Source organism: Brassica napus, chromosome C6, assembly GCF_020379485.1.
Source record: "Brassica napus cultivar Da-Ae chromosome C6, Da-Ae, whole genome shotgun sequence".
NCBI classification, from domain to species: Eukaryota; Viridiplantae; Streptophyta; class Magnoliopsida; order Brassicales; family Brassicaceae; genus Brassica; species Brassica napus.
Genome location: NC_063449.1, coordinates 14633755 through 14705843, shown reverse-complemented (window position 1 = coordinate 14705843; position 72089 = coordinate 14633755). Strand labels below are relative to the sequence as shown.

The 72089-nt window shown below is 42.6% G+C and overlaps 3 protein-coding genes and 1 non-coding gene across 4 annotated transcripts; 3 read left to right on the top strand and 1 right to left on the bottom strand.

Moving 5' to 3' along the window:
* Positions 1–31076: 31076 nt before the first annotated feature.
* LOC111207257 lies at positions 31077–33477 on the top strand. The gene is made up of 2 exons (XM_048760994.1): positions 31077–33030; positions 33113–33477. The coding sequence occupies exon 1, from the start codon at positions 31276–31278 to the stop codon at positions 31897–31899; it is 624 nt and encodes a 207-aa protein (XP_048616951.1). The 5' UTR covers positions 31077–31275; the 3' UTR covers positions 31900–33030; positions 33113–33477.
* Positions 33478–50931: 17454 nt separating this feature from the next.
* Positions 50932–52560, bottom strand: LOC106424790. The gene is made up of 2 exons (XM_013865542.1): positions 52360–52560; positions 50932–52209 (listed from the first exon to the last, which is right to left on the bottom strand). The coding sequence occupies exons 1-2, from the start codon at positions 52558–52560 to the stop codon at positions 50932–50934; spliced, it is 1479 nt and encodes a 492-aa protein (XP_013720996.1).
* Positions 52561–52690: 130 nt separating this feature from the next.
* LOC125589425 lies at positions 52691–52796 on the top strand. The gene has a single exon (XR_007325617.1). It is a non-coding gene; the product is annotated as a small nucleolar RNA R71 (small nucleolar RNA).
* Positions 52797–65127: 12331 nt separating this feature from the next.
* BNAC06G08620D lies at positions 65128–66812 on the top strand. Its single transcript, XM_013865533.3, has 7 exons — positions 65128–65428; positions 65499–65567; positions 65640–65759; positions 65822–65896; positions 66013–66150; positions 66245–66386; positions 66511–66812. The coding sequence occupies exons 1-7, from the start codon at positions 65240–65242 to the stop codon at positions 66669–66671; spliced, it is 894 nt and encodes a 297-aa protein (XP_013720987.1). The 5' UTR covers positions 65128–65239; the 3' UTR covers positions 66672–66812.
* Positions 66813–72089: the final 5277 nt, after the last annotated feature.

Genomic DNA, 72089 nt, shown 5'->3' with positions numbered 1-72089 from the left:
GTCTCGATGTTAAGAAGGCATATACGAGATCCTACCAAAGTAGAGCCGCAACAAGTAGAAAACCTTCGCTACGCAGCGACCGAGCTCATAGCGACCAAGCACGAGCCGAAGCTCGGTCGCTACGTAGCGACCGAGCGATCGTCCCGCTCGGTCGCTACGTAGAGACCGAGCTCAAGCCAAAGCACGGTCGCTACGTAGTGACTGAACGCTCGTCCCGCTCGGTCGCTACGCAGCGACCGAGCACTCGTCCCGCTCGGTCGCTACGCAGCGGCCGAGCTTGAGCCGAAGCTCGGTCGCTACGTAGCGACCGAGCGATCGTCCCGCTCGGTCGCTACGTAGCGACCGAGCTCAAGCCAAAGTTTGGTCGCTACGTAGCGACCAAGCGCTCGTCCCGCTCGGTCGCTACGTAGCGACCGGGCTCGAGCCAAAGTTCGGTCGCTACGGAGCGATCGAGCTCTTCCGAACATCGATACGACACCAATCCATGCATTCTCGCCAAACCATCAGATGCTATCTCCCGAAGACCGTAGCAGGCTCAGTCCATGTTTTCCGCTATTCTAACTCATCGATCAAACTTTTCGGATTAGAAACCGCGGAAAATTCGTTCATTGTCAGAAGAAATTGTAGTAAACGTGTCGAGTCGGAAGACGGCCCAAAGGGACCTAAAACACGACTCGAGGCCCATCCTACGATTTCTCAACCAAAAGCCCGTTAACCACAGCATGGTTTACGCTTGGTCCACAAGGAAGGATAAATGTCAAGTTTCCGCGGATAAATGTGGAAGTTTTGAAGATAATTATGAAGATCGGGAAAAATGGAATATCTCCATTTTATGCTATGACGGCTTAAGGGCAGAAGAGTAAAAGCGTAAACCGACCTTGGAGCTAGTATATAAGAAGTCCTAGGCGATAAGCATGGGGGGGAACTCTTTTAGACTCAGAACTCTCTGCACTTAGAAACTTAGGCTTATTTCTCGACAAGTTGGGTTTCTATGACTTGCACTCAATCACTAGACGATCTCGCCTAGGCAGTTCGATCTTTTGTCCAGCTCTACCAATTGAACTACGTTCGACTTGATCCTCGAAAGGGGTACGTAGGCAGCCTTTCATAAGGTTCAGTCCGAAATCAATCAAAGCCTTTTAAATATCTTTTTCGTCTTTTGTTATCGAGCTGCGACTCAACTAGGATTAGGGTTTTATGTTGCTAGAACTAGATAACTCGATGACGGCCCCTGCGGCCAAAGCCTTTGTATTCTCTTGCAATGATCGCAACGCTCTTACGCTAATTCGAAATAAGACCTACTTTCTTTGTAAATTCGTTTTATCATGTTTTCTCATATTTTCCGCATTTATTTGGTTACTTGTCGTTGGCTCTCGCAGAGATCCGGGTCCTCTGGAAAATTAGGGTTTTCCTAAGTTTCCTTATTTTACGGAAATCGACAGTGTGAATTTCGGTTCCCACAGTTGGCACTAGAAGGAGGGGGGGGGGTCGGATTACTCTTACTCATAGCCGCAAAACGCTTGATCAAAACGATGTCTGGATATATGAAAGACAAAGTCGCAGCTCGCAAAAACCTTGGTAAAACAACTCCAGCAGCGACTACTCCTATAGCCAACGCTCATGCAAACGCTGTAGTACTTAACTAAATCGAAAACCTAATCGAGACTCTTCACCACGGAAAGAGCACGGAACGAGCTCGCGATTTCTCCGTCTAAACAAAAGGGCAACGATAAAACCTATCAAACCCCGTAACCAAATCAAAGAAATCTCAACGTGTGAGGGTTTGACCAAAAGATGTTTTCCAAAAACTTTTCGGAAAAATAAAACGTGCTCTCCTAGAAACTGCGTAAAAAACCCTAGGTTACACGCAGAAAAACCCTAGGTCACTCGCAGAAAAAAAAGGAGCGCAGCAAATTAGAAACGCAACGTCCAGCTCGTCCAACGGCGAGTCGGACAAGACTCTCAGGATCCCAAGCCTGATCCTACTCCAAACAACGGTCATACAGCCTTTCATTTGGTCTCAATTGGATTTTCCATTGAGATTTTACGACGAAAACAAGTCGGCTCGACGAGTCAAGACATTCCGCATCAGCTTGCCGTGTGGCGAGCTGAGAGGGCTCATTCAGCTCGCCCTATGGCGACCTGAATCACCCCTCGAGCTTCTCTCTCCAGTCTCGATCGTACAGCTTTTCGTTTCGTCTCAATCGGACTTTCCGTTGAGATTTTACGACGAAAACAAGTCAGCTCGACGAATCGAGACTGTCCGCATCAGCTCGCCGTGTGGCGAGCTGAGAGGGCTCATTCAGCTCGCCCTACGGCGACCTGGATCACCCCTCGATCTTCTCTCTCCAGTCTCGATCGTACAGCTTTTCGTTTCGTCTCAATCGGACTTTCCGTTGAGATTTTACGACGAAAACAAGTCAGCTCGACGAATCGAGACTGTCCGCATCAGCTGGCCGTGTGGCGAGCTGAGAGGGCTCATTCAGCTCGCCCTACGGCGACCTGGATCACCCCTCGATCTTCTCTCTCCAGCTTCGATCATACAGCTTTTCGTTTCGTCTCAATCGGACTTTCCGTTGAGATTTTACGACAAAAACAAGTCAGCTCGACGAATCGAGACTGTCCGCATCAGCTCGCCGTGTGAGAGGGCTCATTCAGCTCGTTCTACGGCGACCTGGATCACCCCTCGATCTTCTCTCTCCAGTCTCGATCGTACAGCTTTTCGTTTCGTCTTAATCGGACTTTCCGTTGAAATTTTACGACGAAAACAAGTCAGCTCGACGAATCGAGACTGTCCGCATCAGCTCGCCGTGTGGCGAGCTTAGAGGGCTCATTCAGCTCGCCCTACGGCGACCTGGATCACCCCTCGAGCTTCTCTCTCCAGTCTCGATCGTACAGCTTTTCGTTTCGTCTCGATCGGACTTTCCGTTGAGATTTTACGACAAAAACAAGTCAGCTCGACTAATCGAAACTGTCCGCATCAGCTCGCCGTGTGGTGAGCTGAGAGAGCTCACACTGCTCGCCCAATGGCGAGCTGGACCACTCCTCGAGCTTCCCTCTCGAGTCTCCATCGCGCAGATTTTTGTTTCGTCTTGATTTTACGATAAAAACCGCAAAGACTTGTTTTTTCGTATAAGATCGAATCGATCGTCTAAAACGGCAACGGTCGACTTAAACGCCAAAGTTGCCTAAACTATACGAGAAATTTGAACTCTCTAAACGCAATCCGGTTTTATAAACTTCTGCCACGTTGAGTAAAAAACATCTAATCATAAACATCAGATGGATTTTTCAACGATATACAAAGCACACCTAGTAAGTTAAGTAAAACCAGCAGTACGAAGAAACAAGAACATAAACTCGGATGTTGAAATCCCTTTTTCACTCCGAGACTCTCGTTGGTATTTCGTCAAAATCGATTCGTACGAGAATAAGTCAGAAGACACGAGAATAACGAAGAAGAGGCAGCCCCAAATCATCGATGAGACTAAGGTATGTCTGATTTGAAAATTTTATTAGACGTCTAATTTCTCGTAGGAAAGGAATGAAAACGCCTTGGAAACTGCCGAAAACCCTAGGGAACTTAGAATTTAGGTGGATAGTCTAGCAAGCTAAGTCGTAGGCAATTTTTCTATCTCGATCTATTGTTCTCTAACTGTTCAGGAAAAACTCGCAAACCGATCCAATCTCTCGTACAACCGAGAAACGATCGCCACGCATTCAAGCACACTCATCTCACTTCCTAAAGAAAGAAGAAACTAGAGACACGAACGTCGTCTTAAAATCGACTCGCTCCTAGAAATTTTCGTAAAACCAACATATTCCAAGTCATCATCAATTAGTCGCGGTCTTTAATCGACCCGGATTGACGATCATCCCTTCGAAGGGATGAAACCACCCCGCGACTGAATCCGCACGGGCTTTGCATCGAGCTTCTTAGGCTTTGTCTCCCTCGGATAAAAAAAGAAACAACTTCCATACGAACAAAGGAAAGATTATACGAAACTTTCATCGTATAAATCAAACCTAAAAACGGAAAAACGTTTCCTACCACCATGGACGTACTTGGCATATCAATCTCGACAAACGCTACTTGGCCCTTGTCCTATCACGCTTCACTTCGATGACGAGCTAGGTTACGGCATCCCCTTTATGGGCAATCCGAACCAACTCGACCTTATTGATAGCACGAAAGTGTCATGGCCTAATTATTGATCAACTACGTCCTTCGATATGCGGCTGAATAAAACTTTCACGCCAAGCCAAAACATTCGACGGACAATGTAAACATGTCGAAAATCGACTAAGTTTTACATTCTCACAATTCGCTCTATTTCCGAACTGCTCTAGCATGAATCAAACTACTTGACATCCAAACAAGAACATAAGTTTTGGCTGCGACTGTCCGCAAACAAATCGAAGTGTTCCAGCAAAGCAGGGTTAAGACAAAACCTTTGCAACACCACGCAACATCTTCGAGCCCACAAACAATTATCGTACCACCCAAAAATAGGAATCATACGGTAAATTCGTCATAACGAAACTCAGTCCTAACAACCAAACAGTTAACGGAAATGTTCCACTTGTCAAAAATCGACCAAGTTCCATATACTACGAATCACTTTAAGCCAGCTGTGCATTACTCGTAAAATGCGGCATGTAAGGAAAACTCGTAACAGAGCTTCTATAGCTATACGGAACATCCTCAAATAGACACGAAAGAAATCTCGGAAGGCCAACACTTCACAAAGCACTATGAAGGAAAACGCTTGTTCCCATGGACAAATTTACACGACACCTCAGTCATAATTCCTCGATCGCAAATAAAACTATTAGCATCCAAACATGAACAACAATTTTGGCTGCGAACATTCGTAGTCAAACTAGAATGTTTTTCAAACGCATGGCTAAGACTAAACCCTTGCAACATCGCGAAATATCTTCAAGCCCGCGAACATTTCAAGCACGAAACGTGGCATACGAAAGAATAACAAATCTTCAGCATCGCGAGACGTCGCAGACGCCTGATGATTAGTTCTTCGACGAAATTTCCTTCCTCGATAAAAACACCTTCATGGAAGACCAAAGAGTCATACGCACTAACATCTTCTCAAATATTCTTCGCGAAGACTCGAAACGGTATTTTTTACCATTAAGTTTGTTGCTGATCACAACAAACTCTCAACGTCCTAAACAGACAGCCATCTCACGAAGATGACTCTCTTACATCCGACACAAGGATAATAGCCCTATAAAAGAAATCCAAAATTTTGGTCCAGCACTTCCGGTCTCCGGAGAGATGCTCGATTCGTATCAAACAAGTCGTATAAAGATCTATTTTTACGAAGAATATATCTTGGAAAAAGATCTATTTTTACGAAGAATCTTGCGGAGAAAACACATTCATGAAAAATCGGAGAAAGACGAGAACAAGGTTGCCGCGTAGCAACCAGCGCAAAAGCTGGTCACTACGTAGCGACCGATCTCTCACCAAAGCTCGGTCGCTACGTAGCGTGCACGGTCGCTACGTAGCGTGCTCGGTCGCTACGAAGCGTGCTCGGTCGCTACGTAGCGTGCTCGGTCGCTACGTAGCGTGCTCGGTCGCTACGTAGCGTGCTCGGTCGCTACGTAGCGTGATCGGTCGCTACGTAGCGTGCTCGGTCGCTACGTAGTGTGCTCGGTCGCTACGTAGCTTGCTCGGTCGCCACGTAGCGTGCTCGGTCGCCACGTAGCGTGCTAGGTCGCCACGTAGCGTGCTCGGTCGCTACGTAGCGTGCTCGGTCGCCACGTAGCGACCGAGCGATCGTCCCGCTCGGTCGCTACGTAGCGATCGATCACGAGATGAAGCTCGGTCGCTACGTAGCGACCGAGCGATCGTCCCGCTCGGTCGCTACGCAGCGACCAAGCTCGAGCCGAAGCTCGGTCGCTATGTAGTGACCAAGCGATCGTCCCGCTCGGTCGCTACGCAGCGACTGAGCTCGAGCGATCGTCCCGCTCGGTCGCTACGCAGCGACTGAGCTCGAGCGATCGTCCCGCTCGGTCGCTATGGAGCGACCGAGCTCGAGCCAAAGATCGGTTGCTACGTAGCGACCGAGCGCTCATCCCGCTCGGTCGCTACGCAGCGGCAGAGCTCGAGCCGAAGCTCCTGCTCGGTCGCTACGCAGCGGCCGAGCTCAAGCCAAAGCTCGGTCGCTACGTAGCGACCGAGCGCTCGTCCCGCTCGGTCGCTAGGCAGCGGCCAAGCTCGAGCCGAAGCTCGGTCACTACGTAGCGACCGAGCGATCGTCCCGCTCGGTCGCTACGTAGCGACCGAGCTCAAGCCAAAGCTCGGTCGCTATGTAGCGACCGAGCGCTCGTCCCGCTTGGTCGCTACATAGCAACCGGGCTCGAGCCAAAGTTCGGTCGCTAGCAACCGGGCTCGAGCCAAAGTTCGGTCGCTACGCAGCGATCGAGCTCTTCCGAACATCGATACGACACCAATCCATGAATTCTCGCCAAACCTTCAAATGCTATCTCCCAAAGACCGTAGCAGGCTCAGTCCATGTTTTCCGCTATTCTAACTCATCGATCAAACTTTGCGGATAAGAAACCGCGGAAAATTCGTTCCTCGATAAAAACACCTTCATGGAAGACCAAAGAGTCATACGCACTAACATCTTCTCAAATATTCTTCGCGAAGACTCGAAACGGTATTTTTTACCATTAAGTTTGTTGCTGATCACAACAAACTCTCAACGTCCTAAACAGACAGCCATCTCACGAAGATGACTCTCTTACATCCGACACAAGGATAATAGCGCTATAAAAGAAATCCAAAATTTTGGTCCAGCACTTCCGGTCTCCGGAGAGATGCTCGATTCGTATCAAACAATTCGTATAAGCCGAGAACCTATCGCGGACTTTAAATTGATACGAATCAGGAAGAAATCGCAACAAGAAAAACGATAGCCGGCTAGTCACCGCACAATCCTTAAACAGAAAGTAAACCTAGGTCTTGCCCTAAACCCAGCGCACTGGTCTCAAACATCTCTAGGCATAGTATCAAACACCCTGATACGAGATCCCAAAATTTGCCTCTTTGCCAATATTCGAACGTCTTCAGAAAATCCCGCAAGTTTACACACTGCGGAAAACTCTCGAAACAGATTATGGATATGGCAATTCGCTACGCAGCGACTGAGCTCGAGCGATCGTCCCGCTCGATCGCTATGGAGCGACCGAGCTCGAGCCAAAGCTCGGTTGCTACGTAGCGACCGAGCGCTTGTCCCGCTCGGTCGCTACGCAGCGGCCCAGCTCGAGCCGAAGCTCCGTCGCTACGTAGCGACCGAGCGATCGTCCCGCTCGGTCGCTATGCAACGGCCGAGCTCGAGCCGAAGCTCGGTCGCTTCGTAGCGACCGAGCGATCGTCCGGCCCGGTCGCTATGCAGCGACCGAGCTCAAGCCAAAGCTCGGTCGCTACGTAGCGACCGAGCGCTCGTCCCACTCGGTCGCTACGCAGCGGCCAAGCTCGAGCCGAAGCTCGGTCACTACGTAGCGACCGAGCGATCGTCCCGCTCGGTCGCTACGTAGCGACCGAGCTCAAGCCAAAGCTCGGTCGCTACGTAGCGACCGAGCGCTCGTCCCGCTCGGTCGCTACATAGCAACCGGGCTCGAGCCAAAGTTCGGTCGCTAGCAACCGGGCTCGAGCCAAAGTTCGGTCGCTAGCAACCGGGCTCGAGCCAAAGTTCGGTCGCTACGTAGCGATCGAGCTCTTCCGAACATCGATACGACACCAATCCATGCATTCTCGCCAAACCTTCAAATGCTATCTCCCAAAGACCGTAGCAGGCTCAGTCCATGTTTTCCGCTATTCTAACTCATCGATCAAACTTTGCGGATAAGAAACCGCGGAAAATTCGTTCATTGTCATAAGAAATCGTAGTAAACTTGTCGAGTCGGAAGACGGCCCAAAGGGACCTAAAACACGACTCGAGGCCCATCCTACGATTTCTTAACCAAAACCCCGTAAACCACAGCACGGTTTACGCTTGGTCCACAAGGAAGGATAAATGTCAAGTTTCCGCGGATAAATATGGAAGTTTTGAAGATAATTGTGAAGATCGGGAAAAATGGAATATCTCCATTTTATGCTATGACGGCTTAAGGGCAGAAGAGTAAAATCGTAAACTGACCTTGGAGCTAGTATATAAGAAGTCCTCGACAAGTTTGGTTTCTATGACTGGCACTCAATCACTAGACGAACTCGCCTAGGCAGTTCGATCTCTTGTCCAGCTCTACCAATTGAACTACGTTCGGCTTGATCCTCGAAAGGGGTATGTAGGCAGCCTTTCATAAGGTTCAGTCCGAAATCAATCAAAGCCTTTTAGATATCTTTTTCATCTTTTGTTATCGAGCTGCGACTCAACTAGGATTAGGGTTTTATGATCGCAACGCTCTTACGCGAATTCGAAATAAGACCTACTTTCTTTGTAAATTCGTTTTATCATGTTTTCTCATATTTTCCGCATTTATTTGGTTACTTGTCGTTGGCTCTCGCAGAGATCCGGGACCTCTAGAAAATTAGGATTTTCCTAAGTTTCCTTATTTTACGGAAATCGACAGTGTGAATTTTGGTTCCCACAATGTCAGTGGTTAAGAAGTTCATTTCGAACTTCAACTCGTGGAAGAAGTTCTTTTTCTTTGTACGTATAGACGCTGCATCCGTCGAAGGGAGTTGCCTTCCACTGTTCCGGAGGTTGCCGAATGATCATCCCTTCATCAACCCTCTTGCTCCGTTCCCTGAGGACATCATTGCGGTGAGGGATCTTCTCAGGAACGGTCCCTTCTTCTGGACTTCTTTTACTCCGAAGAGGGTTCGGAAGGCACTGAGATTCGTGCAACCCGGTCCTGCTTTGGCTGCGGACACGGGAAGGGACTCCGAATCTGACGACCAGAATCCCGTCGAAGCTCCAACAGCTGTGCCGGAGTCGAGCTCTCGGAAGGGAAAAGATTTCATCTTGGCGACATAGAATTTTTGATGGATGACTCTATGCTTCCAGGATGGGATCCGAACCTTGCTTACGGAGATGGGAGTGGTTCGAGCGAGGTCCCTATTCTGGATTTCGATGATTTCTTTGCTGATCTGCCACCGGGTTTCGATGCTCCTCTTCCTACGAAAGAATCGGCGAGGCCGAGAGTCGTTGCGGAAGGATCTCACATCATCAATGGGGTTAGTTTTTTGAGAATTTTTTAGTGATTGTCCTATGTATATATATATTTATAACATGTCAATCGATTTTGCAGGGCCTGAGCTTACTGGGCTCGGCCATTGAGGTGGGCCATAGAGAAGCCATGGTCTACCGCTTCAAAGCGGAGAAAGCGGAGCGGGATCTCGCTCGCGTGCAAGGCGAGATGTTGGAGTGAGAGGCGCAACTTACTCGTGATCATGCGCGGGCCATCCACAAAGCGGAAAGGAAAGGCAAGAGTGAAATCGTCGAGGTGATGAAGACTCGTGCCTCTCAATTCCAGGTTGAGTATGGGAACCTCAAGAATGCCTTTACCTTGGTGGGTGACTTTCGTGAGTGCCGCGGTTCGGTCGGAAGTCTTTGGAGGACGCGAGCCGATGACAATGCGTTTGAGGAGGAAATGAGCTTGATGAAGAGTGGGATGAATGAACGTGCCCACGCTGAGGCGCTTATCCCTCCGATCGACGAGCGGATTCAAGGGTTCTGGGATTCCATACTGGTTTCCCCTGATACCGAGGAGGTTTCGACTGGGTTTCCCGATGATGGCGAGGAAGTGGATCGTCCCGCGGATGCGTTCGGTGCTTCGTTGTCCGGGGACTTTGACTTTGGATTATGAGAGGTGGAATAGTTATCGAAAGAGAGATGCTCATCTTTCTGTTTCATGTTTATGGCCGATTGTGGCCGAGAGATTTGTACGGGCCTGTTTTGGCCGTTTTTATCGTTTATCGGGATTGGCCGTTGGTGGCTTTGAATCCCCTTACCGCTTTACGCGGTTATTTTTATGATGAATGTTTTCGTTTTCGAGTTTTCCTGAGTAGGTTTGAAGTAAATATGAGTTGTCGTCTCATATTTAATTCCGATGAGACGTTCAATCTGTTGGTTCGTTTGTGATTTTCGTAAAAATTATTTATCTTTACGATTTTCGAGAACATTGAGATACGAATGGAGAGACATGGTTTAGGATCTCGTATCTTTTAGATATCATGCCTTGAGATGTTTGAGACCAGAGCGTTGGGTTTAGGGCAAGACCTAGGTTTACTTTCGGTTAAGGTTTAAGCGGTGACTAGCCGGCTATCGTTTTTCCTGTTGCGATTTCTTCCTGATTCGCACCGATTTAAAGTCCGCGATATGTTCTCGGCTTATATGACTTGTATGGTACGAATCGAGCATCTTCTCAGAATTAACTGGAAGTGTTAAACCAAAATTTCGGATTTGTGTTGTAGCGCGCTTTTGTCCTTGTGGTGGACGTTTTTAAAGATCAAAAGAGTGATCGAATTGCGTTTGTTTAAGACGGCTGGCGTCTTCGTCGGGGCCAATCGACGAACGGGGTGTAAGGTTTTGGTGGTCGCGTTCGGACAATTTGTTCGTATTATCTTCGAATTTTAACTTTGCGATGTCTCGCAGTTGTTTCGAGGATTATACGTGTATCTTTGTGCATTTGAAGGATGATGATTTTTTTACTATTTTTGGGCCAGATGAGGCTGCAGACAAGAGTCTTAATGTTTCCAGGCGTGTCCTGAAAATTTTTTGTGTTTAACTGAAGCGTAAACATTTTCCGATAAAAAGGACAACGTATATTGTAGTAAAAGTTTTTGAAGTTTCTTAAAAACTCGATTACAATAATGGTGATTTTTTAAGTGGGAGTATACGAGTATACGCACCCACTCCCCCCCCCTTTTTAGAGAGGGGGATAGCTTAACTCGTCTTTTGACGAGCTGCCTACGTACCCCTTTCGAGGATCAAGCCATCTTGTAGTTCGGTTGCATGCCGGGAGTGTTCTTACTCGGCGGTAGATGTCGCGATGTCCGCCTTGACCTTGTCGATCGTGGCTGGGTCAACGCTATTTTCCAGATGTTCCGGTTGAGTTGTAGCGTGGGCTTCAGACTTGTGTCGAGCTTCAACGTCCGATGCGTTTGCGTTGGTAGATGTTTTTAATTCGTTTTTTCCCGGGGTGCTTCTGGCCGAAGATTGGTCTATCTTCGTGCGCTTGCCGTTTACAGCTGCAGAAGTCGTGATTTGCCTTAACTTGTGCTCTGCGAGGAAGCATAGCCACGACTTTTTTTGGCACCCCCAGATGGCCGCGACTCCGCTTGGGGTTGGGAATTTGAGACCCAGATGGAAGGTTGATGGAACTGCCTGCATGGCGTTGAGCCATGGGGTTCCCATGATCACGTTGTAGATAGCGGGATGATCGACCACCGCGAACTCGACGATTTTCGTGATCTCCTTGGCCATGACTGGCAATTGGATCGATCCAAGAGTAATCAATACTTCGCCTGAAAAACCCGTGAGTGGTTTTGGGGTCGGAATTACTTCTCCGAGTTCGATGCTCATCCGTTTGAGAGTGTCGCGGAAGATTACGTTGACCGTTCTTCCCGTGTCGACGATTACCCTTCCGACTTCTAAGTCTCGTATAATGAGATCTATGACGAGCGGGTCGCAGTGAGGTTGGTTGATGCCGCCGGCCTCTTCCTTTGTGAAGGTGATCGAGCAATTTTGGCCATCTCGGGGAGGAGACCATGTAGACCAATTTGCGCTCGACTCCGCCTTCCGTTGGTAAGCCTTGATGGCCGACACAGTGTCGCCGCAGTATTGTGATCCTCCGATGATCATATTGACTCTGCGGCGATTGTTATCGTTCCCTTTGTCGTCTGGCCTCCTGCCGCGTTTATCCCCAGGCTGGTTTTGTTGAGGGGATTTTCAGCGGACGGATTTCTGTCCGTCTTTGGAGGGCGATCAGAATCGAGGATCAGAGCTCTCCAGCGAGAAGCTTCGCGGCCAGTCTTGCTCCCAAGACTTTGCAGTTGGTTGTGGAATGTCCTCGGGATTGGTGGAACTCGCAGAAGGTGTTTTCGTCATACCCTTGATTGCGAGTCCATGTGTTGCCCGTGGTCCGACCCTGATCTGAGTTGATCGCATAGTTATGCGCCCCCTGGAGATCTTCCCCCTCGTGATGGACGTACTTGCCGTTACGAGAGTTCTTCTTTTTCCCTTTCGGGTCCACGTCTTTCGAGGATGGTCTTACCACCTTATGTTTTTGCGATAAGACTTTAGTTTCCTCCTCTACTATGATGTAGTCCATTTCTTTGTGGAGGGCGTCCTGGATCGTTCGTGGTTTGTCGAGAGTTATCCACTTTCTGAATTTCGACTTGTACCAGAGCGTCTTTCTCAGCGCGTCGATGGCCACTTTGTCGCTTATCCCACTGACCCTTGACATTATCAGTTTGAACCGACTGATAAACTCGCGGAGGGGTTCGTCTTCCCTCTGGGAGAGACTCCAGAGGTCAACATCGGAAGTTTCTCTGTCTATGAATACAGAGTATTGCTTGAGAAATTCTGATGCGAGCTGTCGGAAACTCCCGATGGTGTTACGACGAAGGCGTGCGAACCATTCAATTGCTGCTCCTTCCAGGTTTTCAACGAACAGGCGGTAATAGCCGGCATCCTTTTCGCCGTCCTTCAGTCTAGCTCTTCCCATCGCGATGTGGAAAGCCTGAAGGTGCGCTTTTGGATTGGCCGTACCATCGTACTTCGGTACTTTGATTTTTCCCGGATCGGACACCCTCATGTCCGAAATGCGATTGGTAAAAGGGTCTTCCGAGCTCCTTCCAACAGTCGATCGATTTTGGGGGCAGCACTGGTAGCATGATGGATTTGAGACTTTACGGCCCTCACTTCTGCCGCAGTCTTGGTGACGTAGTCGCGAAGATCGCGGATATCCGATGTCTCGTCAGTAGATTTCCGAGCCTGCCGGCGTTTACTGCGAGTGAGCTCGGTTTGTCTTTCAGCCAGCTCCTCCTATTCGTTCCAATACGCGATTTCTTCCTCTTCCGTCATTGGTTTTTCGAACGGGGAGCCTTCCCGAGCAGATCGGCTTCTGGTCCTTCTCGGATGTCTGTCGACGTCCTCGTCGGTGTCGTTGGAAACATCGCTAGGATCCAGGTCAATGTGTTCGGCTTTGTTATCCTCCGAGTCCTTTGCAGGGGGCGGAAGACTTTCAGGGTTCCCCTTTTCGATGGGAGATTTCTCGCTAGGGTTTTGACCAGAAGGCCGTTCCCGCACGACTCCTGATCTGTCGAGTGGGGTAGCGAAGTCGAGCCTTTTCCTGCGGATTTTGGTGGTTCCGCGGGGGCGGATTGCTTGGGTCCTTGCCGTTAAGGTTTCAACCTGTTGAGTCAAGGTATTCACGAGCTTATCCTGTTCTTCCGACCTTTTCTTATAGGTGGCGAACATCTTTTTAAACTCCTCGAGCGTCGCGGCGTTGGCTTGTGCGTTAGCCTCGGATACGTCCGCTACTGGAGTGTGGAGATTGGTGCCTCTGCCTCCGTTAAGAGGAGTTTGCACGTTATCCGCGTCGTTAGTTGACATGTCTGATCGAGAGTGATGTGGCGTTTGCGGGTTAGATTGATCCGTACCCCCCTCCTTCTAGCGCCAAACTGTGGGAACCAAAATTCGCACTGTCGATTTCCGTTTAAATAAGGAAACTAGGAAAACCCTAATTTCCCAGAGGACCCGGATATCTGCAAATTACCACACGTCAAGCAATCAGAACACGAGAATAACAACGATAAGAATAAGAAATCGAAAAAGAGAGCAAAGTAGATCTTATTCCGAATCTGCGTATGAGCGTTTACAACAAGGTATAAGCCTGGGCTCGAGAGCTGTCGGCGAGATTCCTAGTTCTAGCAACCCTAAGACGGCTAAACCTAATTGAGTCGCAGCTCGAGAATGGAGATATTCCATTTTTCCCGATCTTCCAATTATCTTCAACACTTCCGTATTTATCCGCAGAAACTTGACATTTATCCTTCCTTGTGGACCAAGCGTAAACCGTGCTGTGGTTTACGGGCTTTTGGTTAAGAAATCGTAGGATGGGCCTCGAGTCGTGTTTTAGATCCCGCGAAGTTTGATCGATGAATTTGAATAGCGGAAAACATGGACTGAGCTTGCTACAGTCTTCGGGAGATAGCATTCGAAGGTTTGACGAGAATGCATGGATTGATGTCGTATCGATGTTCGGAAGGGTTCAATCGCTACACAGCGACTGAACTTCGGCTCGAGCCCGGTTGCTACGTAGCGACCGAGTGGGACGAACGCTCGGTCGCTACGTAGCGACCAAGCTTTGGCTTGAGCTCGGTCGCTACGTAGCGACCGAGCTTTGGCTCGAGCTCGGTCGCTACGTAGCGACCGAGCGGGACGATCGCTACGTAGCGACCGAGCTTTGGCTCGGACTTGGTTGCTACGCAGCGACCGGACAGCGTGTATGCGTGGTAATTACGCAACAGTCGAGCTTGGTTAGTTTGGTTTGAATCTTCAAGGATACTTCTTCGTAAAAACTTCGTGTTTGGTTATATTTTACGAAAGTTACATCTTCCTTTTTTCTATCCTTTCGGAAATACGATCTCCGAGGATTTTCGGGTGGTAATTCCGTCGTAACTGTTTTTGACCCCAACACTCACCCTCCTTTCCCCTTTCAGGTGAGACCGATGAGCAGGAGTGATTATATTGGACCGGTGCTTTTGGGCTTTTACTACTATCGGGCTTTGGACTTCTATCACTTTTATCGTTTTATCGCTTGTGGTCCTTTGGGCTTCTATCTATATTTCGTATTTCGGACTTTCGGTTAATGTCATACTTTATATTTCAGATGTTATCGTTATCGGGCTTTTAGGCCTTATGGTATCATATTGACTTTTATATTATGATATGAAGATTATTATTATTATTCCTAAAGGGGCTTTGAAGGCAGTCCGGTAGGCCCAGAGTGCATTGTCCAGTTTTCTAGACCAATCTTTTCTCGATGTGCCCACGGTCTTTTCTAAGATTTCTTTGATTTGTCGATTTGACACTTCTACCTGCACACTCGTCTGCTGGTGGAAGGGTGTAGCAACTCTATGGTGTACTCCATTCTTACGGAGTAGTCCTTCAAAAACTTTGTTGATGAAATGAGAACCACCGTCACTTGTGACTATTCGGGGTATTCCGAATCTCGGGAAGATAATGCTTTTGAAAAGCTTAATAACTACAGATGCGTCGTTTGTGGGGGATGCTACCGCTTCAACCCATTTTGACACATAGTCAACAGCGACAAGGATGTATTTATTTCCGTACGAAGAAGGGAAAGGTCCCATGAAATCTATTCCCCAACAGTCAAAGACTTCTACTTCCAGAATAGATTTATGTTCCATTTCATGTCTTTTACTGATTTTTCCCCTTCGTTGGCATCTATCGCATTGTACTATGAATGCATGAGCATCGCGAAACATGGTTGGCCACCAGAATCCTGCTTGAAGAATTTTTGATACCGTTTTAAAGGTTGCAAAGTGACCCCCATAATCGGACCCATGGCATTGGAATAATATATAGTGTATTTCAGTATCAGCGACGCAGCGTCTATACATCCTGTCAGAGCAGTGTTTGTAGAGATATGGTTCGTCCCAGTGATATCTCCTAACTTCTCTTAGAAATTTCTTTCTCGTGTACCCTCTCAACTCTTCGGGTTCTATGTCGGCAGCTAAATAATTTACCATATCAGCGTACCAAGGTATGTCCTTTGAACCTTTTCCAACTACCTGCACTTCTTGATGCAGACTTTAATCCACGGGGGAATCATGGTCAGAGCATAGCTTGTTGTGCGCGACGTTAACCTTTATACCGAAGGTGATGGTTTTGGGATTAGTCTCTTTGTTCAGAATATCTGTAGTATCGATCGACATACAATCGTTGTTGTCGATCAACCTGGTACTGTCGTAATCGATCGACATTGGATCATCATCGTCGATCGACATGTCCTCGGAAGTGAGATTTACATTACCGATAAATGACTCTGCTTGGTAAACGTTTTCAGTCGGTAAGAAATCATTGATAGGGACGTCGTTTTCTATCCTTATCCAGGAAAGATGGTCTGCAACTCCGTTTTCTACTCCTCTTTTATCTTTTATCTCGATGTCGAATTCTTGAAGTAGAAGGATCCATCGCAGGAGTCGCGGTTTTGCGTCTTTCTTTTGCATTAAGTATTTAATTGAAGCATGGTCGGTGTGGACGATGGCTCGCGAACCGACCAGGTATTGACGGAATTTTTCGAACACATAAACCACGGCTAGCAGTTCTTTTTCTGTTGTTGCATAATTTCTTTGTGCTTCGTCGAGAGTTCGACTGGCATATTAAACTGCATGCAGCTTTTTGTCTTTCCTCTGGCCTAGAACTGCTCCTACAACGAAATCGCTCGCATTGCACATAATTTCAAAAGGAAGATTCCAGTCTGGTGCTTGTACGATGCGGGCAGTTATGAAGGCTTTCTTTATTTCTTCGAAAGACTTTACGCATTTTGGTGAGAAGTTGAATTTAACTTCTTTGTGGGGGCTGGGAGGCCAGTCATTACCTCAATTTTTGCTCGATCTACCTTTATACCAGCAGCAGATACTTTGTGTCCTAGGACGATTCCATCGTTAACCATAAAGTGGCATTTTTCCCAATTCAGAACGAGATTCTTTACTTCGCATCTTGCCAAAACTTTGCTTAGGTTATCGAGACAGTTTTTGAAACTGGATCCATATACTGAGAAATCGTCCATGAAGACTTCCATGAAGTCTTCTATCATATCAGTAAAGATCGACATCATGCATCGTTGGAAAGTGGCAGGAGCATTACTAAGACCAAATGGCATTCTGTGGTATGTGAATGTTCCGTAAGGGCATGTAAAGGTTGTCTTTTCTTGATCGTCAGGATGTATAGGGATTTGAAAAAATCTAGAGTATCCGTCAAGAAAACAGTAGTATTGGTGATTTGCAAATCTTTCCAACATTAGATCAATGAAAGGTAAAGGGAAATGATCTTTTCTTGTAGCAGCGTTTAGCTTTCTATAATCGATACACATCCGATTTCCAGTGACGGTCCATGTGGGAATGAGTTCGTCTTTGTCATTCTTCACCACAGTGATTCCGCCCTTTTTTGGTACCACATGCATGGGGCTAACCCAATTGCTATCCGAAATCGAATAAGTGACTCCGGCATCCAGAAGTTTTAACCACTTCCTTCAAGTTCGGATTTAGTCACCTTTGGTGTTCTATTAACGATTTCGAACCGTCTTCTAGGTGAATCTGGTGCATGCACAGATCTGGAGAAATGCTAGGAATGTCTTCGAGAGAGTACCCGATGGCCTTCCTGTACTTGCGTAGTTTATTTAATAACAGCGCAAGTTCTCCGTTTGTGTGGTTGGCGTTCACGAATACTGGATATGAATCTTTATAGAGAAAGACATATTTGAGTCCAGCGGGCAGCTGTTTTAACTCAATCTTCAGTGCTTTTTCGGGATCCCATTCCTTCGAGAAGGTTGGTTGTCGATCGACAGAGTTTAGTAAGTATCGATCGACGTTGATTTCTGAAGCGTCATCCTCTATGTCATCAACGCTTGCTGTTTCCAAGCTTGCGTCCATTAATCGTGTATATTCTTCAGCTCTACTATCGATACTGAAAGATTTCTCTTCACCAGTTGTGAGTACTTCCTCCAAAGGATCGTCTGAGCATGGGTTTATAAGAGATCCTTTGGCCAATTCACTGATGTCGTCCACGTAGGATGTCTGTTTATCGATCAAGGGTCGTCTCATCAGGTTGTCTGTGGGAACCGAAATTTACACCGACGAGTTTTGTTAATCAAAGAAAAGCCAAGTTAACCTAGCCTTCCCTGAAGGTCCCGGTTATCCGCTGGGCCACACACGACACGATCAATATGAAAGAATAAAATGAAAATAAGCAGAAAAAGAGAATAAGAGGATCTTATTTCCGAATTCGCGTTTGAGCGTGAACAACAAGTAAAGACCTAGGCTACAAGAGCTGTCGGTACGTTCGCTAGTCTAGCGACCTAAATCTAAACTAGTTGAGTCGCAGCTCGAATAGTAAAAACGGAAAAAAATGCCTAAATTGCTCTAAGTGCTAAGTTGCTCTAATGTGCTCTGATCTCCTCTCCCTCTTCGTCCTAGGTCCTCCTTATATACTCCTCCTTAGGTCGGTTTACCTCTTCTTGGGCCGGATTTGTCGCGAAGCGGGCTTTTCCATATATCCTTCTTCTTTGTGATTATCTTCGGAAATTTGACATATATCTCTTCCCGCGGATGAGAGAAACCGTCATACCAGTCTTTGGGCTCAAGTCTTTTGGGACCATAGATGGGCCGTTGTCCGCAATTCGGACCCTCTTTGGGCCGTATTGAGATTTAAGCGTTTTTACGATTTTACTCGCGAAGTAGCCGTTGGTATAGGCATGGTTCTTCCAACGAAGCCCTGTTTCTTCGCATAGCCGAGGCAGTGGGTGTTAAGTTAACCGTAACCTGCTCTACAACGAAGAATAGGAAACCGTTCGAGACACATAACCTTCCCAACTTCCCGAATACTTTCGACGATGTTTGTTAGACGGAACATTGGTGTCGTATCCACGGACCCGAAGACTGAGTTACGGAAACTTTGGACGAAGATGCATGGTTATGGGATGGGACCGGGTTCGAAATGGTCCACGAAGAATTGGCCGCGCTCGCCGGGCGAGCTGATCCGTGCAACGGTCGAGCTCGCCGGCGAGCCGACCGGCAACACGGTCGTGCTCGCCGGGCGACCTAGCTTGTGTCGCAGCCGAGCTCGCCGGCGAGTCGACCGGTAACACGGTCGTGCTCGCCGGGCGAGTTGGCTCGTGTCGCGGCCAAACTCGCCAGCGAGTCGACCGGCAACACGGTCGTGCTCGCCGGGCGAGCTGGCTCGTGTCGCGGCCTAGCTCGCCGGCGAGTTGACCGGTAACACGGTTGTGCTCGCCGGGCGAGCTGGCTTGTGTCATGGTCGAGCTCGCCACGATCCGTTTCGGCTATTCGTTTTCTCGGCTTTTGAAGTTTTGACCGAGATTCGGTTTTTCTGAGGACTTTCGGACATCGATTCCGTCGTGACCGATTTTGACCCCAACATTGTCCATTTCGAAAGTCATTGGTATATTTCCAAAATAAGGGAGTCCTTTGGTTCATTTTGGTATTTCACTACTACGAAATCCGTTGGGACGTGACAGCCGTTAATCCTAATCGGCACGTCGTCAAGCACTCCCTCAGGTAATCTAACGGATCTATCGGCTAGAACCAAAGTTATTTTGGTAGGTTTGAACTTGTCGTATCCTAAGGATATTGCGACAGAATGTGGCATGAGGTTCACGCTGGAACCTAGGTCACAAAGGGATCGAGGAAAACTTTTGTTCCGTATATTGCAATCCAAAACAAAACTGCCCAGATCAGGTCTCTTGATCGGGGTCTCGCCTTGGATTATTGCACTTACTTCCTTAGAAACCATCATGACTCTGCGCTCAGTGGCTCGATACTTTGATTGCATCACTCAATGGCATTTCCAATGTGATCTTATCGAATTCTTTCTTGCAGATTGCTTTGTCTAGCTCTCGCTTAGTCTGCGTCTTGTTAGGAGGAAAGGGTAGTAAAGTCCTATACACTCTTTCAATTGCCGGTTCAGTCGGAGTCGGGAGTCGATCGACATTGTTTTCAGTGTGTCGATCGATTTTGGCATCCTCTTCTATTTTTCCTTCTTCTTCCTCGAGTTCGATGGCCTCTTCCTCAGTGTTGGGCTTCTGTCTTTCTCGAGGTATTCCTGACACGGTACTGGGATCATCGAGGTCTATAGGGCGTGACCTACTTTCACCGGTTTCCTCAACCACAACATGTTTCTCTGTGTTGTTGATTTCTATTGTCCACGGGATGAGACGTTTTCCGCTTCTCAATAACACGGCATTAACTTGACATTTTGGGTTCGCGTCAGTCCGCCCAGGGAGACGTCATGTCTCTCTTTTGATGGCGGTTGCGTTTTCCGCGACCTGACTGTCCAGTCTCTTAATTTGTACACTTAAAGTGTCGAACTTCCTCATCAGCTCACGAAAGACTATGTCTATTTTTCCGTTCAGGTCAGTGGCCAACTTGCGATTTCCCGTGAAAGCTTGGTTCAGCCTAGATTTCGCTCTTCCTTGGCGTGATCCAACAGTAGCATCGCAATTTTGGGTAAAGCTATCGGGGTTAGGGTAATTATTTTTCAAGGTATTGCTATCTATGAAATCTATTTGCTGTTCTAAATCAGATAAGGTGTCATCATCAATTTGGTAAATCCCAAATTGGTTCTGTCCCTCAAGAGCAGGATGGGGCGAGTTTAGATGTTCTTCAATTGTGAGTAAAGGTGACTCATCAACTGGGTCGGCTTTCCTTCCTAACTCTACGTCCATCATTTCGTAGGATCTACCCGTAGCTATATTTTTGATCAAACGCTTTGCCTCCTCAGGGTTCCTGCTATTGTAGTTCCCTTCACTGGCTGTGTCGAGCGTGATCTGGTAATGAAGGTTAACACCTCTGTAAAAGGTATTAATGAGTTGCGGCTCTGAATAGCCGTGGTGGGGTCATTCAAGTTGGTAGCACTTGAATCTCTCCCAGGCATTTCTGAATGATTCCCGTGGGTTTTGACGGAATGTGGAGATTTTCCTCCTTGCATCTCAGTAGTGCACCTCATCAAAAAATTGATTTATAAAAGCACTCCTTATCTCCTTCCAACAGGTCAGAGATCCTGTTGGTATTTGGTTCAGCCATTTTCTGGCGCCGCCTTCTAAGGAAAAAAAAAGAGTTTACAGTGATTGTACTCGTCATTTATCAATTCTTCTAGATATTCGATGTGATCTTGTGGTCGCTCTGAGACGGTCCCACAGAAAGGGTTTTGACGTACCATGATTAAGTATTCGGGACTGATCCCGAATCTCTCGGTATCATCTTTTGGTAGTCTAATTGCGGACCTATTGGAATAGGTCCTTCCAGGATTTAAATAGTCTTGCAAAGGCAATTTCCATTCATTATCTCTTTCTGAGATAGATTTAATTTGAACAGGGATTTCAGCCCCCTGTTCATTCATAATTTGGTTATTTGCGTTGCTTAGTTGACCTTTAGGTTTTCTTAGGAGTACTCTTTCATTAGCATCATCGGTAAGATAATACTTACCTGCTTCCGGCGGGGTGTTGTCGATCGATGTTTGATGTGCGTTGTCGACCGATAATTCTGTCGACTTGTCGATCGATATTGCTCTCGCTCCGTCGATCGATATGCCTATCTCTTCGTCGATCGATGTCTGGCCGAAATCCATGTCTTCCATCTTACAGCTCCTGTATCAGCAGGAAAAGAGAGAAATTTTTTTAGCAAATTTAGTAACAAAATGTAGATAAATTTTAAACGTAATCGAATGGTAATAAGAAAGAGTCCCCGACAACGGCGCCAAATTTGATATCACTCAAATTACTCTAAGGAGTGAATTACTCTCTCAAATAAGAGGTTCAGATGTAGTACTTAGGGATCGAATCCACAGAGACTCTAGGATTACACAATAGATTATGGTCTTGAAATAAATCTAGATTAAATGGTTTATGGGTTTTAAAGCAGTAAATTGGTTGGTGAGCAAGTTTATTGCTCGATTGATTGTTTTGAGTTTGTTAACAGTTGGTTGAAGTAGCTAGATTCAGGTGTATTCTTAGGTATGATAAATAATACTCAATTTGGGAAATTAGGAGTTTATCAATATTAATTATTCTTGAATTCAAACTAAGGTATAATCTTTATGATTATCTAATCTGGATCTCGGACCTCAACTCTCGTTATTTTGGTCGCGAGAAAGTGTCGATCGATAATTCTTCGTGAATATCGATCGATACACCTTTCAAAATATCGATCGACAGAGCTATCGCTGTGTCGATCGGTACTTCTTCTAGAGAGCTTTACGAACAGGTTTGATTTGTATTCTCGAACTCACTAGACTAACTCTCGTCTGTATATAGTCAGTTAGATCATTTTAGTTATTTTCAGGTATTGAGTCAAGCAATGGCTTGATCCCAATTAATCCTAGGATCTAAGTTTAAAGGGTGATCAATCCTAAACTTAGCTTTAATGCATAACTAGATGATTGAACTGTATTTCTAAACATCCTAGCAATTATTGTGTCAGTATTACATTATCAACCTATTTGAGAAACCTAAATCTAACAGTAAAGACTACTCATACATATTCATCGAACACATGGTTATGATGGTCTGAATAATACATAAATAAACAAAATAGCAAAAGTAACCGAAATAATGATTTAAAGGAGTTCAAAATCTTCTCTGTTTTGCAATAGATGATCTATCTCTCCAATCCTAAGCTCTCCTCTTTCAATGGTGGCTTCTTGCCTCCTCCAAACTAGGTCTCTAGGCAAGTCTACCTCTAAAACAATACAAAACGCTAATAAAAAGCCTAACAGGCGGCCAGAGACTAATGATGTAATTATTGAGACTTTTTGTGAAACTTGAAATCGTCTAATTTGTCATTAACTCTCGAATGGCTTCATAATCGATCGATAGGAGGTACTTGACATCGATCGATATTTGGTGGTGACTATCGGTCGATATTGATCTGCGACCGTCAACCATTTCTTGCTTCCAGCGAAGCTCAAAAGATCTCTAAATAGCTCCAAATACATCATTTTCTTCCATATAGTACATGAACCTGTAATTACTCTAAACAGAATCTATATAGTAATAATATATCTTAAAATACTCATAAACCATGGTTAAAAATAGGTAAAATCCATGGTCTATCAGAGCACATGGCTTTGATGGAGGCGTGGAGCCTGGATGAGCACGTGGCCTTGTTGGGCACATGGCCTTATGAGCACGTGGCTCAGTAGGTGATAGGAACCATCTGTTCTAGGTGGCGCATGGCCGGAGCAGATGGTAGAGTAGTCGATATGCTGCAGGGAGCATGGAGCTTCGATATGCTTTGATGAGCATGGAGTGTCCCTGTCGGTGAGCTAGAGATCGTGGCCTGGGCCAGTATGTGGAGTTGTAGGCGTGCTGCAAAGAGCATAGGACGTCATCTTCATGGTAGTAATCGCCGGGATCAGCCTGTCATAGACCTCTCGTAGGAGAAGGTATTCTCGGGGTGAAATATAGCCTTGGCGGCTGTCGAATTCGTGAGCTTTGGAGCTGGATGTTTTCTCTCATAGATGGACGTGTTCCTTCTTCTTTAAGTTTAGAAACCTATCTTTATAGTGGAAGTCGTGCCTTTCTCTTAGGGTTTGGAAATATTTCATATATCCTTAGATAATAGAATATTTCCATTCTTCTCAAGGGCGACTTATCATATTGCAATACTTCATCTTTCTCTTGGATTTAGGAAGATTCCTTCTTCTTTAAGCTGGTTACCTGATAAATGACAGATTTCCATTTATCTTAAGGCAGGAGAAATCACTTGGCCTGGAAGACGGAGGAAGGTCCCAGACTCGGGGACAGGGACCCGTGACCGGAGGCAGGACCCAGACCTGGGGGCAGGGACCCGGGACCCAGAGGCAGGAACCCGGACCCTGGGGCAGGGACCTGGAAGATGGAAGCTGGAGTAATCTCTTCATGGAATATTTTTCCCCAACAGCTACAACATCAACACCTCAAAGAGCATCAAGTATGCTAGACGCAACAAGGAGACCGGCATGGAGACCCTCCCGAAAGTCCATTATAGCCTTTACAAGCTCGAGAGGCAGAAGCAAGGCCAGTAGAATCAAGCATGAGGATCCTCAGTTTCGGCCTCAAGGTCTTATTCAACCTCTTCGTTCTCCTGATCCTTAACCTCGCCAAGATTCTCCCTCTCAGAATTCCTGGGTACTGACCCATACACTCCTCCACACGATTCGTGGAACAAGAGAGCCCTGCCTGAGCTGAGGCCGAGTATAGCTACAGAAGCCGCACAAGCACCTGGGGTATGATTAGAAGCATCATCCTTTATGCCGATGTTCCTGGCTTCTCCATCAAACTTTCGGCCAACTCCGGCCTATCCCCACCATGGGGGCAACGTCTCATCTTTATAAAGCAGAAGAAGAAAGTCTTACAAGTCATCCGAATTAAAGGTCATACATCTCCAACCAGACTGCAAATCCTTTTACACCAAGCGCAAGTGCATCTGAGAACGACCGACAAGGCAGCGTGATACTACGGTGCAACTTATAAAGTCCTATGAAGAAAGTCAAGTTATTTCATGCCTTCAAACATGAAGCAAGAAAATAAGGGGCAAACTGTTGGGGAAAAATATTCCATGAAGAGATTACTCCAGCTTCCGTCTTCCAGGTCCTTGCCCCCAGGGTCCGGATTCCGGCCTCTGGGTCCCAGGTCCCTGCCCACAGGTCTGGGTCCTGCCTCCGGTCACGGGTCCATGTACCCGAGTCTGGGACCTTGCTCTGTCTTCCAGGCCAAGTGATTTTTCCTGCCTTAAGATAAATGGAAATCTTCCATTTATCAGGTAACCAGCTAGAGAAGAAGGAATTTTCCTAAATCCAAGAGAAAGAGGAAGTATTCCAATATGATAAGCCGCCCTTGATAAGAATGGAAATATTCTATTATCGAAGGATATATGGAATATTTCCAAACCCTAAGAGAAAGGCACGACTTCCACTATAAAGATAGGTTTCTAAACCTAAAGAAGAGGAGAACACGTCCATCTATGAGAGAAAACATCCAGCTCCAGAGCTCATGAATTCGACAGCCGCCAAGGCTATATTTCACCCCGAGAAGACCTTCTCCTACGAGAGGTCTATGACAGGCTGATCATGGCGATTACTACCATGAAGATGACGTCCTATGCTCTCTGCAGCACGCCTACAACTCCACATACTGGCCTAGGCCACGATCTCCAGCTCACCGACAGGGACATTCCATGCTCATCAAAGCATATCGAAGGTCCATGCTCCATGCAGCATATCGACTACTCCACCATTTGTTCGGGCCATGCGCCTCCTAGAACAGATGGTTCCTATCACCTACGCATCCACGTGCCCATCCAGGCTCCACGCCTCCATCAGAGCTACGTGCTCCTTAGGCCATGTGCCCACTAGGCTACGCGCCCACTTAGGCTCCGCGCCTCCATACGAACGGCTTGATCCTTCCCTGAAGGGTACGTAGGCAATCCCCCCTGAAGGATGCAGCTATAAATCCCAAACACCTTCCACGGTTCCTCAAGGACCGCCCTCTGATAGGCGGGACCATCAACTGCAGATCCAGAAGACCCTGTGGCCTTCACCATGGATAGGCAGTCCCTGCCTAACGATCAATCTCCCCCGCGGCTACTAAGACACCGACGACATATACTGGCCCATACCCGTATGGCAGTATCCTGAGAGCAAGACCTCTGGGTTTATCAACCACCTAAGCGGGAGAAAGCACTACGACAAACCAGTCTCTTCCCTCCTATCATTCTGTAGAACCGGGCATGGATCGGTTGTACACAAAAATCCCCTAACAGTACAGTGTAAGCCAAGAGAGAAAGGTTAGACCAATCCAGGAGTTGGCACGTATGCAACCAATTCAATAGAAAATGATTTTGTACGTATTATTTCTGATAGTATAATATTTCCCATAGTCATATGAAAATCATTTTGATACAACTTTCTTTCAGTTACAAAAGCCGTTCTGAAAGGCTTTCATTGAACTTTCTTTTAGTTCGGTGTAATAGGAAGCCTAAGAGGCTCAATGCCAAATCTATTTGGCGTAAGTCGCATGACACTACAAGAAATATGAGTATTGGTAGCAGTTCGCAGTAGAACGAATTCACCAATTGCTATCAAAAATGTTAAAATTGGAACACAACTTTATCGTAGCTAAATACGCTCTAGGAAAGAATTTCATGAAACGGAAACGCAAAAATCACTACTATAACTAAAAAGTTATTTTAGAACCAAAACACTCAGCCAGATTTTTGGTTTTTTGCCTTTCTCACTCCCCCCCCTTTTTTTTGATCAAACATCATCTTTTTGTCCAAAAAAACAGTCCTATCTTTCTGATTCTTGGCACAATCAAATCGAAACCCTAATCGATCCCAAGAACCTCATCTTTCTTATTTTTCTGACTTATTTGTCATTACATTTCCATTGTTCCTAGTGATTTGTTGATATATTCTAGCTAATTGTTTAGATCTGTGTTTGATTTTTGATCTTCGTCTCGCCTGAGGAACACTGTCCTCGATCTATGGAGGTTTGCCTTCTGTTTCGAACCTTTTCCCTTTCTTGGTTGCGAAATCAAATGGAGTGGGATAGTGATTCCAATCTCATCGGCGGAGATGCGGTGGCTGATGATGGATGGTTCGGCGGAGACAGTTGACCGGTTCCATTTCCGGCGAATAGTCTTCCTGGAATGACGCCGTCTGGGTTCGTTGTCAGCGATGCTCTACCATTCTGTAGAAGTTGAAGAAGAAGACAGAGCTATGCTCTACCAGAACTATCACCACCAAAACTAGATATTCTTCTAGCTTTTCCGAAGGTATCCATGATTTATCCAGTTTTCGATCTTTTACTTTCTCGATTTGTCTCAGATTTTAGTAAGATCGTAAGTCTGTTTCCCTCAATTGAATCCTTGATTTTGTTTTTTTCAGGTGAAAACAAAAGATGAACGAATGACAATGAATCAAGCTTAAGGATCTGCAGAAAAGGATTCATGTGAAGGGTCAACTATGGTAATTCTCTACCTGTCCTTAGGATTATTGTAAACTATATGACATTGTACAGAACATTGATAATCATAAAGAGGATTGTTTGGGCAATGGAGGAGTATGATAGATACAAGAGAGTGTATTATCGCAAGAAGAAGAACAAAGGAGGGAAAGATGAGGCTGGTGAAATGGCTTTAGCCACATAAGAGTGATTCAAATAAAGAAGGGAGGAAGCTTTGGTTTCGAAAAGAGTCTTTCAAGTATTTGAATAAAAAGAAAGGTGGGGAAAGCTTTGGCTTCATCTAGAGTCTTTTCTGTTATAGCTTTTAAATAACATCTCGTTATTCAGTTGAAGTTTCACACTTGTATTGTTGAGTGTAGAAGACGATATGAGTCTCTGCTTCTTGTTCGCTATGATGACGATGACGAGTGGTCAATCGCTATGACATTGATTCACGAGTTGTACTTACAAGTTTGATTCAATACTATATTCAATTCTTAAAGTTCGTTACAAGGATTTCTAAAATCTATCATTGGCCGGCGAAACTTGATCGAGATCTACGCGAAGCTGATTTCATAGAGGAATCGAGGTTAGGAGTTGAGTCGGAGGTGACACCGAGCTCCGGGATGCAGAGAGATACGGTTTTACGAAGAATGGAGGATGAAATCGAGTGTATGAGGATCGGTTGCGATAAGCTGGCCATATCTGATAAAGCTACCGCAGATCGGCTTGGGTCTTTGGAGAATCAGATCGCGAAGATGGGGTTGGAATCAAACAACAGATTAGGAGCACTGGAGAATCAAATGCTTTCGATAACAGCGACGTTGGCGCGAATTGAAGCTAATTCAGTAATCAATCAATGACCGGGTAAAGAAGTTTCAGCTGCGTCATCAGATCTACCTGATCAGGTACCGGCTACTTCTCTGGAACGGGGACAAACTCAGTTAGGTTATCGGGGAATTCAAACTGCTTTAACGAATCGAGAGAAAATGTTGAGAAAAGTGGATATGCATGTGTTTGCTGGTCCTTTGCCATTTGATTTGATTTCCAGGGTTGAGAGATTCTTCAGAATTGGGAATTATAATGAGGAGGAGAAGCTACATCAGGTTTCTTTGAGTCTGGAAGGTCCGGTGTTGAACTGGTTCAGTGGGGAGATGAATACCGATCCATTTCAGAGTTGGCAACAGTTCACTGAGAGGATGTTTGAGAGGTTTGGTGGTCCTATCGATAATGATCCACCAGCAAGGTTGTTTTGCTTACAACAGGAGGGAGATATAGTGGATTATGTGAATGAATTTGAAGCTTTGCGAAATCAGGTCATCGGCATTGACGAGAAGAATCTGATTAAGGTGTTCTATAACGGCCTGAAACCATAAATGAAGGAGGTGATCAGAATGAAGGAACCAATAGGCTTAACAAATCATAAGTTGGCGGTCTTAAAGATGCAGAGTACAACGTTTTGCAAAGTAATTAGTACAGCTTCGAGTGGTGGAGGTCAACGTACGGGGTACACTGGTCGGACCATCAAACCGAGTGGAGATAAACTGATTACAATGCATTCAAGCCATAAGGAAAACAGTGGTCAACAAAGTCACGCTTTGCGACCTCGACAACAATTTTCAGATGCTGAACTTGACAAGATGAGAAAAGATAAGGTGTGCTTTAAGTGTAAAGCGCCTTGGACACCGGCTCATAGGATGGAGTGTCCTAACCGATCTCTGAGAGTCTTGACAGTCATCAATGGGTTAGATGTGGAGTGCTAGATGCCAACGACAATGAAGAAGATCAAGCACAACATTTGGATCAAGAACTCTGCACTCTTTCATTTAACTATTTCCTCGGGATCAATTCACCAAGAACGACGAAAATCCGAGGAATTATACAAAACAAGAAGGTGGTCATTATGCTCGATAGCGGAGCATCTCATAACTTCATCTCACCTGAAGTTGACGACAAGCTACACTTGAAAGTTTCTGTTGATAGTAGCTTGGAGGCGTTGTTAGGTAATGGAGTCTCTGTGAAGGCTTTGGGAGTTTGTCGTTCACTAGATTTCTAACTTGACAAAACCAACTTCACCACTGATTTCATCTCCTTGGAACTGGGAAACGTGGATGTGATACTTGGTATTCAGTGGCTTGAAACGTTAGGCAAATGCGAGGTTGATTGGAAGGAGAGCAGAGCCTATCATTTGCCCACAAAGGAAACAAAATTACCTTGCACGGCGATAAGTCCCTGCATTGTAACAAGTTTTCTTTCAAGTCGCTGTCTCCGGTCTATACAACTAGTAAATCAGGAAGAGAAGTGCTATTTACTAGTTCTATAGCTACATCTACGATTCCAGATAGTTCACATCAACTCTCCAGGTTATTACTAGACTTCGCTGACGTCTTTGCCGTACCGACTGCATTACCACCGCTGTGAGGTCAAGAACATGCTATCATATTGCATCCTGGCGTATCTGTGGTTTCAGTAAGACCATACAGATATCCTCACGCAAGCAAGGTGGTAATGGAGCAAATGGTTAGTGACATGCTAAAGTCTGGAATTATCCGCCCAAGCACAAGCGCGTTCTCTAGTCCAGTACTCTTAGTAAAGAAGAAGGATGGTACACACAGGTTTTATGTGGATGATAGAGCACTAAATAGAGAAACGGTAGCAGATAAATACCTGATTCCTGTCATTGATCAACTTCTTGATGAACTACACGGAGCAGCAGTTTTCAGTAAGCTGGATTTGCGTTCTGGCTATCATCAAATCAGGATGCTCGAACCAGATATTCCTAAGACAGCTTTCAGGACTGTAGAGGGACATTACGAGTTCCTTGTTATGCCTTTCGGCTTAACAAATGCTCCGGCAACGTTCCAAGCCTTGATGAACAAGATTTTTAAACCATTTCTCAGGCGGTTCGTGTTACTCTTTTTCGATGACATATTGGTATATAGTCCTGATGTTCCCAGCCATGTCACACATTTAAAGAGGTGTTTCAAGTCTTGCGGCATCATCAACTGTTTGCTAACCAAAAGAAGTGTACTTTTGGAGTGTCAACAGTTGAAAATTTGGGCCATATGATATCAGAGAATGGGGTGGCTACAGATGCATCTAAGACCGAAGCAATGAATGTGTGGCCAACTCCAAAAAGGGTGAAACATCTGCGTGGTTTTTTGGGTCTCATGGGTTACTATAGACGTTTCATTCGAGACTATGGGTCTATTGCGAGACCATTAACACAGATGTTAAAGAAAGATCAGTTTGGCTGGTCCTTGGATGCTCAGAAAGCGTTTGAGAACTTGAAGAACGTTATGGTTAATGCTCCTGTGCTCGCGTTACCAGACTTTGAACAGGTGTTTGTGGTGGAGTTTGATGCATCAGGTTTTGGTCTCGGAGCGGTGTTAATGCAGAATAAAAGACCAATTGCTTTCTTCAGTCACGCATTAAGAGACAGGGAACAACTTAAACCGGCTTATGAAAGGGAACTAATGGCGATCGTATTAGCTGTCAGAAAGTGGAAACATTATCTCATGGGTCGTAAATTCCATGTTCACACGGACCAGAGAAGTTTAAAGTTCCTTTTTGAACAGAAGGAAGTGAACTTGGAGTATCAACGGTGGTTGACGAAGCTATTGGGTTTTGATTTCGAGATTTTTTACAAGCCGGGGAGTGAAAATAAAGTCGCTGATGGGTTGTCTTGCAGCATGTCAGTTTCTTCTCTGTTACTTTCTTTGACAGTTGCAACGGTGCTTCAGTGGGAAGATTTGTTTAAAGAGAATAAGGAAGATTCAGGAATTCAAGAGCAGATCAAATTAAATCAGAATGGAGAGGTGATGTCGTCAAAGTATACAATTATTGATGAGAAGTTATGGTCTAAGCATCGGCTCGTGATTCCGAAATCCTCTAAGTTCATTGCTGCGATATTAGTGGAGAGTCATGATAGTAAACTTGGTGGATATTCTGGAGTATTGAAGACATTAAAGCGTGTTCAGCGATCCTTCTTTTGGGAGGGCATGTATAAACAGATTTAGAAGTACGTTGCGGCTTGTGGAGTGTGTCCAACGCATAAGCATTCGACCTTGTCACCTGCTGGGTTGCTACAACCTCTTCCGGTTCCGACAATGATTTGGGAAGATATTAATATGGATTTCGTGGAAGGGTTGCCAACTTCAAACAGCTTGAATGTCATTTTGGTGGTCATTGATCGTCTAAGCAAATATGCGCATTTTTGAGCCTGAAACACCCGTTTACTGCAGCAGATGTCGCCAAGAATTTTGTAGGGGAGGTTGTGAAACTTCATGGGTTTCCTAAGAGCATTGTTTCGGACAGAGACCGGATTTTCCTGAGTTCATTTTGGTCAGAGGTGTTTCGCTTGGCAGGAACCACATTGAAATATAGCACGGCGTTTCACCCGCAGACTGATGGACAGTCTGAGGTCCTTGACTGATGTTTGGAGACGTATCTGCGGTGTTTCTTTTCGTCTCATCCTCGGACATGGCATTCATATTTGGCGTGGGCCGAGTTATGGTACAATACCACGTATCATAAGTCTTTAAAGACAATGCCGTTCAAGGTTGTTTATGGGAGAGATCCTCCACCTATTTTGCGTTTTGAGAAGGGATCTACTTCTAACTTTGAATTTGAGCAGGCCTTGAAAGAGAGAAATGATATGTTGCAATATCTTAAGAAAAATCTGTTGAGGGCGCAAGAGATAATGAAGAATCAAGCTGATAAGTCTCGTAGGGATGTGGAATTGAAAGTGGGTTCAATGGTGTATCTCAAACTTCAGCCCTATAGACAGAACACGATGGGGAGACGTTTTTGTCAGGAGTTAGCGGCCAAGTTCTATGGTCCATATACATCCAGTCTTACAAGTTCTATGGTGTTGGAACGTGTGGGGAGTACGGCTTACAAATTGCAGTTACCACCGGAGGCTCGTATACATCCAGTCTTTCACGTGTCGCAGTTGAAATTGGCTTTGGGAGTACATGAGCAGAGTGAAGTGTTACCTCCGGGCTGTATTGTCGATAGTGATGTTCCTGTTGAACCAGAGAATATAGTGGATACTCGCTATGGTCCGAAAGGAGTTGGAGTTATTGATCAGGTGTGTTGGGAATTCATCTTTGGAGGATTCTTGGATGGATTATATGGAATTTACTTCCTGTTTTCCAGATTATCAGCTTGAGGGCAAGCTGAATTTCGATGGGAGAAGTATTGATAGATACAAGAGAGTGTATTATCGCAAGAAGAAGAACAAAGGAGGGAAAGATGAGGCTGGTGAGGTGGCTTTAGCCACGGAAGAGTGATTAAAATAAAGAAGGGAGGAAGCTTTGGTTTCGAAAAGATTCTTTCAAGTATTTGAATAAAAGGAAAGGAGGGGAAAGCTTCAGCTTCATCTAGAGTCTTTTCAGTTATAGATTTTAAATAACATCTCGTTATTCAGTTGAAGTTTCATGCTTGTATTGTTGAGTGTAGAAGACGATATGAGTCTCTGCTTCTCGTTCGCTATGAGGATGATGACGAGTGGTCAATAACTATGATATTGATTCACGAGTTGTACTTACAAGTTTGATTCAATACTTAATTCAATTCTTAAAGTTCGTTACAAGGATTTCTAAAATATATATCAGAGTACCGTTTCAAAACATTTATCATAAACATAACCTTTAAACTTTAAATTTAAATATTTTAGTTCACATTTTAAATAAATTCAAACTGTGTAAAATAAATTTTATATTGTCCAACATATAAATTAATAAAATAATACATCAAATTTATATTCAAATGTACCAAATATAAGCTATTAAATAACATAAGAAGAGAAAAAAAATAAACACTGCCATTCACAATAATATAACTCTACACGGATCGTCATCATTACCGTCGGATTGATCGCAATTCAACGGACAAAATAGAGTAGAAAGATAATTACAAAAATCTGATTTGTCAAAATGAATTGACCAATAAGGGGTAAGGATGAGGATCACACTCTCTTTTGACCAAAGCCGTTGATTAAGTAAATCTAATGGACCAAAATGAACAAGATGAAAAGATGTATTTCTTCATCTCTCTCCTCTTACCCCTCGTATTCTTCTCTTCCACTTTCTCTATCTCTCATCTTCTTCTTATGCCTTAAACAAAATCGTCTCAACCACCATCACCATAAACGAATCAGTGTCAACCCCCATCACAATAAACAAAATCTGTGTCAATCCCCATCAGCTCAAACAAAATCTGTCTCAATCCCCATCAGCTCAAACAAAATCTGTCTCTAGCCAAGATTTCAAGACACAGTGGATTTCGACGAGAAGAACAAGTACGAGATCTAGAAGTTCATCTCAGATTCACCCTTGTTTGGCAAGTTCATCTCAGATTCAGTTTTTTAATTGATTTAATAGGTTGATTTATGAGAGATGCTATTGTCGAGTAAGCGAGCAGAAACTCCGGAGGACCTGTGCCGTAGAAGGTGTTGGAGGCTAAAGAAGGTTGATTGTGGTGGTCTCGGCGTAAACAGTGGTGGTCTCGACGTCGACAATGGTGACAGCAAGGTGGAGGAGGCTGAAGAAGCTTAACTGTGGTCTTGGCTGGGTCTCGGCGTCAAAAAGGAGTGCGGCGGAGATTGAAGAAGAACGTGGTTTTGTTAGGTTTAGTTAGGTTTAGTTAGGGTTAGTTAATAAACCGGGTATGTATGTAAACCAGTTTTTATAATAAACCGATATCATTTGTAAACCAAAAATTTAATAATAAATAATTTATTCTCAAACCAATTATATTAAGAATTTAATTTTCATTTTAATGTGGATTAAAATATATCAATTTATAATTTTAATTAATAATTAAAAAAATTAAAAACGTAAATGAGAAATAATAACATAGCATTATATCTATGTCATTCCAACATACTAGGAACATTGCCACCGCGCAGACGCGGGGTTGTGGATAGAATTCTTGTTTCATCTCAATATTTTTTAGGGTTATTGTAGCTGTGAATTTTGCATTTTGGGTTGATCATCGTTTTTCAAGTTTTATTTTTGTTATTGGGTTAGAGTTGTGATGATGAACTGTGTATGCACTGTTCTCCACTCATGAAGGACTAAACTGTGTTAGTAATGTGATTAATATAGTCCGTGGTGTTGGTTGATGTGTCACTGAGACTTATTGTTTGTTTGTCTTTTTAATTTGTTACTTGTACTGTTGAGATTACATAAATTATATTAAGATTGTTGAGAGTGTCTTTTATTTCTTGATATGTTTTCTCCAGTTTAGTTGTGTAAGTTGTTTGTATTAAATAATAATTATTTTTATTCTTATTATGTTGGTTATATGTTTTTTATTTTTAAACTTGTTGCTTTTATCGGACATTCAAAACAAATACATGAACACTTGTAGATATAACTATAAAATGAGTGACAATTAGTATTTGGGTCTTAATGGGTTTTAAACGAATATATGTATTTCTCATAAGAAGACAATAGCATAGGCCTGTTGACATTGAGCATGTAAGCTATTTTCATAAGACAAGAGGAGTGAGCAGGTGGAAATGTTGTTGCCGTCTTTGTATCTGTTGGGATTCTCTTTTGTATCTCCTGGTGTGGTTGTGGTTTCTTTTATTGTTTGGGTTATTGTGGTTTCTTTTAAGCTGTAAAATAAAGATTTGTGTAAAATTAGATTGATAAGTAAGGGAGATAAATAGACGACCACAAATCTTGGGTAGAAAATATTTTTGATAATTGATGTTAGCACTATATAGACAGTAATATAAAGGGAATTATGTGTTGATTGTTTCTTACGGATCAATGAGGAGACGGATAACGAATCGAGTTGTTTCTTTGGTAAGGTCAGAGCCCTGGACAGAACGGATTTGCCCAACCACATCTTCGAGTTTAAATATCAGTTATGATATCGAAACATAATATAAACTCAGATACAATATGATAATATACCTGTGAGTTGTAGGTTTGTGTTCGCAATCACTTGGAGATTGTCGAACAGTCTAATCTTGACTGGAGATTGATCTCAGCAGCATGACTTCATCAATAATGGTTAGTGAGATGAAACGAATAAGGAATGGATGATCAGTTATCTTGTATATGCTTGAGCACCTAGCAACCTCAAAATGATCAACTTTTACAATGGAATCTGCTTTCAAACATAGCATGTAAGGATTAGCACGTCCGACGGGTGTAAACCCATGAATCACAGAATCTGCAAATAATATTATTCAACAAAGAATCAGGAAATCAATTAAAACAAATATGTTAAATAAGTGTGATAGATCAAAGATTAGCTTACCTTTTCATCAAGGAAGAGAACTGTGATTCCCACAAACTCCCTGTCTTTCTTGAAGTTCAGGGAATCCCAGAAGCGGAGGAAGCCAGAGGCTATGCTCTGACTACTAAGACCAAGACGGAGAGACTCGAAGGTTGAGTGACGGACGCCGGGACACCGGTTCGAAGAACTGGAGAGGCAGAGAGAAACATTTTCTAGAAGATGGTTAAAGCTAGGAGGAATCAATGAGTTTTGTGGAGATGTAGATTGGGTTCACCGAAGATGAGAATCATATATATAGGGTTTACAGAGGGGCTACAAATCAAGAACATTTATGATCAAGCGAATTAAGATGGGGACATGAAGAGTTCACCGGTGAAAAACTAAATCACGAACATACACACGACACAACTCTGTAACTCAGACTTGTTTGAGACAATGATGAAAATAACTCAAACTCATGTTAAACGACAACAATTTACAATATGGGAAAACTATAATTGTTGCATACTTGAGCTTTTTTTTCATATAACGTGATGAATCCCATTTAAAAATGAAACCCATAATACACTTGTACGCCCGACCCTCAGAGGAAGCCGAAGAAGCAAGAGCTTCCGATCTTCATAAATATATATTAGGTTCGGCCATCAATGTACAAAGTATCATTTAGCTTAGTGGTATAAATGTTGGTGTTTATGGGTTCGAACCATGAGCTTGACACTTTTTCACACTTTTTAAAAGTGACGCCCACAAAACGCTGATGTGACGCGCTGAATAGTGAGCAAAAACTCAACTATTATAATATAGATTTTACAGCATTACAAAAAATCATGAAAAAACACATTATAGCACTAAACTAATACTATAAAAAGACTAATCAGTAGCAGACATTAACGCTACAATATGTCTATTTATTATAACATACGAAAAAATGCTACGATTTATGGGGGTTCTATTATAGCTGCGGCTGTCACGGCGTTCTTCGAAACGCTACGAAAACTATATGATAGCGTTTTTCGGGTGCTACTAATGCCGATTTTTCTTGTAGTGTGATAGTGGTCTGTTAGGCTATGAAGCCAACAAGTGTAAGGATGACACCGTTGAGCCGTAAGGCCAAAGATAATGATTTGCATGACCGTAATGCCGAGGGGCACAAGGCAGGAGTCGTACGGCTGTAAGGTCAAGCATAGAGATCTACTTGATCGTAATATCGAAAGAGCTAGTCTAGCTTTGTACCCGAAAGACAATTCATATATATTTGTTTTGAATTTTATGAATGTCGTGTCAAAACTGTTTCGTAAAACCTGTTGATGTAAAGGAGACACCATAATAGTACGCAGAAAATAAACCGAGGGACAAAACACTACAAGCAAACACTTATGCTTTATTAGAATCTCTTTTAAACAATCTATTACATGATCTGCTTAATTCAGGTTTACACGTCTAGTGTTAACACCCTAACACACGCAACTGAAAGATTCCTAAGCTACAACTTATGTCTCTCTTCCGTCAGTACTTCAGCAACTGCTTCAGCACGACCAAGACCACACTCAAGAGCCTTTCTCTCTCTATAAAATCAGCTTCTGTGTCTATGTCTGTCCCGATGACCCTCAGAGCTATTTTATCGTAACTCCACGTTCTAAAATGCCTTTTATCCAAGGCATCAAGAATATGAACATCTTCCAAAACAATAAGTGTAACTTTCCTTTTCTCGGAATTGCACTTATTCCACTTTCTTTAAGTCATAAACTTGATACCCAAATTTATTCCTCTTGCCTTTTCTCCAAGATACTCTCTTGCTCTCCAAGTCTACACGACTCCAGTTCAGCACCTGGACTCCACATGGTCTTCACCACTCAACATGACGTCTGGTTCAGCAACTACGTCAGCGACTACTTCAGGGCAGACATCTTACATCTTCAATCTCCCCCTTTTAGCTTTGTGTGCCAATCAAGCACAACAATCTTCTGGTTCAGCAACCACGTTCCTCACCTCGAAACTTCCACACCAAATGTGCTTTTTTCCCCCATGAGATGTGCACCACACCATGTTTTTCTCCCCCATGAGATATGCATTCTATGTACCAGAACATCACCATTCTCCCATGGTATACCATGGATTTTACCCACTTTCAGCCTTGGTATATAAGTGTTTTAAGATATAATTATTATGTTTTGAAGTCTTTTTAGAGTATTTACAGGTTCAGGTACGTTTTGGAGAAATATGGTGATTCTGGAGCCTTTTGAGGTGCAGAACTGCACAGACGTGCAAGATGTTTATCTATGGATCGAGACCGTCCCACCGTTAGATTGAGCCCATCATGTGACACAAGATATATCTCTGAGTTAGCTTTCCAATGCCGCCGGTTGAGGTCAATCAGCATCCGGTAGCAGAAGTTATGCATGTTTTACTGAAGAGTGGTCAGTCTGCCTCGCGAGAGGAAGCTGTCGAGGAGATGAAGGAATGTCGATCGATGAAACAGCATTGGGTGTCGGTCGACAGTGATGCCAGAATATGGGCAACCACAAATTACCAGAATACCGTTGGACGACCAAAAATCCTATTTATGTGTTTTCTAAGCCATTGTTGACATCTAAGCTTTCTTTAATTCATTGTTCTTAGTTACGAGAGAAAGGAGGAACTCCTTCAGAGTCCTCCTGGAACTCCATTGGTTTTTTATATCTATTCATCTATGATTTTCTGTGACAACTTCATGTCTGAATAGATCCACCTGTTAGGTTTAGGGTTCAGATAGGTTATGAAGCATTAGCCCCAACTATAGATTGCTAAATTGTGATATTCATCTTTAGGATTGTCATTAATGCCTGATTCTATATTTGCTACCTAGAACTTGCCATAGGATTGTTAGATATAAGCGATAGCTTTCATCTCATCCTGAAACCATTCTAATTGAGCTAAGACTTGCTAGAGTAAGGCGAGAGCTGATCTAGTGAGCTTAGTGAGCACATTAACGTTTGACCAATAGCGCCGATCGATATTCAAATAGAATAATCGGTCGACGTTTCGAATAGTGTATCGATCGATATTCAAATAGAATCATCGATCGACACTGGTCAATAGACGAACCTAGAAAGCGAGAGCCTAGTGGTTCGTTTATAAGTATTGAGCTCTACAATATCATGCATGCAACTTGTTAGGCATCTATAGTATTATAATCCTGATTTCCTGAATAGAAACCTTAAGTCTAACAAACCATCCTTCCATCAAACCCCAAATCAATCAATCGAGCAATTAACTTACTCACAAAACTTGCAACTTTACATTTAATCATTAAATCAACCTAGCTTAATTAAATTTGATTAGATTTATTTGGTTCCCTAGCTCCCTGTGGATTCGATCCCTAAGTACTACAATTGAACCTCTTATTTGAAAGAGTAAATTCACTCCTTAGGGTAATTTAAGTGATATTATCCTCCTACTTGATTGCATACTAAGCTAAAACAGATGCTCAGATGTCAAGCCTTACAGACCCAGCCGTCTGCTTCTTCATGTATAATCATGACACAGCCCCTGCTGCAGCAGAATAACAAGTACTATAGTTGCTGATGCACCGATCAGTCTCCTTCCTTGTACCAGCGGCACAACCATGCTTCAGAACCTCCTGTCTGACCTTCATGTTGGTGCACTGATGTACAACCTTTGGCTTGTTACTCACAGCTATGCGCTGTAGAACTTCATGCCGTACTCCTTGTCGCACGTCCCGACGTAGTTCCTGACAAGCTTCTTTGGCTCCAGTTTTTGATGTGCCTCTCTGATCAAGATGTCTCTTCTCTTTTACTAGCACCATATTCTCTTTTCCAAGCTTTACTAACGTTCCACACACTTGTTTGTAGAACTGTTTTAGATCATCATCTTGTCCTTCATCATATTTTCCCTCCTCAGATTCAGAATCTGATTCAGATGATGTACTTTCTTCATCTTTGTGTGCACCAAAAGAAACTAGGATGAGCACTTCGTCTTTTTCTGATTCATTATCATCTTCCCTTGTGAAGGATCTCTTTTTCTCCTGCATCTCACCGTGTCCAATTATTCTCCACCTAAAGCCTTTGAATCTTCTTCTCTTGGCCATTGGACATTCCCTTTTGAAATGTCCATATCCTCTGCATTTATAACATTGCACATCGTTATTACCGCATGGTTTGCCATCTTCTTGCCTTTGTTTGCTCACAGGAAAACGCATTTTCCTGTTTTGACGGGAAAACAAGATTTTCGGTTTTGGCGGAAATTTTTTTTTGCAATTTTGGCGGGAAAATGCGTTTTTGCGGTTTTGGCGGGAAAATGTTTTTTAAGGTTTTGGCAGGAAAATGTGTTTTGGTGGACAATTGTGTTTTCACTGTTTTGGCGGGAAAATGCATTTTTTGCGGTTTTGGCGGAAAAACGTGTATTGATGGAAACTTGCGTTTTTTGGTAGTTTTGACGGCAAATACGCTTTTGCGGTTTTGGCAGGAAAATGTGTGTTTTGCATTTTTGCGGTTATGGTGGGAAATGCGTTTTTACATTTTTTGCGAAAAATGCGTTTTGGTGGGAAAATGCATTTTTGTGGTTTTGGCGAGAAAATACGTTTTGCGGTTTTTAAGGGAAAATTTGTTTCTACGTCTTTGTTTTTTTTGGCGGAAAATGCGTTTTTGTGGTTTTGGCGGGAAATATGTTTTGGTGGGAAAGTGCGTTTTTGTGGTTTTGACGGGAACATGTTTTTTTTCCGGAAAAGTGCGTTTTTGACAAGAAAATGTGTTTTGTGTTTTTGACGAAAAAATGCGTTTGTGGTTTGTAAGAAAAATGTGTTTTGTGGTTTTGGTGTAAAAATGTGTTTTCGCAGTTTTGTCATTTTTCGTGTGTGGCAAAATGATATTTGGTTTAAGTTTGTAACTTGTGAATTATTTAGCGGTATAATAGATATTATACCATTTTCACAAAACCATCTCCATCCGGATGGTTCAATTTGGATCAGCTGGCTGATTCTCAAAATTTAGCCTAAATTTATAAAAATCATCCAGATGAACCATCTAGATGACTTGTAATTTAAAGTCTAAACAAACAAAACTCTCATCTCCATCTAGATGGCTTATCTACATGGTGAAACAAACATCCCCTAACTTGCAAAGTTTTAATGAAAGGTATTTGTATAGCTCGTGAAGCTTTTACGACAGATGTTTTGTACAACTTGTGAAGCTGTTTTCGAATACTGTTTCGTGGGCGACCAATTATATGTATTCATGCTTTGTCAAGACACGTAAAGATATGGATTTCTTAGGTCTTTTACTCTCTTCAAGTGCTTAACGGAATGAAGCATATTCAGCATAAGAGGAGATATGGGATGTTGAACATTTTTCGATTTCATCAATATTCATTGAGTCACGTGGGAGCTGTGAGTCTTGGAAGTATTATGGTGGGCATTCTTGTGACTGAAGTTCGTGCTTTACCATCTTCGAGACTTTTGGAACGACGGGTGGATGTGCTTGTTTTTCTATGAAAAATTGAAGATCTTCGTCAAGGCTCATCTGGTAGTCGCTTGGATAATAAGTCCAATTAGGGAGAAAATGGATAAGATATGTTTGCTTGGCACTGTTGAGACGGAATGCATGAGTCTGAAAGTCTTCGTATGCTTTGTTGTCGTTGATGTTAAAGTCTGGTCAAACTCCTCGTTGATAGTCGTTGTGATGAATGAGGGTAGGCAGCGCTTGGATCTTGCCGGTCTTGTTGTTGACTTGAACAGGGAGATGCAAGATGTATATTGTGTGAGGATTAAAGAAGGGATTAAGACTCCCTTGACCTTTTAACTTCTTAAACGGTAGGCTTGTCGCTTTTGCTGATTTTCTCAATTTTCCGCTCCAAATGGATAATGGTGCAAACCATGTTAGGATTGTTCAGAAGAAATCTTTTTGTCCTTGTTGAGCGTTAATGTACTGGTATGGCCATTGAATATCAAAAGTTATACCAATAGTATAGATCGAGCACAGGTCCCAAAGGAAACATAGAACTTCTTCTGGCATGTAGGCGTTTTTGATCCTGTAGAGATGTGCAAACGGACAATCAAGGTGAATTCCCATTGGGAAAATGAGGCTATTGCTAGTATCGTATTTTGAGTAAATAATGGACTGGTAGAAGAAAATCTTATCGCGGAGGCATTCATGCAGGGCTTTTATGTTGATAAGCTCATGAGCGTTGATCTATTCAGACATGAAGTTTGTCACAGAAATCATAGATGAATAGATAAGAAATTGCAACAGATATTATAAAACCAATGGAGTTCCAAGAGGACTCTCAAGAAGTTCCTCTCCACTCTCCTAACCTAGAACTATGAATAAAATAAAGCTTAGCCGTCAACAATGGCTTAGAAAACACATAAATAGTGTTTTAGGTCGTCCAAGGGTATTCTGTTAATTTGTGGTTGCTTCTGGGCTTCAGAGGTCATAAAATATGCTCAGCCCATATTCTGGCATTACCGTCGATCGACACCAATGTTGTTTCATCGATCAACAGTCTTTCATCTCCTCGACAGCTTCCTCTCGCGAGGCAGACTGACTACTCTTCAGTAAAAAAGGCATAACCTCTGCTACAGGATGCTGATTAACCTCAAACCAGTGGTATTGGAAAGCTAACTCAAATTTCTATCTTGTGTCAAACGATGGGCCTAATCTAACGCTGGGAAGGTCTCCATCCATTGCTAAACATCTGACACGTCTGTGCAGTTCTGCACCTCAAAAGGCTCCAAAATCACAATATTTCTCCAGAACGTACCTGACCCTGTAAATATTCTAAAAAGACTCCAAAACATAATAATTATATCTTAAAACACTTATGTACCATGGCTGAAAGTGGGTAAAATCCATGGTATATCAAGCGTCGTCGGGCATGTTGGATGCAAAGTCATAGTAACTCTTTGCAGAAGAGCTTTCCATCATTTGTATTTCTTTTATCGGGTTCCTACTGAGCATATCAGCGAGAGTATTCTTCGTACCCTTTAAATAGACGGATTCGAAATGTACTTTGTGAACCATTTGCTCCACTGTAATAACTCCTTATGTGGGACCATCTTTTGCTTGAATTGTAACATCTTTGGGAAAGATGACATATCCATGTCGATTTAAAATTTATGTCCTTTCAGATGAAACTCAAACTTCTCAACGGCCTTCTTGACCACCAGTATTTCTTTGAATGTGGAGTGATAATGCATCTCAGAAGCTTTAAAGCGTCTACTTTTGTATCCACAGATTTGACGTTTCCCATTTATCTCTTCAAATAAAATGGCTCCCCAATATTTGTCACTCCCATCAGTCTGTAAAATGCGCGTTCCTGTAGAGAGAATCTTTAAAGGAGGTAGCTTCTGCACCTCTACTTTTAGGTTTCTGACAGCCTCGGGTTGTGGGTTTGTCCATTTTGGTGGATTCTTCGCCAGCATCTTGTGTAGCAGTCTTGTATGTTGTGAAAGTTGCGGGATAAAGTTTCTAACATAATTTGATTACGCCAAGGAATTGCTGAACTTGTCATTTTGTGAGATTTTTGTCAGGAAAATCTAGGAGTGTTGTAGCAAGATGGACTTGTGGTGAAAAATTGCCATTTGTAATTTGCATTACAAGGAAGTCGATGTTGGGCTGTCTATAACCATTTTTCGGGTCGAGAGCATAATTCCATATTGCATGACAATGCTTTAAAACTGTTGAAGAAGCTGAACGTGCTCCTTCTCATTTGATGAGAATAGAAGAATATCATCGATATATATCAAGGCCGTATGGAGGAGAGGCTTGAATATACGGAGCATCGCTTGCTGGAATATGGATGGTGCAGTCTTGAGGCCGAAAGGTAAGACGTTCCATTGAAGATGTCGATTTGGTAGACAGAATACTGTTTTGTACCTTTCTTCTGGATTAACACCAAGTTGCCCAAATCCAGATTTAAGATCAAATTTTGAAAATATTGTGGCTCTTTGGAGATGCTGAGATTTGAAAATATTGTGGCTCTTTGGAGATGCTGGAGAAGCGCTCTTTTGTTCGCTAGTGGAAATTTAATGAATGCATGTATGATTTAATGGTTTGTATTTGATGACCAGTCTGAGCTTTTCTCTTACTTGTTCGGCACGGTTGTTGACATTGAATGGCTTACATGCCCAAGGAGAATTAGTTGTTGAGACTACTCCTTGTTCTACTAGCTGGTCGCACTTGTCATTTGCTTGCTTTAGTAAGGTGGGTGGCATTCCTGCATGGCTTGCTTTTGTAGGAGTGGTGTGAATATTTTTATAACGTCCCGACCGCCCACGGCTAATGGGCAACCCACGCCCGCTCTCTTGGCCCGTGGGCCCCATCCCGTTTAACGGATGGTGCGTGAATTTTTCCATGGCCCGAAAGTCATGTTTACTGACCCCGCAATCACCACCCGAACTTTTCATGTGCTTTGGCCTAACTCGCACGGTATCGCGAATCACTTCACGATAGGTCACCCATCTTTTCACTATTCCAGCCCAAGCACGCTTTACTCTGGAGTTCTAAACGGATATTTAATGGAAAATGTATGTCAACTTTGGAGACATAGGTAGCCAAATCAATTCTCTTAAGCATTTTCCTATACCACAAATTGGGATATTACAATTCACCCCCCTCTCAAAGAATGCAACACCCTCGTTGCTGATATGAATGAAATGACCCTAAAGAGTGATTTATACTCTCTCAAATAAAAGGTCGAGTTGTAGCACTTAGGGATCGAATTCACAGGGAGCTAGGGCACACAAAAGATCTAATAGTTATATGATTGAGGTAGGCTAATAGATTATAAAGCAGTAAATTTCAGGGGTGAACAAGGTAGTTGTTCTTATGTAACCGAGAGTTGTTTGGTGGAAGGATTGTTGCTAGATCTAGGGTTTCTATTTATGTAATCAGGATTATAATGATATAGAGCCTAATTGTTGTATGCAAGATATTAAAGAGCTCAACAATTAAGAACAAATCGATCGGCTCTCGCTTTCTAGATTCGTCTATTGACTAGACCTAATGATCTCAACTATCGTTTGTCGATCAATGATTCTAGAGGAATATCGATCGATACACCTTTCACGACGTCGATCGATTATTCTATTAGAATATCAATCAACACGCTTCTAGCAAGCTTTGCGCGTGGGTTGATAAAGTACTCACTAGGGTTCCTAGATTTGTTATCACTTGTTTCTAGCAATCCTAGTTCAATGAGGATCTATTTAGAGAAAAGACCAAGCTATCACTTATGCCTAATGATTTTAAGATCAGGGTTCTAGTTCGCGACTCTAGAACACAAGAAGTAAGAACATCCTATTGATGAATATCAAAACCTAGCAATTCTATATTTTGGGCTAATCCCTCATAACTTATTTGAACCCTAAACCTAATAGGTGGATCTATCCAAGCATGAAGTTTGTCACATAAATGATAGATAAATAGATATAAAACTGCAATAGAATAGATATAAAAACCAAAGGAGTTCTAGGAGGACTCTGAAGAAATTCTTCCTTTCTCTCCTAACCTAGAACAAGAATAAAAAAAAGCGTAGATAGCGTAGCCGTCAACAATGGCTTATAAATAACATAAATAGGGTTTCAGGTCGTCCAAAGGTATTCTGGTAATTTTTGATTGCTTCTGGGCTTCAGTCGGTCATAAAATATGTGCGGCCCATATTCTGACATCACCTTCGATCGACACCAAGGCTGTATCATCGATCGACGGTCCTTCATCTCCACGACTGCTTTCTCTCGCGAGGCAGACTGGCCACTCTTTAGTAAAACGGGCATAACATCTGCTACAGGATGCTGATTGACCTCAAACCAGCGGCATTGGAAAGCTAAGTCAAAGGTCTATTTTCTTCCAAAAGATAGGCTCAATCTAACGGTAGGAAGATCTCCATCCATAGCTAAACATATGACGCGTATGTGCAGCTCTGCACTCAAAAGGCTCCAAAAGACACCAAATTCACCACTTTCTTCCAAATCGTCCCTGAACCTGAAACACTCTAAATTGACTCTATATCGTAGTAAATATATCTTAAAACACCTATATACAATGGCTAATAATGCCTAAAATCTATGGTATATCAACTCCCCCAGACTTACCCTTTTGCTTGTCCTCAAGCAAAACACACAGGGCAGTCTTATGAAATAGGTTTGAAAACAGCAGTGACTTACATAATTTAAAATCACTACTCTCACTTCTGTAAATATGATTGGTGGAAGTGAATCATTACTAACCTTGGATGCTTTCAATATACTACACACTAGCTTAGTCACTATACCATACAATCACACAACACTACTGATAGCGCCTGACGTACCCCTCTGCTGACCTCATTTCTGCATAAATATAGATGTGTAGGCTACGTCTTGGGAGTATCGATCAAGGGACATGGAATCTTACTCAAGCAAGTTTCTGAACACACATGTAGTCTTCTCTAATTCCTTTCTTCCATTTTTTTTTCTCTCTTCTCTTAATCTTTATAGTTTCAATTTCAATAAATGTTGATGCTGATGCAGTCCATCTTGTTCATCTTATTTACTTGTTTACTTTTGTAGCTCTATTTGACAAAGTGTAGCGAATACCAGGGCCACATGATACACTCCTACCCCTCGTTTCCACAATGTGTGATCATTCCTTTCAGACTTAGAATATTGGGGTCACAGGAGACACTCCTACCCCTTTTCCTCTTCAAGGAAATTATTTCAATTTTTTGTATCTTAAGATGCCGAAGAGAGAGAGAGAGAAGGGAACCAGAAGCACACAGACTTTTACCTTCCAGACTTGCAGGAGGACTCCTATCCAATGTATACCAAGCCCCAAAACAAGCAAGTAGAGTAGATTATGGTTGGAAGTCAGCTTTGGTTTCTCCAGACATTCTCAGCATGTGTAGATGTTAGCATTACGTGATACACTGCGGTGTTTCTATCTAATACATCCTGCAATTAATAAATCTAGATGGTGCTAGAGAGTGATTAGAGTAGCAATCAAATTGGATTTGATCATAATTCCCTTCTTGACTCGATAAAAACTTCTTTTTTTTGAAAACATTTGATAAGACTCACAATAAACTAGATATCAGTAAACATCACCCCAAACTTAAATTACATTGTCCCCAGTGTATATCCGGTCGGAGTTATGGTGAGAACTAATCATAAGTACACAATTTAACAAGTTAGAACGATATACCTGACCGGGTTAAGTGTCGATCGATGGAAATGAGTTACCATCGGTCGCTGCAGGTGATGTACAGTCGATCGATATCGACATGCTCTCATCGGTTGATTTTATAATCGTCTACTCGGATCTTTTTTTTTTTTTTCTAAATACCAAACTAAAACACAATATTAGTAGAACCTCCTCCAGACTTAAACAACACTGTCACCATCGTTATATAGTCTAAGATTGGTGGGGAAATAAATCATAAGGATAATATTAACAAGGTTTCGCGAGTATACCTGCCATTGATGTGAGTATCGATCAACACAATTAAGTGGCGATCGATACTTATGATGCTCTCTCGATCGATACGCTGGCCAGCCGTCGATCGATGTTGGTCCTCAACTCATGAACCTTGGATCTTTTTCTCATTTTTTTCTGATGAACAGTACCTCTGTTATAGTGCCGATCGACGTTTCTGCTACAGTGTCGATCGATGCTACAGTATCGATCGATGCTATTGTGTCGTCATCACTGTACATCTTTTTTTTTCACTTGCAATAAATATAAACGAAAATCAGTAATAATCTAAACTAAACTGGATGAAATTACCTAATAGTGGGTTGCCTCCACTCAGCGCTTTGTTAGCTTGACTTTTGGATATCTGATTCAGTCCGGATGAGAATGAGAATTCGCTCCAAAACAAGTCTCAATGTTTACTCTCTGAAGCTTTATTATTATTTTGTGAAAGCCTCCTCCATAAACTCTTCTCCTTTGTCTATCATCTCCGCAATAAGGAGTGCTCGAAGCTTTGCAAATGGCTGTGAGAAGCATCTACTTCGCACTCTAGATTTCCTGACACCATCTGAGAAGCGAGGAATCAATGATAACTGAGGACCGTCCTTGATCCTTTTCCTCATAAACCCTATCCAAGACCACTCGTTCTCTGAGTCAACTATTCCAAATGCAATAGGAAACAAATTAGAATTCCCGTCTACAGCAATTGCAACCAGTAGAGCTCCTTTGTATTTACTCTTCAAAAAAGTCCCATCGAGCACAATAACCCGCCTCATGACTTTGTTGAATCCCCGTATCGATTGTCCAAATGCAATAAACAGGTACCTAAATCTCCCATTGCTATCAATCTCATAAGATGAATGTGTACCCGGATTAGCTACTCTCAGCATGTGCAAGTACTTCGGTATTTTTCCATAACTTCTCTCTAGAATACCTCTAACTGCATTGATCGCATATTCACGCGCATCCCATGTTAAAGAATGTGAGATCAGCATGCATAATCTGTATGGTATCATTACATTTTGGCCATTCCTTAACGCCTTCATACTTATGCATAATCAGACTGCCTATAGTTTTTGCCGAAGTAGTCTTACCCGCTTTGGTTTTGCTTGAAGGTACATTCACCGGCATCCTTTTTGATAATGAAATATGAAGAATCCTTCTAACCCTCTGCTCGAACACTCCAATTGCATGCATTATCCGAACATCTAACATTCCAAGGCTTTCTATCCGATTTGATAACCTGATAGTCAAAGTGATGCTTCATTGCACATATCTCGAAAGTCCCATTCAACAAAGTTTTGTTCTAAAAAAATTGTCCCTTCTTAACAAAACATCCATCAGAGAAAATTTTGACATATCATGTGTGTCCTCTTTTTCAGACATCATGGTATCAACATCATAGATGATACACTAAAACTGAACCTTTCCTACTGTCAAGTTAACAGTGGTAATTGTAGTATTTAAGATTCAATCCAGAGGACCAGTCTACACTTTATTCTTATGATTTTTCAACTTAGCTAAGACTAATAGTGGGGTTTGGATTTAAGCAGTGAGGTGCAAGTAAAGTATAAAGAGAAGCCGGTCTAGGTTTTCTCATCGGGTGTTGATGCTAAACCAAACATATATTCAAGCACAATGCAGCACAATCTAGAACACAGATCACTCAAGTAGCCCAACTCACTGTCGTGATGTTGCTCCCTTTGCGGATCGACCTTGTCGCCTAAATTCTCGTTTGGGTCAGGGATCAACTGCAAGCAATAGAGATCAAGTCCGATAAATTCACCGAGCACCCTAATATCTACTTTCGCTGACTAGGAATGCTCGGTTCATTCATCCAATATCAAGTTATCTACTACACGGTTAATGAGCAGATTAAACCTAAGATCTAGCAGTAAGTGATCATGTTAAAGCTAGCATTAAGAACATAGATGAACAAAGACACAATATGTTCGCTTATTTATGTTTAGCTTTCACGACCAACACCCTAGAACCCTAGACAAGCTAGCCGACTACTCAGCAATTAAACTAGATGAACAAGACATAATAACTGAATGATACTGTATATAATTCCAAATAGAAATCAATAGGGTTCCGGATGATCTTCTTGGTGAGAAGAGGAAGAGCCACCTCCCTTACAATAGCAAAATCCAATAATGAGTCTTAGTCTTCTTGCAAAAACTAACGTGAAAAGAAAATAAAGATAGGGATGGCTTTTTATATGAATGCGCCATCGACTTCAGAGGAGGGAGTAAGTGATTATGGCAAATCTTTGAAAGATATGGAAACTTCCATAAATGTCGGAAACAATCGCCTGGCTGCTCCTAGTGGGATCAACCGTAAGACTGCTCCGCCTGATTGTTCCGCGGGGAAAGGCTTCGATTCTTGTTCCTTTCTTCATCCTTCTTCCTTCAACTCTTTAGTCTACTCCAGACCTGAAATGACTCAAAAAATACTGGACTAACTCGATAAAACATTGAAAACAAGTTAGAAAACATATGTACAATGGTGCCAAAAACACCATATATCAATTCCCCCAGACTTAGATACTTGTTTGTCCTCGAACAAAAGCAAGTATCAAGATCATGGAGAAAGGTTTGAAAGTGTGGGAACTCTCCTATCCTCAGTAACCATACCTTAACCACAAATCTCAGAACCATTCAAGCAGTAAACTAGGACCAGACAATCTTATCTGAACCCCCACTGATCGTTATTCGAAGATCGGCTCCATACTCTACATCTCAAACCTGAAAAACCACACTATCGAGACAGAACTCCCTACAATCATTTAAGAATGGCGTGAGCCTCTCATCACAGACACTATTCAAGGTAAACCGGTCAGACATGGAACATGCTAATTTTATTGTGGAGTTAAAGAGTGTTTAGAGGCTACCAATTTTTTTAGTGGATGCATGATATCGTGCAAAATAGCAAGAGAGGATGGATCCATTGATGTTCACAACCCCTTACTCGTTTTGCTAATACCGGAGCAACTGCTCCGACTGTTCGCCTGCTCCTTATCGTTGGTACCAACTCTTTCTGTTCTACCTCTCAGTGGTCCACTTTTCCTTGGTTCTTCCCTCATAATCCTCATAGTGCCTCAAAAAGAGAGCTCATGTTCAGAACCTCGGTGTGAAAAAAGATGGTATGTCAAACAAGTAGAAGGAGTTCCGATCAATCTCATCAGAGAGCAACTGGCCAAGTGTATACAACAAAATCTTCTTTTTCGTCTAGCTCCAACCGAATTGGCTCAAGAGGATCAACGTCCAACAAGTTGTCGACGTCTGCTCAGTATGATCCTCCTTCTCCATCAGTGATCTCATATAAAAGATAAATAATTTTTTTTTTTGTTTTTACCTGAGATTACAAACGATGAGATCAAAGATGATGGTGTGATGGAGAGGGAGGTAATGCTTGGAATGATTGGTGCCACTGGTGGTTCTACTCGTTCGACCTTGTTCCCCACCTCTGTCGTGGTGGTGACTGTTCGGGAGCAGCTGCTCTGACTGTTCGCCTCCTAAACTGATTGTTCTCCTTGTTTTGTGAAACTTTGCAGCAATAACGAGTAAGAGGCTGCGCTGATCCTTTCCTCTCAGACCTTTTTGCGTATATATGCACATATGAAACTGAAAAACAGAATGCATGAAGGTGGAATAAAGGTTTAGGTACAAGGTAGGAGCTAGCTAAAGATGAGCTAGCCACTCAGGATCAGCAAGATTGGTAAAAAGAATAAGAAGTCCTGAGTGTGTGTCTCGTTTCCCTGATCTAGTGCCCATAACAAGAGGAATTGCAGTCAATATTAGGTTCATGTTAGGTGGAGTTATGTATATCCAGTGTAACCTGATTGGCTCAAAACTTCTGGAGAGTCTAGTGAGATAAGTCAGGGGTGTTCCAAGTCCAAGTGTGGGTCTTTCGTCACTGCTAAAGTCCCTGGATAAGAAAGTCAAAGCACGAGGTGGTTAAAATATCATCACAAAATAAGTTCCTGATTCCCACAAGAGTTTTGACTGACTCGAAAAACTGACTGGATAAAAACACAAGGACTGACTCGAACAAGAAAGGCAAAAGAAACAAGAGAGATTAGTAGCACACAATCGCCTCCCCCAGACTTACTGCACACCATCCCTGGTTGTGAAAATAATTTGAGGAAGGCTCAAAGAAACCAAATAAATACAAATAAAAGCAAGAAACATATATTGTTCAGATGGATAACACAATGAGATAAGATGGTGGGGCAGATCAGTCTGACTCCCCGCTCTCGGAGCGACCAGTTGTCCTCCTGTTACGCGGTAGTCGCTCTCCAACTGCCAAAAATCCAGCCGGTTCCTTGGCTGGGTGATGTGATTGCTTGCGGCGTCTGCTCCTAGCGTTTCCATGCTTTTGGCAGAGTCCATCATCTTGTTGTAGCCATCCGAGTCCACGCTCATGATGTTGTGCTCAGTCTTAGTTTGGATCAGGGTTAGTTCGAGTGGGTCATCGGTTAAGATTTCCTCAATCATTGCCTCTTAAGAGAACAGTGCATGATCTTCGTCTTCAACTGAGTAGCTCTGCGCATCTATCATCGGCTTCTTCAGCAACTTGTTCACCTCGAACTTCATTGCAATGTCTCCGAGGTGAAGATCAATCCTTCCTTGTCGAACATTAATAATCGCACCAGCTGTGCATAAGAAAGGACGGCCCAGGATGAGTGGATCTCTTGGTTCTTCGTCAAGCTCTAGAACCACAAAATCTGCCAGAACAAAGGTGTTGCCTACTCGGACGTGGAGATTTTCCAGAATACCCACCGGTGACTTAACTGATCTATCTGCGGACACCAGGGAAATTCTTGTGGGTTTGAAGTCTATGAACCCCAGTCGCTTTGCTACAGAGTAAGGCATTATGTTGACAATGGAGCCTAGACCGCAAAGAGAACATGCGAACACTATTTTTCCAATCTGTATCGAGAGAACAAATTTTCCTGGATCACCCAATTTCTTAATCGGCTTGTTCTGAAGCACTGCACTGCACTCCTTCGAGACCAACATAACCTCATTGTCTCCAGTTATTTTTCCTGAGACCAAACCCTTCATCAAACTGCGCAAAGAAGGTATCATCTTGATTGCGTCAATCAGAGGTAACTTGATAGTTAGATCCTCTAGCATCTTTTTACACTTTATCTCCTCAAGATCCTTCCGAGACTTCTTTGCGGGAACAGGGTATGGAACCTTAGGGGTGTATTCGCGCGTAGGAACATGCTCGACAGGTGTAGCGGTAGGGGCTGGATCAGTCTCAGTTGGCTGTTTCGTTTCCTTGTCAGAGAGAGGAGCAGTGTCGGATCGCGGTTGCTCGCCCTCCTTTTGCTTGCCCTTCTCTGCCGCTGTTAGCTTCTTAGGTGCCACATCTGGTAGTCTCCTTCCACTCCTCAGTTCGACTGCACTGCATTCCTTAGGATTCTTGTCGGTCTTTCCAGGAAGAGTACCTTGCTGCCTCTTGACACTCTCGGCTGTCTGAGCGATATGAATGTCTATCTGCCGCATATGGCTAGCCACATTGTTATATTTGGTGCTCAGGTCAGTGAACATATGGTTCATTTTGGAGATGTCTGTGGTGACCTGGTTCAACGCTTTTCCTTGAATTTGCTGACCCTGGAGCAGCTTCTGCATCATCGTCGCTAGCCCATTTATCTCGTCTTGCGGAGCAGTCGTAGGTGCAGGACCAACTTGTTGAGCAGTCTGCTGCTTCTGGTTCTGGAACTGGTTGTGCTGCGCCTGGCTAAGAATGTAAGTTCTTCCTTGGTAACCCTTCTGATACCCCGTGTTCTATCTTTGACTGTTCTGCGCGTTGTCAATTGGTGTGTCTAGCTTAGGGTACGCAAAGAGTTAGGGGTTGTTCCTCATGTTAGGGTTCGGGTGGTAGTTCTTGTCCTGCCATCCTTGTCCATTGACGTAGCTCACCTCTTGTTGATTGTCCACAGTGTTGTCTGCTTCAGGTGTGACATCTGAAGCATTGTTCTCTGATGCGGCTTCTTCCATGATGAACACTTGGCTCTGATTGCCCTTTATCAGCTGGTCAACCTTTACCGCTAGATCGTCTATGCTATTTACGCTCTTGGAGCGATTGTTCTCCTTGTTCTTGTTGAGTGAGCTTGACGCCATATTCTCGATCAGTGCGAATGCACCTGGTGTTGTTTGAGTCATGAAATCTCTATTACTCGAGGAATCCAGAGCATTACAAAACTCATAGCTCACTCCATCATAGAACACTTCCAGTATGTAATCGTCCTCAAACCCATGGTGAGGGCTTCCCTTTGGTACTCCTTGTACCGCTCCCAAGCATAATAGAAAGGCTCGTCAGTCTTTTGCTTAAAATTGGAGATCTTGTGCCTCAGAAATGCGGTTTTGGATTTCGTGTAGAAGTGACTTAAGAACGCTGCTTGGACCTGTTCCCATGTAGTGAGTGTACCGGTTAGGAGAGAGGCTAGCCATCGAGCCGCTTTCCCATCAAGAGAGAATGGGAACATGGTACATTTGATGTAGTCTGGTGGCACACCATTTGCGCGAGAGAAGTTGTAGACTCTCTCAAATTTCTCGATGTGGTCCGAAGGAATTTCAGCTGCGAGGCCGCTGAACATCTTTTTCTGCACCAGGCCGATCAAAACATGCTTGATTTCATAATCTTGTCGAGTGCAAGGAGGTGTGTTGATGGCAGAGCGAGTGGTAGGGAAGTTCCGTGGGGGTTCCGCTCTCCGATGGGAGCACCATGTTGCTCAGCTTGCTGTGCCGCAAGTTCAGCCGCTGCTTGGTGAGCAGCTTCTTGTGTATTGATGGTTTATTGCATCTGCTGCATATGTTGTTGCATGAGTGCTATTGCAGCAGTGAGATCATCATGGCCTCTATTATCACCCATTGTGGTGTCAGTAGGCTGCAGTTGTTGATTGTTTTGTCGTTCTAATCTTGTGAGTTCTTCGTTGCTAAGGGTGAATAATGGTCCTTGTGCGTTGCTCCGAGTATGTCTACTGGTCATGCACCTGGATCATTAGCTGCAATAAAGAGAGAAAAGCAAGTTAGATGTCTTAGGCTAAATATAGAACTGAAAAATAAAGGTAAAAAATCTGGTCGCTGTCGCAACGGCGCAAAAACATGATACACTAAAACTGAACTTTTCCTACTGTCAAGTTAACTGTGGTAATCATAGTATTTAAGATTCAATCCAGAGGACCAGTGTACACTTTATTCTTATTAGTTTTCAACTTTGCCAAAAACTAATAGTGGGGTTTTGATTTAAGCAGTGACGTGCAAGTAAAGTAAATGATTGCAAAGAGTAATTTCAAATTAAAGAGAAGCCGGTCTAGGGTTTCTCATCGGGTGTTGATGCTAAACCAAACATATATTCAAGAGCAATGCAGCACAATCTAGAACACGGATCACTCAAGTAGAGCAGCTCACTGTCGTGATGCTGCTCCCTTTGCTGATCGACCTTGACGCCTAAACTCTCGTTTGGGTTAGGGATCGACTGCAATCAATAGAGATCATGTCCAATAAGTTCACCGAGCACCCTAATATCTATTTCGCTAACTAGGGATGCTCGGCTCATTCATCCAATATCAAGTTATCTACTACAGGGTTAATGAGCAGATTAAACCTAAGATCTAGCAGTAAGTGATCAGGTTAAAGCTAGCATTAAGAACATAGATGAACAAAGAAACAATATGTTCGCTTATTTATGTTTAGCTTTCACGACCAACACCCTAGAACCCTAGACAAGCTAGCCGACTACTCAGTCATTAAACTATATGAACAAGACATAATAACTGAATGATACTGCATATAATTCCAAAGAGAAATCAATAGGGTTAAGGATGATCTTATTGGTGAGAAGAGGAGCCGTCTCCCTTACAATAGCAAAATCCAATAATGAGTCTTAGTCTTCTTGCAAAAACTAACGTGAAAAGAAAATAAAGACAGGGATGACTTTTTATATGGAGGCGCCATCGACTTCAGAGGAGTGAGTAAGTGATTAGGCCAAGTCTTTGAAAGATATGGAAACTCCCATAAATGTCGGGAACAATCGCCTGGCTGCTCCTAGTGGGATTAACCGTCAGACTGCTCCGCATGATTGTTCCACGGGGAAAGGCTCCAATTCTTGCTCCTTTCTTCATGCTTCTTCCTTCAACTCTTTAGCCTACTCCAGACCTGAAATGACTCGAAAAGAACTGAACTAATTCGATATAACATTGAAAACAAGTTAGAAAACATATGTACAATGGTGCCAAAAACACCATATATCAATAGACATCCTCATAAACTTCGACTCCTTTCAACTTTTCTTTCTTCTTCTCGCTCTGCCTCTCAGCAAACACATGAGCTGATTTGTCCCCTCTGTAAAACGAGTTTCCCTCCTCTTCATCAGTAGTTAACTCAGCTGTCGGCTTGTTAAGATCAAAGGCTGCTTCATTTGGATTCTCGGCCTTGGCATTAGATGTAACACACAATCGAGTAGAAACACTCTTTTTAACAAAGCTAACAAAATTCTGAAGCTGTCGATCGTTTGCAATGATCACAGGTGGACATGATGTATTGATCAACCCAGTAGGTAGATAACTCAACTCTAAACCGGTAAGCTATCTTCTTCCATATCAAAATCCTCCAAAATCATTCTTTTTAAATCCTCTAAAGTAGAACTTGATTCCAATAATAATCTCCTACCCCCTTTGTCATCAGCCGGAAAAACTCATCCCGTGGTTGCACCTAATTCTCAAACACTACATGTTGTATACATATGCATCATAGAAAAAGAGTTTCTGAAAAATCACAAGACAAACAATGGAGAAATTATAGATTGATGAAGAAGAAAAAACAAAATCGTTTTTTTTTTTGATATTTTGACAAGGAAAATCAATCAAAACACGTTTTAGGAAGTTAGAATACTTTTAGAATATTTTCTTAGCTGAAACTTTTTTAATTTTCGCAAAAACATGTTTTCTTATCCGTAGAAGGCACCTTCTACACAATGTAGAACAATGACCAAAACCCCGAATGCAATTTCTACGTTACGTAGACAAAAGTGTAGAGTCTAGATTTCGCATTCCCGGTATTTTATAATACTTCATAAACGTAGAAACAGAATTCGACAGAAAAGTAGATATATTACAGTTAGTAGAATTCACATTCACCTTATTTAGAATTTTAAATAAAAGTAAATTAAAAAGGTAGATGAACTTGTTTAATTTGGAATTCATTTTCTACTACCCCTTTTTCGTAGAAGACGGAATTTACTTTTAGTAAAACGTAATTTAAAATTTTTATTTATGAAGTTTTTGAACAAAAAGAAATATCAGTTTGTGTTTATGAGTGTTTTATTAATTGTTTATATTTTTAAGGGAGAATTGCCAAGTGTGACTCAAAACTTGGAGTCAAACCCAAAACAATACCCCAACTTGGGTCAAAGGCAAAAGTAACCTAAAAGGCTATTGAAATTACAACTATCCCCTTGTGACCAAACAAAAAAACGGAATTTTTTTTACGTTTCTATCCAACAGACGACTTGAAAATAAGTCGTCTGGACAGTTAGTCTTAAACATAATTTAAAAATTTTGTAAAAAATATTTTGATAAGTGAAAAATGGGAATTATGTAATTAACATATGTCTTAGGAGGTATAAATTAAGATATAACAAATTTCAATTGTTTTCAGCATAGATGAGTGAAAGTAGTGAGTCATGATATTCTTTAGTTTATGTTTCATCAACATATGTTGTAGTATTGTATGTGTTCTTAGGGTTAGATTTTGGAAAGCATTAAAACCGTTTTTGAAAATTTTTAAAATTACTTATGCGTGTTCATTTCTGTGTATAGTAAACACTATTTAAGTATAATTTGATTTTATAACGTGGTTAGTTAGTTAATCTAGTCATTTTAGTTTAGGGGTTCATTTTAGGGTCTAGGACGACTTAATATTTTGTCGTCTGAAAACAGACGACTAAATATTAAGTCGTCTGTTGTACATTATCAGCCAGAATAAGTCGTCTAAACCGGACCAAACCTTAAAGTTTACCAATGTACTTTTAAAGCTAACCGGATTATTTACCCAATATATAAGGTGATTTTTTTTTTTTGTTTCATTTTTCGCGAAATTCAGAAACCCTAACAGTTCTCTCTCAAAGGCGATTTCGAATTCCCACGATTTCCGAACAAACCATCGTTCTCAACGTCAGCTATCTATCTCACTTCATTCTCACCGTTGTCGCCGCAGCTTCTTCTAACCCTAGCGCCGCCGATTCCTCTAAACCCTAGCGCCGCCGATTCCTCTAAACCCTAGCGCCGCCGCTTCCACTATTTCCGAACAAACCGTCGCCCTCGCCACCGTGGTCACCAACGTTCTCACCGCCGCTTCCTCTAAACACTAGCGCCGCCGCTTCTTCTAAACCCTAGCGCCGCCGCTTCTTCTCTGTAAACCTTAGCGCCGTTTCTCTGTAAACCCTAACGCCGCTAAGTCATCAATCTCGAGGAAAAGATGAACATAAAACGTTGTCTCTATCAATTTACTCATTCTCACCGTTTCACGTTTATTTTTTCAGATCTATAACCGCAATGACGAGTACTCCAACTCCTTCTGCGACTGGAAGACTTGTAAGTAATTTAAGTCGTCTGGAAAGTCTTCCAACTGGACGACTTAGTAGATGACTTAAATATAAGTCGTCCATTTGGAAGACTTTCCAGACGACTTAAATTTAAGTCGTCTACTAAGTCGTCTGGACTTATATTGTTGTCTTTGATTATTTTGCAGACAAAAAGGATGGATATTCCAGAACTCCCCCGTAGGTTATACACATCAGGGGAAGAGCCAGAAGCCCACAATAGCATTTCGTATCATACGGATAACAGCAAGTTGCATACTGCTCTTAGGAAAGCTCTTACTGATGACGAATTTGAAGAGCTCAAGGAGTCGAGTTTGGGAGTTTTCATCAAGTTCAAGGAGCAGGGATTTGGTTGGGCTTCAAGGCTGGTTCACTACATGCTCAGTTTCAAGCTGGACATTAAGAAGAAGTATGAGATGTGGTCTCTCGTTGGTCCAGAACCTTTGAGGTTTTCACTGTTAGAGTTTGAAAACCTCACTGGTCTAAACTGCGAGTACATCGAGGACCTTGAGACACCAAAATGTGACGTTACCCCAGAGATGGTTTCTTTCTGGGGGATGCTGGGAGTTCATCTGGAAGCTGGGCCAACTACTGATCAGATAATAGCAGCACTGAAGAGATGCGGGGATTGGTCCAGGGAAGATCGCAAGCGGCTCGCGTACCTCTCCATCTTCACTGGATTCATTGAAGGGAGAAAGTTTTCAACCGCTACACGATCTACTCTGGCAAGGCTAGTGATGGATTTAGAACGGTTTGAGAATTATCCATGGGGGAGAGTCGCGTTTAAGGTGCTGATGGACTCTTTGTGGAACAAAGAAATTGCTGGCTGTTACACCGTGGATGGGTTTATACAAGTTCTTCAGGTCTGGACGTACACAGCTATGCCGGAATTGGGTGCTAGTATTGGTGGTCCCAGAGCAGACAGTCCGTCTCCACCGATACTGGCTTACGAGGGCAGCAGAGGCCGCAGATCAATGAAAGCTGCTATCTTGAGTCAGGTATTTACTTCAATCCAAAAGACTGCGCAGACGACTTATTATAAGTCGTCTGGAAGGTCGTCCAGCTGGACGACTTATCGGACGACTTATAATAAGTCGTCTGGAAAGTCTTCCCAGCTGGACGACTTATCGGACGACTTAATTAAGTCGTCTGGAAAGTCTTCCATCTGGACGACTTATTAGACGACTTATTATAAGTCGTCTGGAAGGTCTTCCAGCTGGACGACTTAGTAGACGACTTATAATTAAGTCGTCTATTTAGTATTTTTTTTCAAATATCTAACTCGATTCTTCTATTTACTGCAGACCCGCGTGATCAACTTTGTTGAGAAGGACATTAGTGAAATGTGGCCAAAATGGGACTCTGAGGTTGAGGACCTGCCCGCGGAGAACATCATTAAAGTCATGTATGAGCGGAGACCGTGGAAGTGGACCATGGATTGCTGGGAAGTCACTGGTACTAAGGTCAATACAAAACCTAAGGTTGTGACTCCATCGAAGAAGGCCAAAGAGATGGTTGTGTTGGAGGAGGAGGAGGAGGAGGAGGAAGACAATCCAAGACCTCGGAAGAAAGCTCGTAAAGAGGCTCCTAAAGTGGCTAGTGAAGAGGCTAGAGAAGAGGCTAGAGGGGTGACCAGAGAGGAGTTGGAAATTATGTTCAAGGGCGTAGCTGACTGCATGAAAAAAGGGTTTAATAAGTGCATGAGGGAGTTTAGGAAGTTGTCCGATAGATTGGAAGCTGTGGAGAAGAAGGTTGGTGTCACCAATCAGGCTACCCCTCCACCTCTAACCAATCAGGCTACCCCTCAAGATAAACAGCCTACCCCTCTTGCCAAAGAAACCGGGGGTAGAAACAAACAGGCTACCCCTCATGCCAATGAAACCGTGGTTAGTAACCAGCCTCCTCCTCATCAAACCAAACAGCAGCCTCCTCCTCCTCAAAAGAAACAGCAGCAGCCTCCTCCTCCTCATCAAACCAAACAGCAGCCTCCTCCTCCTCAAAAGAAACAGCAGCAGCCTCCTCCTCCTCAAAAGAAACAGCCTCCTCCTCAAAAGAAACAGCCTCCTCAAATCAAAGAGGTTAGTATCAAATCCAGGGTTAACTAGTTGTCCAGACGACTGTAAAAGTTGTCTGGACGACTAGTTGACCCTGGACGACTTAAACGTAAGTTGTCTGGACGACTAGTTGACCACGGAAGACTTAATTTTAAGTCGTCCAGGGTCAACTAGTCGTCCAGACAACTTTTATTTAAGTCGTCCAGGGTTAACTTGTGTGCAACTTTTATTGCAGAGATGGTTGCCGGAGGATACAGCAACCGAGGCGAACTCGGTAAATAAGATCTTGCCGGAGGATAAAGCAGATGGTGTCACCTCCAAAGAGATTGTTGCTGTCACTTCCACCGATCACCAACCGAGCCTCGCTTCCACCGATCAACAACCGAGCCTCGCTTCCACCGAGCCAAGCGATCCAGTTTCAGAACCGAGCCTGGTTGTATTGGACAAGCGTGCAAAGAGTAAACGAGCGAAGAAACCTGCTCCCACTGTGAGATCTCCTTATACGGCAGAGAAAAAAAAAGATAAAGTGGCAGCCTATAATCCATTTCCGCCAGTAAACAAAGATAAGTTGAAGGAACTCGCTGATTGGTTGAAAACTGATCCGTAAGTGATTGCTTTACCCATAATAGCTTGATTTAGTCGTCCAAAACTGATTGCTTTTTTGTTTGCAGTCATTATTTAACTAAGACCGAGGACAAACCACGTACATCACCAACAAGGTGGTACCACTTCCTCCGGACAGCCAGAGGATGGCTGGAAGACTGCGTAAGTCTTCTGCACACGACTTATATTTAAGTCGTCTGGTAACTTCTAACTTGTTATATTTAATATGCAGCATATAGATGCTTGGATTAATGTGCTAAGGCAGAGGTATCAGGAGAACCCACAAGCTTTCAGGAGCGAGCGAATGTGCTTCCTGGATCACAACTTTTCCCAGTCTTGGAGAGAGCAGTATCAGCTCTTCAAAACATCGGAACCTGATCACAAAGGTTTAGGAAGAGTTCTACCTGGTGGGGCGTCGAATTTTTATGACGGATCAATACCTTCATTTTGCCAATCAAACAAGAAGTGGGGGGAGGACATTGATGATATCTATGCGCCAGTGAACTTGGACGACAAGCATTGGGTTGCTATTTGGATATCGATCCCTAAGAGGCACATAGTCGTCTGGGACAGCATACCTTCATCTAGTGTACCAGACGCATGGGATGCGATAATGGAGCCTTTTCTCCAGATGGTCCCTTATCTGCTTGTTGAGTGCGCAGCCACCGACGAAATACGGGTCAAATACGGGTTGGAGCCATACACATATGAGAGACCGCTGAAAGGTGTACCCACGGCCAACAATGGTGATTGTGGCGTGTACGCTGTAAAGTACATTGAATGTCATGCTCTTGGGGTCTCCTTTGACCCTAAAGACTTTGCTAGGTGCAACGCGAAGAAAATGAGGGATAATATGGCGGTGGATATATGGAAGGAGCTTGTTGATCAGCATCTGAAAGAAAATGTGGATGGTGATAAGTTCGTGGGCATGTATGATTAGATTTGTGTTTGTATTTGAACTTGTCTTTGTATTTGAACATGATTTTTTAACGAGCGAAGTATTTGTATTTCAGCTTGTCTTTGTATAGATTTGTAAATATATAAGTTGTCTGGAAGAAATAAGTCGTCTGGAAGGTTTTCCAACTGGACGACTTACAAATAAGTCGTCTAGAAGGTTTGGACGACTTATTATAAGTCGTCTGGAAGGTTTTCCAACTGGACGACTTACAAATAAGTCGTCTAGAAGGTTTGGACGACTTATTATAAGTCGTCTGGAAGGTTTTCCAACTGGACGACTTACAAATAAGTCGTCTAGAAGGTTTGGACGACTTGAAGGGATAGTAGAAGGTAGTCTAAAAATAAAATACACTTGAAGGGATAGTAGAAGGTCGTCTAAAAATAAAATACACTGGACGACTTAGTAGAAGGTCGTCTAAAAATAAAATACACTGGACGACTAAAAATTTAGTCGTCTGGACGGGTAATCAAGACTGGACGACTTAAATTTAGGTCGTCTGGACAACTAGTCAACTGGTTGTGTACATTGTGGTTTCGTATGGCCAGTTTCCTTGCAGTTTGAGCATCTCCGTGCCCTGTGTTTCTTCCTGGGTTTGTGTCCTCTCATCCTAGATAGCTCCAACCAAGATTGCCATCTTGATTTCTTCGGTCTCCCCCGACCACGCTTTAGTTCTGGAGGAAAGCATTCTCGTTCCTCAATATGTTGTGACACGATAGGATATATATTCTCTGAGTATCCTGCATACAGATAATTCTTTGAGTACAGTGGACATACAAGTGTGGAGATATGCAAACCAGCATGTATTCCAGCAGCTATAGCATGAGAGCAAGGTATTTTCTCCACTCCATAGACACCACAATCACACTTTGCATGTTCCAAATCAACCACACAGTCCATTTTGCCACCTTTGACAAAGAAATGCCATCCATCAATTGGTTCGACCGTCATCGTACCCGCTATCTCTTCTCGAACAGCAAGCAAGTATTCAACACCCCCGCTATGTTCAGTTGTGAGACTCAAAGCATCTTGTCTCCTTTTCCAATACCATTTTCCTAACTTCTGCCTTATGAACTCCAGCAGGAACGTAATCGGAAATCCTCTTGCTCGCTTCAGTGCGGAATTAATAGATTCAGCAATGTTGCTTGTTTTTATGTTGAACCTGTTCCCCTTACAATAAACCCTTGACCATAGCCTGACGTCGGCTTTCTCCAAATACGTTGCAAGTTCCGGGTTTGCACTCCGTATCTCAGCCATGTACCGGTCAAAATCGTAAACCGTGTGAGCATAAGCAGCCCCTTTCACCAAGTACATGAGATGTTTCCCTTTAAACTTTTTGACAATGTTATCTTGAAGGTGATAATAACATATTCCTCGGGTTGCCCAAGGAAACACCTTATCACACGCACTTTTAATGGCCTTGTGCCGGTCGGAGACTATCACCAGAGGCTTGTCATGAGATATACAACTAGCCAATTTTGTGAAAAACCATTCCCAAGAAGGTATATCTTCCTCATCCACGATCCCAAAAGCCAATGGGAATATCTGAAAATTGCCATCTTGTGCGGCTGCAACTAACATAGTTCCTCCATACTTTCCACTTAGGTGAGTTCCATCCACCACAATGACCCTTCTCTGATACTTAAAACCTTTGATAGAAGCTCCAAAAGAGAGAAATAGATACTTAAATCTTTTCATAGAATCAAGTTCTATCGCCGTGATAGAATCAGGATTTGCAATGGAGATTTGCTCGAGATATGATGCCAGACGCGAATACCCTTCTTCTGCTGATCCTCTCACCAATCTTTGTGCATATAACAGTGCTCTGTATGAAGTGGTGTAATCAAGCGCCATGCCAAACATGTTCCTCATTGCATCAGTGATATGCTGCGGAGTTATCCCATCAATGATTCCAACACGATCAATGAAAAGACTACCTACATACTTCGGAGTACAGTGTCTCCGCTGAGCGATTCGGTCTCCCGCTGAGCATAAATGTTTTTCCACATACTTTGTTACCCAAAACGTGTTTGTCCCATGTTTGACACTCGCTCTGACCTTCCATCCACAATAGCTAACCGGACATGTTGCCACAACGAGAGTTTTCGTTGATTTGTATAATCTGAAAGAAAACTTACCCCTCACTGCTGCCAACCGCAGCTCTGAAAGCAGTGCACCCTTGCTAACAAAACTCTGGTTGACATAGATACTGGTACCATTCGATTTTCCTCCTTCAATAGCATTTGTCTTAGCATATGTCTTTTGGATTTCTTCAAAACAAATATTATCATCATCTTCCTCGTCCTCATCTGGAACCTTTCCATAAAGACTGTAATCCCCACCATTCTGATCCGTTTCACCAACAATAGAATTATCAGCATCCTCCTCCCCATTTTCCTCCTCCCCATCTTGATTTTCATCTTCAACAAACTCATTATCACCAACATCTTCAAAACATTCATCAGCTTCATCATCATCACCAACATCTTCTTCCCATTCACCAGCTTCATCATTATCACCAACATCTTTTTCCCATTCACCAGCTTCATCAATATCCCTTTTCTCTGAAACCGTTTCGACCTTGCTGCGGCTTGATACACAAAGACATACTCTATGGGTTTTGAGTATCTCCAGCAAGTTTCGAACTTGTCTATCACTTGTAACATGAATGGGAAGACTGCCTGGAGCCATCATCATTCCAGGTTATAATCTTCTTGAGCCATTGCAACAAGTTCAGCATGTGTTGAATCTTAATTCAATAAAAACAATCTTGCTCCTTTGAGATCATCAACCACAAAATCCCAACGGAAATCTCTCAACAACCATTCTCCATACACTGCATGTAACTGAAAAATCATCTGCAAATATTCAAAATAAAACACATTAGTAAACATAGAGAAAATGAAGAAGTTCAATAAACATTGCCGCAGACGACTTAGCATTAAGTCGTCCAGAAGACTTAAAGGTAAGTCGTCTAAAGAGGTCACTTTTGCAATTGAAAATTAAAAGGGACGACTTAATTCTAAGTCGTCCGGATTTGTTTGTTAAAAAAAAAACTTCAGACGACTTATATATAAGTCGTCTACGAGAAACGGGCTAGTTTTGCATTTGACCGAATCGTGTCAGATCTTTGACTATTTCTGGACGACTTATAATTCAGTCGTCTCTGGGAAAGTTAAAATTTCAATATTTTATGAAAACTTGACGACTTACGTGTAAGTCGTCCTAGGTTAGTTTTGTAATTGAAAAATAAAACTTGAAATTTAACTTTCTCCAGACGACTTAGATGAAAGTCGTCCAGCTAAACGACTTAATTTAAGGTCGTCCGGGATAAGCAAGGTTTGACCAGAAAATTGGGAAAAATTCTGGACGACTTTGCTTTCCCCGGACGACTTTAAATTAAGTCTTCTGGAGGGACGACTTTATATTAAGTCGTCTGGTTAAAGTTAAATTATGAAGTTTTATTTTTCAATTACAAAACTAACCTAGGACGACTTACACGTAAGTCGTCAAGTTTTCATAAAATATTGAAATTTTAACTTTCCCAGAGACGACTGAATTATAAGTCGTCCAGAAATAGTCAAAGATCTGACACGATTCGGTCAAATGCAAAACTAGACCGTTTCTCGTAGACGACTTATATATAAGTCGTCTGGAGTGTTTTTTTTTAACAAACAAAGCTGGACGACTTAATTTAAGTCGTCCGTTTGACCAGAAGACTCATCAGTAAGTCTTCTACATACAGATGACTTACTAGTAAGTCTTCTACGCGAACAGATCTTGAAAAAAAATTCAAATTCGTACCTTAAACTAGGTGAGATGACTTCGTTTGCACACAGGGTCTTCTCCAACCACCCAGAACCTCAAACGAAAGCAACCGTAAGTCAAAACGAAAAAAATATGGCTCTGTCAACCATAGCCCATATTTTGAATCAAAAGCTTGAGTTTTTTGGATGAATATAGAGAGAAAGTGAAAGAAATGTTGTTTTTAGTTCATAACAATTGAAACAGAGAGAGTGTAAAGAGATTTACGTGCATTAAAGGGCATTAAAAGCTCCAAACAGTTCGTACAAGGTTGTTGCCACTATTCATTGCAGTGGCAATATTGTAAATACTTGAAGAAGATGAGGTTGAGACAGTAAAGAAGCCATTTTCGAAAAAAAGAAAAAAAAAATGTTAATGGCATTTTCGTAGATAAAATGCAGGTGTGGGGTTAAAATCTCAAAAAAAAAAGGAGTCAAAAGAAAAGGTTAGTTTTCTGTTTGACTTCAAGTTTTGAGTCACTTTTGCAAAAAGCCCTATTTTTAATAATTTTTTTGATTCATAAAACTATTTATTTTATTAAATTTCAGAATTTGAAAACGGTAAAAAAGAGACAAAATGGCAAAAAAATAATTATACTAACTGAATTTTTGTTAGGTTTCGGCAAATTTCCCTCAAATAAATTTTGATTAGTAAATTTCCAGTTACAACTAGACCGGAAATTGTTAGTGGGGCCCCACCATCTAATCTTCTAAACACATGGTATCTTACGGCTGAATTTGGCGGACACACGGAAGTCTTGATACTGCAATTTACGTTTTCCCGATGACTACCACCACCTTAATCTCCTCTGTTCTCTCTTCCTCTATCTTCCCTACCGAATATCGCAGCTGGGTTCGAATTCCGGCGACTTCAATTCCCGGAGGTAGCAATTTCCGCGTAGTGAAACAACGTCGTTTGAAAATTATCGCCAAATCACTTGACCTTCCTCTTCTTCCCTTCAGTATGAGCGAGGTTAGAATCATAAACCCTAATATTACAGCAAATATAAATTTAAGTTCTTGCTTTTAACATATGGTTACAGGTTCTTGTACCAACGGAGAGTAAAACATTGCATTTGTACGAAGCAAGATACTTGGCACTACTTGAAGAGGTATAAATCTATAATTCCAAATTATTTTATGGATTCACTTTTGAAATTAATCTAGTTACTTGGTCCGTGCAGTCGATAAAAAGAAAAAAGAATATGTTTGTTCATTTCATTCTCGATCCTATTTCGATTAGTGAGAAAGCAACAGAAGCATCCTTTGCTGCTCGATATGGCTGCTTGGTACTTATTGAAAATGTAAGCTTCTTCTCATGAGACTTTGATCTTTGATGAGTCAAGCTAAACACCATATATTACAGGTCGAGAGATTAGACATCGGAGCACTTGTCTCCATAAGAGGCGCTGGTCGTGTGAAGATTTCCAGATTTTTAGGGGTAAGAATGCAAAATAAAAATTAATCCTTTTGTTAATCATTGCAATGTGAGTTATGATGTTCTTTCTCTTTGCACAAAAAAACAAATGACTATATGATTTTTTTTTTTTGTCTCAGGCAGATCCTTATTTGTCCGGAGAGGTCAGACCAATACAAGATCGTTTTAATTATGAGATCAGCAATGAAATAACCTCAGAAATCTCCAAGCTAAAGGAATCTATTAAGAATCTCAGCAGCTTGGAGATCAAACTTAAGGTACAACAGACCTACTTAATGTATCATCCGGTCTCTTTAGAGGCCTGTAATGTTCTTATTAGTTGATGTGTTGGCTTACCTCCTTTTACAACAGGCTCCAGAAGACTCGCTACTACAAACTCGTCTCCTTAACTCTTTGAAATGGGCTGAAGATGAGCCACCGGAAGAATGTGAAGAATCCTTCTTTCCTTCCCTTCAAGAACGTTTATCATTCGCTGCGCTTCAACCGGTTTCCGGTAACTCTTACATCTTTTCTCTCTTGTGATTTCAAGAGTCAAGAAGGTTTTCTGTTTAAAACTATTAAATTACGGCTCTGGGAGTTTCCTTTAGTATAGTTTTTCGGGTTTTCTTGTTTTGCAGGATCGACGCAGTCAGAACTATCAAGGTTACAACAAGAGAAATTAAAGGCAATGGATATAAAAGATACAATGGAGAGGTTAAAACTTTCAATGGGACTCATGAAGGAGAACATTTCTTCAATTGCAGCCAAACTCGCCATCCAGTCTTTGGATATTCGTTAGACTTTATAATATTTCTCTAATTGTAAATGTGCCAGATTGATGAACATTAAATTTAAATTGAGTTTATTACCTTCATACACATTTCTTTTTTCAATGTAATTTTATACATTTAATATTTAAAACACTTTATATGAGCTTAAAGTCACACCCGACAGCCGATGGATAGTGCCTATGTCACTTACCTTTACTTGGGAAGTACCAAGCCTCGTTTGTCAATACGATCGATCGCTTATTCTGTGCATAAAGTATCAGAGCCTACAGTCTTGCGATATTATTGATAGGATCACTGTTTATGACTAATTGTTTTAAGAAATCTGGAAAACAACTCTCTCAAATTGTCTACTTCAAATCCTTCATCCATCGACTCTCAATTTGCAATTTCAACTTTTTCTAGAAGCAAAATCTGTTCTTCCTCTTCTAAAATCAGTTCCTTATATGAAATCGAGTATGTTCCGGGCGATCAACTTCTTGAAATTATCCTTCCTTTGGTGAATCCATACGAATACTTCGCAAAAAAAAGCCTAGCGCCTTCTCGGTTAAGGGCATTCGTGAACTCATAAAATTGTCCTCCAGCCGAAAGGTGATGGAATATGTCAAGTTCAGCCAGTTCTCATCCTGTCAAGTTCCAGCCGCGGAAGAAGAACAGTTCATCTCTCTGAACATTCCGGAGAATCTGACTAGATTGTGGCAACAATAGGGTTATATACTCACCTCCACTTTAGGGTAGTAAGAATTGGTTTGACCCTACATGCGAGGAAATGTAGCCTAGATAGCTTTAATAGACTCTCGATTAAAGTCATACCAACAAGCTTGCATCGGAACAGTTCAAACAACATTAAATGCATGAACAATATTCATAACACTGTTTCCAAATTTCAATGTTTCGTTACGAGACCCAAATCTCTTAAAGACTCTCAAGGTTCAACTTCAACAGATCGGAGCACATATGCAAGAAAAGAGTGTAGTAGCTACCCTACATCATCAGATCGTCTACCGAATTCAAGATCACGCTCTTGATCTTGTATTACCCTCATCTGATGAAGCACTATATTTCGAAGTCTCATCTGCGTCCCAAGCACCCAACTCAATACAAATTCCTCGACAAATATCTTGCGAAGAATTACTGCGCTGACTACCGTAGTCATGGGTAACGAGTTATGAAAATCTTCATCAAGCTACCCATTCGCCTATCCAATCATCTAAAGTCAGCTTTCATTCTCAAAACGATGGAACAACCGAGATCAAATTCTAGATACCTCGATCATCATCATTTCGAAAGCAACTGTTCACTCAGTTTGCGATACAGATTGATGAACGAGACTTCTACGGTCCAGCAAAAGAACAAATTCCCAAATCAAGTTGAAAAGGATGGAACTATAATCTATCCTTTTATGGACGAAGATGGACATCAATACTTTGATGTTTGCTCTTGTACTGTTTGTGTAGAAGAAAACTACGAATCTGATGAAGATATTCGCATACGTCGGAGAAAAAAGAAGGACCCGCTCTATAGAAGATATCTCGAAGGAGATACTTCAGTCGGTCCGCTCGGTGATGGAAAGTACGACTTAATAGTCCAATACTCCGACAAGAAGGAAGAGCCGAGACATCAAATTGTGTTGATGAATCTTGATTATTTTCCTCCACGAAAAGATTTCATTAAGGACGATATCGTTCATACCCCAAAAATTCTCTCTAACGCTGTCAACTCTTTCGCGCCGACCAGCTGAGTCAAGCGGAAAAGGTCCTCAACTACCAAACTGAGAATTTCCTCGCTCAGAATCAACTATTATCAATGATAAATCACAAGGTTGATCAATTGGCGGAAGGATACAATAAAAGATTACACAGCCTTCAAAATTCAGTAACAGAGAAACATGGTCGACTTAACAATCTCCATCAAGAAATGATGACCATGGCACGACACATGATGGTAGACTCGACTCAGTTTTGCAACAAAGAAGCAGAGGCGACTAGTCTTAAAAATCAGTTGAAAGATCTCCAAAGAAACCTAGAAAGCATGATTCATAATCAGCGACAACCAGATGCATACTTCAACCCTCTTGGATGTATTTCATCACGGATGCCAATGTATCAAGGATCCTACTCTCCTGGATTTCTCGCCAGTTATAAGACTCAAAAGACAAGATCTCCTCTACCCTGTTTTCTATCTTCTGATGAAGTCTTTACATCTTGCTATCGCTCAACTTCGATCAACTACCCAAAGCCAAAGCCAACACGAACAAAACCAAGGCGACAAAAGGAATCAGAATTCCAAGTTAACCCACCTAAAATACCGACTCTCACATTATCCTTCAGTCACGAATATGTTGATGATTGATAGACTACGGATTTGCCCGTTTTCATCCATAGTTTATAGGTGTTTTTACTAATATTTATATTATTATAGAGTCTATTTATTATATTTATAAGATCAGGAATGTTTTGGAGATAAGTTATGATTTTGGAGCATTTTGGAGATATTTGGAGCAAGCACCCAAGATGACCATCGAGATCAACAATCGGTCGATGTTGGAGAGCTAGAATCGATCGATACACAAGTCATGGTATCGATCGATAGCGAAGCGCGCAGAAGCCCGTTTGGTCACAGCCGACTTGAAGCCCAAGATTTCACTATTTTACAACATTGCCCCTGACGTGTTTTACCCTAATTATCAAGCTTTGCCGCCATGTTAGAGGGAAAGTGTGCTTTATTTGTGTTTCATTGTTTAAAGATAGATAGGAGAGAAGATCCAAAGTTATAATTTGTGATTGGAACTCCATTGATATTTATATTATTTATTCTATGAAGTTTTTATACCTAACTATTGTTATGAATTGCTTAGCCATGTCTGAGTAGTTCTCTTGTTAGATTTTAGGGTTTAAATAGGTTAGGAGGGATTAGCCTCAACTATAGATTGCTGAGTTCTGATAATCATCTTTAGAATTGTTCATTAAAGCATGTGTCTAGATTAGCTACCTAGAACTTGCCCTAGGATTGATTGATAAAAGCCATACCTAATTCTCATCCTGAAAACATTCTAATTGAACTTTGTTTCTTGCTATGAGCAAGGCGAGAGGTGATCTAGTGAGCTTAGTAAGCATTCATTCAACTTGCGCATAAAGCTTGACTAGAGCGCGTCGATCGATATCATACTTGAATAATCGATCGACAGTGCAAAAGGTGTATCGATCGATACGCCCATTGGAATATCGATCGACACTTTCTATAGATCAATATAACGAGAGTTGAGATCATAGATCTAGTTAATAGTCAACAAGTCAATGCTCGCAAAGGCCGAAAGACTTGTTGATCAAATAGTTGAGCTCTACATTATCATGCATGAAACTCATTAGGCATCTATAGGATTATAATTCCAACTTTCCTGAATAAAAACCTTAAGGCTAGCTATTTCCTTTTTAAGCACCATAACCCTAAAACTTGCTATTGAACAAGTACTTGTTCAATATAAAACTGCAATTACTTTCAAAACTCTTAAAAACATCTTGCTTAACAAATCATATTAGAATCTCTAGGTTCTCTAGCTCCCTATGAATTCGATCCCTAAGTACTACAACTCGACCTCTTATTTGAGAGAGTATAAATCACCACTGCGAGAGCTTTTCATAGAAACAGTAACCTACACACCAGGAGCAGATAAAATACAAGATAGCTTCACAGACGAGGAGCTGCTCAACATGCAAAAGCGCGATGATATAGATCAGTTTCAAGCAGAAGCTTCTTGGGAAATAAATCGTTTCAGCCAATTGATCGACACTCGTCACCAGCAATCGATCGATAAACGTCCTCAAAAATCGATCGACATCAACAATACCACATCGATAGACAACCATTCAATACCGAAAACCACTGTAAGCCAAAAAGATTAATTAGATAACCAGTATCTAACTCCAGACGAATTTGGTATTTTCAGGGACCCTAATGGCTTCGCAAAAGCAATAGACGACCGCACACTACACGTATCTCGAGAAGATATCAGATATCCTTCAGACAGCAAATGGAGCAGACAATCTGTTCATGCATTAACGTAGCAACCGCGAACAGAAGACTACAAAGGAGTTCTATGACGCAGCTGGTGGCATAGAAAACAGCTTCAAACAACGATCTCGCCATACAAATCATCCATCGATCAGCATAGACGTTCCAACGGTCACCAGACAGCCATAATTCAACAGAAGAGCTTTTGACCCTTATGGTAACAAGAAATTTTACTGGGAAGCGAAAGATGAGTATAGAGTCTACAGAGATGATCGAGAATTTTCCAAAGATCTAGATGGACACACCATCCCTGTTCACAACAAGGATATCAGAAGACTGCTGGAAAGAGCTTCAAGAGATGAGCCAGCCTACATATGTCTTCCTGAACATGATAGCCAATTCACACAGACAAAGTTGATACCAGAGATCTACACCAAGGACAAGATCAATGAGTTGTTCTATGGCGTATGTGGTGAACATGATCAGAACAAAGAAGCCTTCCAGATGAAGCTTGATGGGGTCTATTATCCATTGAATGATAGTATAAGTTAGCTAACTACTTGCATGGAGGAGATGAAGCCAGACAAAGCCAGAATGCATAACGCGACCGGCACTGTTCGACCACAATCGATCGACATCCGACAATCACCATCGCTCGACATCCACCATCACGCATCGATCGACAAACGCCTGGCCGCATCGATCGACACCAATCCGCCACGGCCACACAAAATTAAGTCTCACCCGGATTTCCACATCAGAGAAGAGATAGATCAGTTGGTAGAAGGGATCTACAGAGCTCTGGAAACTACGGAGGAGAGGCTTGATGGGAGATGTGATGACATCTATTTTCCAATGGACCTTACCATCAGTGCATTGACCTCCAAGGTTGAAGCTATACAAGGGGAGTTGGTGGAGATTCAAAGTTACATTGCACGTCGACCACAAGCATTGATATCGATCGACAGACGCATCAACAAATCGATCGACACCAACCATTCAGCATCGATCGACATTGATACAAACCGGGGCAGGCTAGTACCAAAGACGACATCCGACATGTCCAACACACCTTACCATGTAAAGGAGATCTCAGCTGACACCTACGCCACACTTACAAGAAATCAATTCAACCTTGAGAGTCTTGGTGAAAGATTGCAGAGGATTGAAAACACAACTGCAGCAATGAAGGATAAATGGCGCAGAGGGGATGAAGCAATGAGAGACATCACTGGTACATGGTTCAACAAGTGCAAAGAAGAGATGGATACTTGCTTTCCAACAAGTCCCAGTTCTCAACATTACTAGCCAAAACACTTCAAAAGTCAAGCTAAATGACTATAACAAAGCGTTGAGTGGGAAGGTAACCCACTATTAGATAATAATTATTAAGTTTTCATTGGTTTACTATTTATGTT

Excerpts from the sequence above, each read along its gene's own strand:
- LOC106424790 (XM_013865542.1), bottom strand. The coding sequence starts at position 52,560 with ATGGCGTCAAGCTCACTCAACAAGAACAAGGAGAACAATCGCTCCAAG. Across the intron at positions 52,210-52,359 it reads CTGTGGACAATCAACAAGAG|AAGGGTTACCAAGGAAGAAC; the intron begins GTGAGCTACGTC and ends ACGGGGTATCAG.
- LOC111207257 (XM_048760994.1), top strand. The coding sequence starts at position 31,276 with ATGCCGTTCAAGGTTGTTTATGGGAGAGATCCTCCACCTATTTTGCGT.
- BNAC06G08620D (XM_013865533.3), top strand. The coding sequence starts at position 65,240 with ATGACTACCACCACCTTAATCTCCTCTGTTCTCTCTTCCTCTATCTTC. Across the intron at positions 65,568-65,639 it reads ACTTGGCACTACTTGAAGAG|TCGATAAAAAGAAAAAAGAA; the intron begins GTATAAATCTAT and ends TGGTCCGTGCAG. Across the intron at positions 65,760-65,821 it reads GCTTGGTACTTATTGAAAAT|GTCGAGAGATTAGACATCGG; the intron begins GTAAGCTTCTTC and ends CATATATTACAG.